The 67,330-nt window shown below is 41.7% G+C and overlaps 1 protein-coding gene across 5 annotated transcripts; it reads right to left on the bottom strand.

The window, feature by feature from the left end:
- Positions 1 to 273: 273 nt before the first annotated feature.
- LOC311487952 (equilibrative nucleoside transporter 2-like) lies at positions 274 to 23,570 on the bottom strand. Of its 5 annotated transcripts, XM_084544423.1 has the most exons (14): positions 23,013 to 23,570; positions 16,093 to 16,147; positions 15,855 to 15,936; positions 12,750 to 12,895; positions 12,493 to 12,632; positions 12,236 to 12,370; positions 11,942 to 12,039; positions 11,777 to 11,849; positions 10,856 to 11,040; positions 9,722 to 9,824; positions 9,541 to 9,626; positions 6,905 to 7,104; positions 5,807 to 5,916; positions 3,527 to 3,544 (listed from the first exon to the last, which is right to left on the bottom strand). In XM_084544423.1, the coding sequence occupies exons 2-14, from the start codon at positions 16,119 to 16,121 to the stop codon at positions 3,540 to 3,542; spliced, it is 1,392 nt and encodes a 463-aa protein (XP_084400549.1). In that variant the 5' UTR covers positions 16,122 to 16,147; positions 23,013 to 23,570; the 3' UTR covers positions 3,527 to 3,539. The 5 variants fall into 5 exon arrangements, with proteins under 5 accessions (XP_084400550.1, XP_084400549.1, XP_084400546.1 ...); XM_084544424.1 differs by lacking the exon at positions 5,807 to 5,916 and having other exon boundaries at positions 274 to 3,544; XM_084544420.1 differs by lacking the exon at positions 3,527 to 3,544 and having other exon boundaries at positions 3,556 to 5,916.
- Between the last annotated feature and the right edge of the window lie 43,760 nt (positions 23,571 to 67,330).

The raw sequence follows: 67,330 nt of genomic DNA on the forward strand, positions 1-67,330 counted from the left end.
CATCGTCCGTTGAGATTTCGTTCTTCTGGTGGTTTTGAGCTGTCAACTTTGCGCCCAAACATCTGTCCAAACTTTGATTTATAGTACAGCCTTCATAACACTTAAGTAGAAATCAAACACAACTTTTAAAGATGAATAAGTCACAGAGATGCTGTTTTGCACTGGATTAGCTTAATGTGCATTAATTAATTGCTTTACAATAAAATCAAAGGTGACCTCTGTATTTATTACAAACTACTAAAGGTCTCCAGGTAAAACTAGTCCCCTGTGACTAGGCCTTTATTTAAGGAACTTCCACTAACCACAACACACAACATTGCTGGTTGAAATCTTGCATTTATTTACATTCCATGTACAGATGCATTATGAAAACACAGCAGCATGAATTCCCTTTGCTGTCACTCGTGTGCAGTGTTAAACCTTTGTGTTTGCGTGGATTGTGTTAGTATTGCGACTACGAGCGTATCACAGAAAATGCAGCGAGATGGACCATAGACTGTATATAAAGATGGACGGCGGAACTGCTCCTCAAAAGTGAAGCCAAAGCAAGTAGAGCTCCCCCTGGTGGTTGGCTGCAGTATGGGTCATAAGCTCCGCCTCCTCCATGTTAGTGGGCGGGACTTGGGCCAAACTAAAACACTAAAATACACGTCAAATACATTTTTTTCAAGGATGGTTTCTGTCATTTCAGGGTGCCGCTAGTATCCCCAGGAAACAGTGTCAGTTTGGCCAATGCAAGGAAGAGGTGACGCATCGTCCATATTTATATACAGTCTATGATGTGAACACAATGACCCCAAAAAACATTGAAACATTTAAGATTGCTAATCAATTACAATTGGCAACACAAGAACATTTCAAACTACTGTTAATATATTAGTTTTTTCCAACTAATACTAAATGTTGTATTAAATATGACAAATGACCCAATTGCAGCTGTTCTAATGATACATCTACGTGTCTCTTTTTATGTATATTTATATAAAAAGTCCTTAAAGTACAAAACAAAGCATCAGTTATTTTTGACTTGGTTCTTCTTAACTTACGGATTCAGATCCTGAAATGAACCCGCACGTCAAGTTTCAGTTGACATCTTCAATTCAGTAGCTGTAGTTGCCATGGTAATCCCACTGGATATAAATCCAGAGTCCCATTTTATTATTTCTGTTCCTGCAATCCTTGTTAAAGCAAAATAAATAAATAAAATAAAAAAAAAAGTCAACAGATCCAGTGGAAGAACACACTTTAAAAACTTGCATGTGTCTGCACTACAATCAGAAATAAAGTCATTAAAGTATGGCACATCGGTCAACAATGTCTACAAAATCTACTTAGTCACACAGTGCGGTTGCCAACACGATACGAATAATTACTTTTACCCTCATATTGACATCGTAGTAGATTGTATACTCATGGCTCATAGTAGCAAAAGTGTCACTCTTACATGTAAGATCACACTTCTATGTTTAAGGGAGATTTTTAAAAGAGAGACTGTGCTATTTCTCAGAAGGATTCGTCCAGTAGATGGCAGTAGTAGCCTTGATGCTGGTGCTGAGGGTTAGTACAGGGACAAGGGAGTTGGAAAAACACAACAAAGGCATGGATGGACTATGAGAGAACTGGCCACAGGGGACGTACTGTACATGTTAAAAGCCTCCCACCCAAGCGACATGGTAGTCAGTCGCTGAGAGAGAGCCTCAACTAGAAACAGTACAGCCAATGAGCATATATTTTTAGTTATTTTGAGTCTATTGCTGTTGTTTATAGACTCTGTACGGTCATTATGGGTCTTTACAGTTGGTTTGAGTGTCTTTGTACTTTGAGTCTGTTTAAGGTTGTTTTGAGTCCGTTTCAGATTATTCTTAGTCTATGTGGTAGTGTTTTTGCAGTGGTAGTGTTTTTGCAGAGTGTCTTTACTGTTGTTTTGAGTGTCTTTGTCGGTACTTTGAGTCTCTTTTTTTGAGTCTGTTTCAGGCTATGTCTTTGTGTTTGTCTGTGCGGTTGTTTTGCATGGTTGTACTGAGTGTCTGTGGTTGTTTTGAGTCTTTTTACAGTTGTTTTGAGGCTTTGTGGTTGTTTTGAGTCTCTCTGTGGTTGTTTTAAGTCTGTTTCAGGTTATGTTGAGCCTTTGTTGTTGTTTTGAGTCTATCTGAGGTTGTTTTGAGACTCCTCGTGGCTGTTTTGAGTCTCTTTACAGTTATTTTGAGTCTTTATGGTTGTTTTGAATCTCTCTGTGGTTGTTTTGAATGTCTTTGCAGTCATTTTTGAGCGTCTTTACTGTTGTCTTGAGTGTCCTTGTGGGTATTCTGAGTCTCTTTGTGATTGTTTTGAACGGCCTTGCAGTACTTTTGATTCTGTCAGCCAGAGAAGCTCGTTCAGTGACAGGCTGCTGTCTCTGTCCTGCTCCACAGACAGGTTAAGGAGGTCGTTTGTCCCTCAGGCCATAAGACTCTACAATGCCTCCTTGTGAGGAACCAACTGGACTGTGGTCAATACTGATACTACTGTTTCTATGTGATGAAACTACTGGAGTTTGGCATCTATTTATGTGACAAGGTAATTTCCCATACGTGGGGTAAATAAACATGTCTTATGTCTTGTTTATAATAGCTATTTGTATGTTTTCGTTATGGTTTTGTATCTCTTTCAACTTGTCATTTCTGTCTGCCCATTTATTATAGTTGTGCACCTCTTTGTGCTTGATGGAACATGAAATGTCATGAGTCACTTCAAACAGGGTCTCGAACTCAGGACCTCCCCTGGTCCCTTGAGACTTCGCTCGGTTAGCTTGTTCAATAATCCATCCATGTCTCTGAGACCCAACTTCACCATTACAAGTCCCAGTATAATATTATAAGAACATTTTTTTGCATCTACCTCCTTCAACATTGACCCGTTTCATTAGATTCCCTAGAAAAAAATTAAATGATGCTAGCAAGAACAATAAGTCGGAAGTACTTACTGTAATCAAATCCAATCATTCAGGCTATCAATCAGAGGAAAATATGTCATATGAAAACCGGTCGCTCAGCTGTAGGTAAATTATATGCTAATGCCCTTCTATAGTGTCCCTTTATCTGAGTATGACTGGCACTACACTAACTCTACTCAAAACAAATCTAGAGCAAAACATAAATTAACCTAAAAACTTTAAACAGTCGATATAAAAACTTTACACACAGGCAGTCTTTTCTAACTCATTTTTCTTCAGGTTAGCAGCAGGTCACATGCAGCATTTTGTTTTTTTCTTCTTCCTACTTTTAAAGGGAATCGTGTCTGTCATTTTAGACTCGAGTAGAGTAGTTCTGAGTCAGTGCTTGTCACACCTCCTGAGAGGTGAGAGTGTGGGTGAAAGAAAATCTTTAGCAACCTTGGACCTTTCATCCTGTTTCTGCTTGTTTTGTGTGTATGCCATGTTGTATGAGTGTGTGACTAGACCAGAGCCCGGAGGGGGAAGGACAGGGCGGCCCCTATGGACAGACCAAGGGCCAAGAAGAAGGTCATGAGGGCTCCTGCTGTTTCTGCATCCTTGGGGTCCACTAACCTGATGAGACAAGTCAGAAATCTAGTTTAGTTTACAATATTACGCTAATTTCTGAAAACACACATTGATGGTTTCACGTCCACTTTGCTGACAAGAGTGATATCCATAGCATGGCAGCCATGACCCAAGCAGAAAACCAGACCAGCTTTTGCTGTCTACAATTTTCTTTCTACCTAAAACAGCGACTGATCTGGTTAGTGATGTTGGACGGCTACTGATGAAAGCAAGATTGTTCTTTTTGGGTCTCAGGGCCGTCAGACTAAACCCAAACGCTGAATTCAAGCTACAGTACACTGTGAAGCATGGTGGCGCAAGCATCATGATATAGGGTTCATGGATCAGTTTGAATACATCAAAATACTTGAAGAGGTCATGCTGCCTTGTGCCAGAGGAAATGCCCTTGAAATGGGTGTTTCAACAAGACAACGACCCCAAACACAGCAGGAAGGGACCAGCACCTTGGTTCCAGACCAACAAGATAAATGTTATGGAGTGGCTAGACCAATGCCCCGGACCTTAATCCTGTAGAAAACTTGTGGGGTGACGTCAAAAATGCTGTTTCTGAGGCAAAACCAAGAAATTCAAATGTATTCCAAAGGTCCTGGGCTGGAATACGTGTTCACAGGGGCCAGATGTTGGTCGACTCCACACAACACAGATCTCATGTGGTTTTCAGAAACGGTGGTTACGCAACTAACTATTACTTCAGTGATTCTCAGGAAAGCTAAATGTTTAAGCATTTAAGAGTTTTTTTCTCGCTTTTTATTAAACACACTGCTATTACTATGAACTATTTGTCTCTCGCACTGAGCGCCTATCCTCTATTTGTTTTCTCTCGCACTGAGCGCCCATCCTCTAATTTCTTTTATCTTGCACCGAGCGCCCATCCTCTAATTTCTTTTATCTTGCACCGAGCGCCTATCCTCTAATTTTTTTTCTCTCGCAGTGAGCGCCCATCCTCTAATTTCTTTTCTCTTGCACTGAGCGCCTATCCTCTAATTTCTTTTCTCTTGCACTGAGCGCCTATCCTCTAATTTCTTTTCTCTTGCACTGAGCACCTATCCTCTAATTTCTTATCTAATTTCTTCTCTCTTACTACTCGTGCATTCGTGCGCTATTACTGTATAGTGTGTTATTAGCTGTGTGTCCCTCTCCCCGTCTCTCTTCCTGTCTTGAGACGATTTGTATTATTATTGACGCTTTGAATTTACTTGAATTTAACAGCAGCATTTCCTGGTCAGATTCATATCCCCATTACATGGTGCCAGTGGCACCATGTAATGGGGATATGGCACACTGACAGCGTCAAATAGGAGTCAAATAGCTGCTCTTCCTCTAACTGATTTTAATCCCGTTTCATTCTGCCCACCTCATCAGTTTTAGAAGTATGCATTAGGCAATATCCTCTGCTCCATTATGTCGTAAAAGCAAAAAAAAAAAGTTAGTGAAAGATATTTTGGCAGCCAACTATTGCTGTAATGTCCTTGAACATAATGTGGAGCCTGTGGGAACTGCCATCAGTGGAAGGACCAAGGGCTAAAACTAAACACGTAGTTTATATGGTGATATATAAACGTATATAGATGAAACATCTTGTTCCCTAAAAGAACGAATCACTGAACACAGAAGTGCCATTAAGAGGAATTGTTTATCGAGTCCTGTTGCTAGACATTTGAGTAAAAAGCACTGTGGTTTGGTAATGTTTTAGATTATTCAGTTTTATATATATACATTTCTATGATGTTACATCTATTTTTTTACTCTTTTTTTTTTTACATTTATTGTGTTTATAGATCTTGTTTTTACAATCTGGAACAATGATAGCCCTGAAACCACATAACAATATAATCAAACCTACACTTTTAGGCGTTTCCTGGCTGGTATATAGATACACTAATCTGGCATAACATTATGACCAACTTCCTAATATTGTGTAGGTCTCCCTTGTGCCTCCAAAACAGTTGTGACTCATCAGAGAATGAACATGGGCCTTCTGAGGGTGTCCTGTGGTTTCTGGGAACAGGATGTTATTAGTGGGGGGTTGCTGGGTCCTATGGGTTGAGGGGATCGATATTTGATCACTAGGCTCTCAAATGCTCTCATGGACAGGTGCTTTCAGAGTTAGCCCTCTACAGAACCCCATACATTCACAATACTACATATATGTTTGTCACTTACAGAAGATGCTTCCGATAAGATAGGCCTACTTCACATTAAATAAATTATGTAGGATGGTGTCTTATCATTATCAAAATGCTTCACCTCCTGCAGCTGGCCTGCTGGCAGTTTTTACCCAGCGGTGCAATGATGTATTTCTTTTAGCCGCCTTGTTAAGGTCTTTCTTCTTAATCCATCTCTGTTGTGAAGGCATACTTAAGCACACAAAATTAACATTAGTGAGTCTATATATAAATGTATATATATAAAAAGTATATGTGTAGTATGCCTACATTAGCCAGTTCACTTAGCATATTGACTTTGAGCAATATATAATGCACGATTAAAAAGTTTAAAAAAAACAAAAAAAAACAGTGTTGGTGAGGCTACTTTGACAGTATAGCTTTCCACACTCATACACACACAAAGTCACGTTTCTACCGTAGTAAGGAGACTTATTAAATGAATGCATTCCCAAGTCCCCTTACCCTAACCTTTACCATTACAACTGAATGCCTAACCCCAACCCTGTGCTGCCTTGAAGGCTCCGTTGGGGGCACAAAACGCCAATCAGGCTCCGGCCATGGGATATTATTAGCTTCCTTCGGTTCATGCTAACGTTAAGAGTGTTTTTATGTGCAACTAAGCTACTGTGACCAAGCAATTTCCCTTGCGGATGAATAAAGTTTATCTAAGCTTAATAAAAGGCAATGTTGCGTGACGTGAGGCAAACGTTAAGAACTGCACATTATTGGAGGCCAGGTGGAGACTTTTTGTATTATTCACAGAACATTTGTGATCTCCATGACTGACGAACTTCCCCTCTCCTACACCCACCCACAGCGTTCAGTGTGTCAGAAAGTCACGTGACGAGGGGCAGAGGGCATCGCTGACGTTGTCAAGATAAAATAACTTTTTGATTACAGAAAAAAAGTTAGAATTATAAGGCGATTTAATTTGTTTTAACACTTCTACTTTAGCAATTATGGGCTCATTGTATTGATGTAGAAATTAAAAGGCACTCTCTCCAGAGGGGCAGCTCAGCTATTAAGGGCAAACGGGCTGTTTCCTGAGCAACAATAGCCCGTACCTGTGCATGTCCGAGTAAAAACACTGATAACAACACTTCATGCTTCACACTTAACTACAAGGACATACTTACACAAGGTTTTTTTTTTTATTTATTTAGTTTTTTGTACTCACTGTGGGGCGTACGACATGGAAAGGCAAACAAAGTAGCCACTGGATACAGAGAAGAGAATCATGATGGCCGTGAAAGCACCGTCGTGGGCAAACAGCACGGGAAAGGAGTGGCGAGGCTGGACGTTACAGAACATCAGCAGAGGGATGAACACCACCCTGGAGACGACCAGTATCGGGAAGAGACGAGACTCTTTGCTAGGCTGCGGGGGGAGAGAGGGGAAAGACGAGGGGCGGGTGAATACGTGAAATTCAGTGATTTCAGGGCTTTGAGGGGGAGTGACTTAAAATTGAGTCATAAAATTGACTTGAGTGTTAACACCTTACACTGAGCTAACGATGCCGTTTACACAGTCAGAAAAGATGCTGTAGTTTTACACTTGGTGAAATAAGAAACGAGAGTGCTCGATACTGGGCCACGGTGAGGGAACTTTCATAAGAAAGCTGAAAATATAAAGTTGCGTGGGAGGGACAGCTGGCAAAAGCAGCAAAGAAAAAAAAAATGTTATCTGATTGTGATTCAGCAGAAATATACAACTAGAGCAAATACAACTATCATTTCCTGCTCCAGTCAACGTGTGATATCACTATTAGTGTTCATAGCCGGAGGTTAAATGTGGTCATTTCCAGTCAGGAAGAAAGGGTTAGCGTTCAATCCTCCCATCGTCATTTACTGCATTTGTTTCTAGTGGCTGGTTCTCAGCCAGAATGGATTCTGAAAACACATTAGAGCTGGAAACGTTTAGGTTTGTAGAAGCGTCCGAGCAACAGCAGAGAATTTTTTTTTAAATGGTGGTGGAAGCATGTGACGGAGGTTGCGGTGCAGTTACGCTTCAGTGACAGTGCTGTAACAACAAGCAGTGCAGAAAGAAGGACGTCATGACAACAAACCCCCTCCCCCCACAATAATATGAAAGCCTGGAATGACTTGTGTATTATAGATAGTATAAATATGGACGGCAGAACTGTGAAAGTGAAGCCAAAGCAAGTAGAGCTCCCCCTGGTGGCTGGCTGCAGTATAGGTCATAAGCTCCGCCTCCTCCATGTTAGTGGGAGGGACTTGAAACCAAGGATGGTTTCTGTAATTTTAGGTAGTTCATAAAATGTTGATGCATGTTCAAGTGTCATTTTTTTTTGGATACATTTCGTTTTAGTTATTTCAGGTAGAGCGTAGAATTAATTAAACGAAAACGCGAGTGAGTCTGGAGGAAATGTGGGCGGGGCATCAATATCACGGCTCCACCCTCGGGCCACACTGATCAGACTCCAGGCTCCAAAGTCGCAAGATGGCGCCGCCCGTATGCGTCAGTTTGTCCAACGCAAGGAAGCGGGGACACATTGTACATATTTATATACAGTCTATGGTATGCATCCACTCGCAGCAACTTGATTGACTTGTCTTGCAACGTGACATGAAGCGGCACAGTGGAACACAGTGTCAGGACTGACAACTAGCCCAGCAGCCCCTTGGGGCGGGAACAGGGACCTTATAGACGAGTGATGAATGTCTCAAAGAATCCTGTACGGGTGAATTCCACGCCGACGCAGATGGCGGTTGTGTAACGCATAAGAAAATCCAATAGTGTGTTGAATGACGGGCTCCCTCTCCATTCATTTAGATAGGAGCCTTGTGTTCTTAACCTGACATAACTGGTCACTGAAAGAGGTCAACTTAGTCGAGCATTAGTGTTAAAAGTTGGGGGAAATCAATTCCGCACACCCACCGGCGTAGGTCGATAAGTCCATCTAGTATTGTGCAAGTGAAGTTATTTGCGGCAGAAAGTTTGCACTTCAAAACAAGCTTTACCTTTTAACATCGTATTATGCACCATCGTTACCTGAGATTAGTTTCTTTGCGCGAATCATTTTAGCTAATCGAATTGGGAACTGGTTTGGGACACCGTGACAATTAGCTCGACTCGTTAACAGCCTTTTTCCTGCTGATTTAACAAGTCAAATAACTCAGAGAGTAAAATTCAAAGCTTAATGGGACACAGAAAAACCAGATCAATGGTAGTCTAACTAACCACGCTGCAACCATGGAGGCTCTGCTCTGAATTAAAGCATTTTTGAAGTGGTACACGTCGTTCTTATTTTAAGTTCCTTGAGGATTGCTCCAAAAGACAGAGCTCCAGGTTAAAATGCACAGATTTACAGCGGACTGTTAGCAGCCTGGTGCGGAAACGGCTTTGGTCTGTTGGCTAAATGTTTAAATTAAGGCTTAAATGTATGCATAAATAAAAGCGTGGCTGCTTTGAGTCACAGGTCGCTGTCGTAGTTAGCTAACCGCCTCGTCGTCAGTCGAGGTTTGAAATATTCCAGGGTAGTCGTGGAACAAGAAGGAGCAACGACTTTGAGCTGTTGGATGAAGAGCTGCAGCCCCCGGTTGCTCACAGGATTATGAAAAAGTCAAATTAGAGCCTGACTTTGCTAAAAATAAAATCAAGGACGACAGTTTGTTTTGATGCCCTGATATTAAACTTAATTACAGCTGCAGCCAAATCAACCAGGACAGGAATCTTTTGAGATGAATTAAAGATGTTGTTATTCATTCATTATGTGTGACCACTGGGTATCATCTGGTCACATGCACACACATCCATCACCGTGGGAGGAAGCAATGATAACTGGACACTCACCCTGCGTATCAGCGTGGTAATGGTCCGACCGAACCAGTCGCTAATGTTGAAAGCCAGGAAGCAGCACACTGAGATGAAGAAGCGCTCTGAAGGCCGAGAGAAACAGAAGACAATCAGTGACACAGGATATGGAGACGAAACAAGATATCCTGTATGTGTGTGGTTATCTGATCGCCCATACCCCATTTTCCTGGATATGCCGTCTTGACGTCTACAGTGACGGCGGGGAACACGGACAGAGTGACAGTGAACACGAACGTCACACAGAACGCCATCACCCAGATCTGAAATAATAAAATCAGAGAAACAACTTTTAAACATTGTTTTTTATAAACATCAACTAAGGCCATGTTCAGACCTCATGATCACAAGTGGTAAAATACAGGTGTGCTAACCGGTCTGCCTGCATTCTTCTGGGATGTAAACACAATGCGGGTCCAAGTTACACATTTCCTCATTTATGTCTTGATTTGCCTTTATTACCAGAGATCATGGTGCACATGCAAACTTATAACAAGGGTTGTAATCAGAGTTTGGTGCAGGTCTAACCAACGTCAGTAAATATTAACTTGTGTGAAGCCACAGTCACGACACGCACACATAAAACAGCGCTGATCTCGGGACTGGAGCACGATAGAGATCCATTATCTTTATACCATGTCCAAACAGGCCCTTAAAGGGGAACTACTGTTTTTCTTTCAACCTGGACCATATTTCTGGCATCATTTACTCACCCATATAACTTTAATGTCATTTCTAGTCAGTCGGGAGATATTTAAATCTGCGTATATCCATATAGTGGGAGTGACTGGGGCACCGAAACGCAGCCTCTAAATAACGCATTATCTGCCGCGAAACTCGTTCATTTCACCAATATTTTGTTATTGTACTCTAGTGCTATTCGTCCACAACCTCAGAATCGGAAAAATATTCAGCCATGTTGCAAAAAAAATAGCAGTGGCAAATTACAGGTAAACAAGCCGACCGTTGTGGGTGCCCTCAAGAGATGACATCATCCAGGTCAGAAGACTTCGGATGATGATAACAGGTAACTCCAGACTCACTAGCGTATCATAACAAAATATTGGTGAAATGGATGAGTTTCACAGCAGATAATGCGTTATTTAGAGGCTGCGTTCCGGTGCCCCATTCACTCCCACTATATAGATATACACAGATCTAAATATCTCCCGATTGACTACAAATTACACGGAAGTTACATGGGTGAGTAAATGATCGTATTTTATGCCAGAAATGAGGTCCAGGTTGTAAAAAAACAGCACTTCCCCTTTAATTCTGTGTTTGAGCAGTTTACCTTTTTAAAGACCTCTATGACCCCGGCCTTCTCTGGTTCTTGGTCCGCCTGGTGCGGCGGCAGGAAGGCCTGCTTGTTCTCATCCAGACTGGGTTCCTCTTCTTCTTCTTCGGCCTTGGTCGAGTTGCCGGTCACCGTTCCGTTAGCGTGGCCGTTCAGCTTGCCGTTTTCCACCAGGCTGGTCTCTGTAAATGAATGAATGGATATAATGGCATCAGTTTAGCTCCATTTAAACATAAAAAGCGCCTGACATGAAGGAAATGTGTTCTAGTAAATAATAAACGGTCGTCTGTGTGAGTCTAACAGGCTCCGTCTTTGTAGGGGGTTGGGACTCTAATTGGTTAAGCAGAGGGTCAACTGACTTAACGAGATAATGTTCCACTGAATTGATTCGATGCAGCCAGACTTTGAAGGAAAGAACCATGAATTCAGTGGAAAAGCAAGCAGACTATTACTCACTTTCAGGAATAACATTATGACCAACTTCCTAATATTGTGTAGGTCTCCCTTGTGCCTCCAAAACAGTTGTGACTCATTAGAGATTGGACATGGTCCTTCTGAGGGTGTCCCGTGGTGTCTGGTAACAAGATGTTGTTAGTGGGGGGGCCTTTGGGTCGTATGGGATCTGTGGATCATCCCACAGATACTTGATCAGTTTGGCATCTAGTGAATTTGGAGTGTCATTGCTATAGGGTGGGGGTGCCTGGTCTGGTCTAGGTGGCTGCTACATGTCTACATCCACATGAATGAATGCCAGGTCCAAAAGTGTCCCAGCAGAACATTGTATTGTCACAAGATGGTTTAAATGTTATTCACTTCTCCTGTCAGTGGTTTTAATGTTGTGGCTGATCAGTGCTATAAGTCTGCTAATGTCAGAGTGTTGTGCAACTTGGAGACGAATAACCGAAGAGGGTGTCCCACCTTTCACGGGCTCTTCCGTGGTCACCGCCTCATACGGGCTGCCGCCTTTTTTCAGGTAATGCTGAGCGAACTCCTGTACGAAAAAAAGAAAAAACAAATGTCAGTCCAGTTCTCTGCCGGCTCACAATCGGACGAGGCAGCGATTTGATTTGAGGGCTCACTGACCATGCGGGGCAGCAGCATGTAGCTGATGAGCGTGACCAGCGTCCCCACGCACGGCGTGATGAAGTAACCCAAAGCCGCCGACTCAGAGTCTGCTTCACCTGAGGGGGAAAAAAAACACAAAAAGACAGATGTGTACCTTTGAATTCTGGGAGAGAATAAACCCAAATCTGAGCCGTGTCCTTGAAGTGAAATGGAAAAATACTGCGCAGTGTGGCGTCATGCCGATTTGACTACATTCATTTTCAGTGTCCCCTGTTACTAGGCAACCGGGAGGGGATTAGTAAATCAGCTCACTGGCTATGGCGAGCAGCATGGCGATGGCAGCGAAGGTACCGGCGAGGCCCTGTCCGCTCATGAACACGGCGCTGTACTTCTGAGGCAGAAGGCCCACCAGGCCGAAGAGACTGCCCTGCAGCACGGCGCCGAACGCTGCGGGACGGGGGGAAGCAGGAGGAGGAGGAGGAGGAGGAGGAGGAGGAGAGGTTGTTTATTTTAATATTTCACATCACGCGCCCACACATGCTCTCGCACAATCAGTCGCGCCGACTCACAGTTAATGAACCAGATAGTCGCCATGGTGATGGAGAAGAAGCGGTCCTCGCCCATGGGCACTTTGACCAGCGCTGCCGTGAGGATGAAGAGCAGCAGGATGAAGACGAGGCTGCCCGCGATGCGCACCGCCTCGGATATCCTGAAACAGAAGATTTATACACCTTAAACATTTTTACCACAGCAGCCAAAGTTCCAGGAACTAATTAAAGTTATTACTTTACTGGACAGTTAAACATGTCCTTCGTCGTACACTGACCTCTGGTACAGGAAGGAGTTGAGCAGCGTGAAGAGCAGCAGGGGCAGCTGGGACAGCAGCGTCATCCAGTTGTTGAAGTAGTACTCTTTGGGGGCCACCACCGTCCCATTGCTCCATTCTGTTGTGTTCAAGCGACCTTGGAAGTACTAGGAAGACACACGACAATAGAAAATAAAACATTTGTTTTTTAGTTTCTCGGCTTGTTGTATCTGTTCTTTAGCCTTTTATCTTATTGTTTTGGTTTTTAGCCTCTTTGCTCGTTCGTCAGATTCTTAGCCTTTTAGTTAAGATTTTCTTTAGCCTCGTTGCTTGTGGATTTAGTTTTTCAGCCTGTTAGCCATTTCTTAGCCATTTCTTAGCCTTTTAGCGCTTTGTTTTGGGTTTTTTTGCCTCTGGACTTGTTGTAGTTCTTTAGCCTTTTGGCTTATTGTTTTGGGTTTTAGCCTCTTTGCCTCTTAGCTTAAAATTTTTAGCCTTGCTGCTTTTTTCCGCTCTTCTTTTAGGTTTTTAACCTTGTTACTCATTTGTAAGATTCTTAGCCTCTGTAGTTTAGTTTTTTTTTTTAGCCTTGTTGCTTGTGGATTTAGTTTTTCAGCCTGTTAGCTATTTCTTAGCCTTTTAGCGCTTTGTTTTGGTTTTTAGCCTCTTTGCACGTTTTGTATATTTTCTTTAGCCCCTGGACTTGTTGTGGTTCTTCAGCCATTGCTCGTTCTTTGGTTTCATAACCTCTTTTTTAAAGTTTTTATCCTCGTTGCTCGTTCTTTGGTTTCATAACCTCTTAGCTAAAATCTTTTTAGCCTTGTTGCTTCTGGATTTTGCCCTTTTTTCACGCTTGTTTTAAGTTTTTTGCCTCTTTGCAGATTTTGTAGGCATTTTAGCCTCTTAGATTAGATTTGTTTTAGCCTCTAGACTTGTTGTAGTTCTTTAGCCTTTTGTCTTATTGTTTTAGTTTCTAGCCTCATTGCTCATTCTTTAGTTTCTTAGCCTCTTAGCTTAGATTTTTAGCATTTTTGCTTGTGGATTTAGTTTTTCGGCCTGTTAGCTATTTGTTAGCCTCTTTGCTTGTTATTGTGGTCTTTAGCCTCTTAGTTCTTTGTTTTGGTTTTTAGCCTCTTTGCATGTTTTGTTTATTTATTTTTTGTTGCCTCTAGACTTCTTGCAATTCTTTAGCCTTTTGGCTAATTGTTTCGGTTTTTAGTCTTGTTGCTTGTTCGTAAGATTCTTAGCCTCTTAGCTTAGATTTTTTTTAGCCTTGTTGCTTGTGGATTTAGTTTTTCAGCCTGTTAGCTATTTGTTAGCCCCTTTGCTTGTTATTGTGGTTCTTTAGCATTTTAGCTCTTGGCTTTGTTTTATTTTAGCCTCTAGACTTGTTGCAGTTCTTTAGCCTTTTGTCTTATTGTTTTGGTTTTTAGCCTGGTTGCTCATTCTTTAGTTTCTTAGCCTCTTAGCCTAGATTTTTTTTTTAGCCTTGTTGCTTGTGGATTTAGTTTTTCAGCCATTTCTTTCTTTCTCTCTGCTTCTTATTGTGGTTCTTTAGCCCCTTGTTTTGGTTTTTAGCCTCTCCATATGTTTTATCAGCTTTTTAGCTTGTTAGCTCTTTGTTTGTTTTGCAACACTTAGCCTTTTGGCTAATTGTGTTGGTTTTTAGTCTTGTTGCTTGTTCTTTGGTTTCTTAGCCTCTTAGCTTTGATTGTTTTTAGCCTCCTTACTTGTATGTTTTGTTTGTTAGCCTGTTAGCTATTTGTTTGCATAATTGCTTGTTGTGGTTCTTAAGCTCCTTGTTTTGTTTTTTAGCCTCTTGGCTCATTGGTTTGGTTTTTAGGTTTGATGCACACTGTTTTAATTAAGATGGCCAACTTAAAAACTCTACATGTGCTATATTAACGCACTGTTTGTTTGTTAAAGCACACCTTTTCCATTCGTTCCTCCTCTATATATTTCGTATGTTTTTTTATTATTTGATTTCTCCCTGACCTATGTTTCTTGCAAACACATTCTGATCCTTAAAGGGGTCTTTTATCAACATAAAATCTAATTTTAACCGTCTGGATCAAATCGATCTAATGAAGTCACATAATAACACAGCTCTCATTTGGTTTGCTTGCTTGAGGCCTTCTTTCCACTCGCTGGTAACCCTCACACAGAATCATCCTCAATCAGCAAGCAGCTGAAAATAGCCGACTGTGAAGTGCCACTATTTATAGCAGGAATTAAAGCGCTGGTTAGATCCAAGAGATGAAAGAAACATGTATGTGAAAGGACCCGTGAACACGCAAACATGTGCAAAGTCATTTGACAAGACTTTGGGGATTTATGGGTCCCCAGGGGTCCTGACATTTTAACACCCTAAACCCAGACTGAATAACATGCATGACTTCAATGAATCACCCCAAACCCTATTAATCCGCCTAATCCAATGCACCACATACGCATACAATGCATACTCTGGATTCGGAAGCATTTTGCCGAGTCTGTAAGATTTTTTTTAAACGCATTTAAATAGCAAACACCCAACAATGTTTTCACTTGTGCATTTTTTTTTGCAGATGAAACTGAAGAGATACTAACATGTAATGGACTGAGTAAACATTTATTATACACCGATCAGGCATAACATTATAACCACCTTACTAATATCATGTACGTCTCAGTTGTTTCCTCCAAAACAGTTGGGACTCATCAGAGAATGAACATGGGCCTTTTGAGGGTGTCCTGTGGTATGAATGTTGTTAGTGGGGGGTCTTTGAGGGGAGGGGCCCTCAAATACTTGATCAGTTTGGGATTTAGTGAATTTGGAGGCCAGGTCAACAACTTGTGCTGTTCTTTGTGTTTTTTTGAGTTGTTCCTAAAGCGTTTTTGTGTCATTGGGGTGGCTATGGGGTGGGGGTGCCTGGTCTGGTCTAGGTGGGTGCTACATGTCTAAGTAACATCCACATGAATGAATGCCAGGTCCAAAGGTTTCGCAGCAGAACATTGAATCGTCACAAGATGGTTATTTACTTCACCTGTCAGTGGTTTTAATGTTGTGGCTGATTGGTGCAGGCTACACCAGATCTTCTGTATTCATGGGATTAATCAATTCACATTTCCAAGTCATGTTTTTACCAGTGATGCGGTCATGAAGAAATTCCATGGCAACAGCGTCCCCAGGCCAAGAATGAAGAAAATGATTCCCACCAACCAGCACCTGTAGATGTGAAGTAAATGAACGGGAGGAAGATGAATTTATCGTTAACAGCACCTGGCATTTGTGACTTTAAACGTGTCAGTAACTGAAAAACAGTGGCTGAGAGCAAACGGTGGGAAGTGGGAGTGAAGGTGTTTCCATCTGATTTGAACTCACCGGTCAGGAGGAGCGACCGGTCGTACCATCCTGATGTAGGAGGGTCAGGTGAAAACTGCAAGGTCAGAGGGAGAGAGGATAACAAATGAAATGTTGCAGTTTGTTTGCAAGACGCACCCTCTGGCAATACTTACTAATGCAGGAATGTTTTACATTGTGGCAGAAGGCTGTGAACATAAAACTGCCTCCAGAGAAGCTCTTAGTACGTCGATGTGATATGTGGACAGTCTCTGATTTATTTTTTTAAACCTGTGTGCAATTATTCAAATGCCTTCACTTATCTAACAACGTGCAGTTTAATGTGCACAAGCCCCGAGGTGAAAGCATTACTCGAGAGCGTACGTCGAACAAAAGCGACACGACTGGGTGAAGGTTTAGCGATTTTCCATTGAAGGTTTTGGCGCCGGGACCAGCACCCGAGGCTGGGAACGCATTCAGTCGCCCTTTAATGTGTACACTGGTCGAGAATTTCTGAGCTCACACCCCGATAGCACACAAGAGCATATAGTCACCGGACTATTGAGCCGCTAACTGGAAAAGCTGTTTTCCCTCCAGTCACGGCGTTGCCACTGGCTACTCCTGCTTGTCTGCACTTGTTGAAGGATTTAGGACGGACAAATAACAGAGCCTGACTCATGTTTGTCCCACGTTGAGAGTTGGCATTGGTTCCTCATATATGTGTCACACATTTCCTCTCTGCTATGCAGCTGTTGAGGAGGACGTGACCCAAATAACTCTTTTTGTGTTTCTTTTTTCCATCGCTACGCCCTCTGGTAATTCAGCATTTCCCTTTACTTCCCCAAACTTGCCAACCGACTCCTCTGTCCCACCCCAACAAAAGCAGGTGTGGCGTTAGTAACCTGACACAAAGACAGCTGTGTCACTCTTTTAGCAGAGCACGTTGTAAACCCGAGTACTCCACATGGCTGCCGTACTCCGCCTCCAGTCGCAAGCCTTGTGGTGCACGTTCTTTGCCGCTGTTTTCTCGGCCAGTAAATCAAAAGTCAACACAGTCCGTGTTCAAGGCAGGCTGCGTAGAACTAATTAGAAAGTGCTGGTAAATCATAGACATTTAATAAAAGACAGGTAGGTAGTTTTAGTGCTGGGCTACAACTCAATTAAAACGGACTTCCTGCTGCTGCTGCTCCTCCTACCAATAAAGCTTTGTTCCTTTGAATTAATATATCAGACTGTTCTCTGAAGAGGGTTTGGCTTTCTGCGTGTCAGGGCGCAAAGCGAACATAACAGGATTGGAAGAGTTCACCACAGTTCACCGTGCATCAGGAATGTCAGGCTGCTCCAATCCCACACATATACATATATATACATATATAAGCCTCTTACATGCTACTTAAAGTATGTTTATGTCCAAACTGACGAGAAATGCTACCAAACTACATTTTAGCCTCGTTCAATCAATTTCCTACAACCTGTTCTGTTTTAGTACATTTATATGTGAGAAAACAAACACCGGCTGGCTGGCTATCAAATGATCCAATCAAAGGACGAGGCGATGTTCTAGTGTCGAGTTGTCGGTTAGCGTCTGAGGCCCTGGCGTCCTGTTCACCGCTGCAACTAGTTGGATTCCGAGGACGTTGCTCGTAAAGAGTTGCTCGTCTTTATCGTCTTTGTCTAATTTCTAATCTAACCAACCAACCAACCAACCGACAAATCAACCAATCAACCGAAATATCAACCAACCGGGGAAGTGAATAACATTCAGGTTCTTCTGGAAAACCTGGATCCAGGCCACCTTCTTTTTCAACTGCTCCTTGGTCCAGATCTGGATCCACTGTGTGTTCTGACACTTTTCTGGCAAGAACAAGCATTAACCTTTTCAACAATATGAGCTAGAGTAGCGGGCCAGCCTTAGATAGCACCCCGCATGCATCAGTGAGCCTTGGCAACCTGTGACGGCGTCGCCCGTTTACGCCTTTTCCTTCCTTGGACCACTTTAGATGGATCCACCAAGAACCACCCCCAGTTTTGGAGCATTTTTCACACTATGATCCTTGTAAAGTCAGTGAATTCCTTCCACTTTGCCATTCCACCTTGATTGTGAGGGACCAAATGTTCAGGTGGTGCCATGAAAACCAAATAATCAGTCCCTTCAAGGGACAAGGACCAAAGGTGCAGGTTCTCCTGAGACTGAGGAATGAATTACACATGCAGGAGTTGTGTAGCAGGAATTGGAGAGAGAATTTAACATTCTAGTCTTCCTCGTCGGCCTCTTCATCACAGCAGTCTTTCCGCCCCCACTTTCAGCTACAAAATATACGGACTGGATGAGTGGCCTCTTTGTTTTGGGGCACCTCCTCCGAGACCAACATGCAAACGTGAAAAATTCACAAATGTACCGACCTCTGTAGGCAAACACACTGCTCCAATGTCAACTCCAGCGGCTGAAGACAATCACCGAGATCATATTAGACAATGAGCCCCTTGTCACCGCTCCTTCTGCAGACAATGATTGGTTTAGTCTGAGGGTTTTTTAAGAGGCAGCTGGGATAATAGTTGTCGAACCACAAGTGCTCCTACCAATACAAAAACACTATTTGTGCTTGGGTGTCTTTTCATTACGTAAAACCCCCTTCTTTTATCTCCGGATAGCCAATCTAATCTAATTTCCAATACCCTTGATTCACTTGATTCAGCAATGTACGCGGAGCCATTTATTTTCCACTGACAGTACGCTTTTTTTTTTAAAAATGGGCTCTTATTTGCTTGTCGTTCCACTGAAAATTGCCAAACTGGTCCTTCTCTCCTTCAGAAAACAAACACTGTTTTGACACACAAAACATGCTTTATGACAACTTCCAGAGACCAACTGGGCAAGCAGTAACCTGTGAGCCAACGGCGAGCTCAGACATGTCAGGGAAATGGTCCAATTAAAAAGCATTCCAACCTAAAAACAACAACGCCCGGCTGAGAGAAAGAGGGCGTGAAACTTCATCTTGCAAAAACAAGTTTTTCTTATGAAGAAGTTCTAGATCAGGAAATTAAGACGTCTAAACTTTTGTTTTGGGAACCATTGGGTTAATCTTTCAGCCATCTGCTGCTTCTGTTCCCAGAAACACTTCCTCACCTGCGACCCACAAAGCTGTCCTTCAGCTCGCTCATTTCGAAAACACAATAACACCAAGGTGCCAGAGTTTCAGCTTCAATTTGAATGTTCATTAGCACAGAAACAAGTGAGCAGCAAGTACAGCCCTTTGACAGCAAAGGTTACGGTTTCAAGTATTTAGACATAAAAAAATGACACTAAGTCGTCAATTTGAATATTTTCTGAGAAATCGTTTGCACACAACCACCGCCTGAAGCCTTGGGGCAACAGAGATCAGCTTTGGGTCTTTCAAGGCCTTCACTGTAGACACCTTTGCATCCGTCCTGATCCTTGGTGTCTCCGTCTCCAGGCCCATCCAAGCTCAAAAGATTGCAGTCTGAATCGATTATTCTGATAGAGAACGATTCCTCTTTGGACATTTCTGGTAACTGCGACCCAGTTCTTCAGGCTTTGAGTTTCAGATCCTGCACATCTTCTCTCCATCCCTGACAAGAAACCATGTCCACCTACATCCTGGCAAGCATTCTTGCAGTGCAGTCGCAAAACAATTTGTTCTTCAGCGTGGAAATGGTTTCCCAGGCACCCACAAGATTCACTCACACTCAGTCTATCAGCCTGGTTTCCATTTGCACTTTCTCTTTTTTTCCAGAATGAAACCCGACAGGTTTTTGAGCATCAACTTTTAATATAATCTGACAACTCCACTATGTAAACTCTCAGTTAACTCTGCATCAGGCATGAGGTTATCTGCTTCTCAACTAACGGCTTCTCAACTAACACACAAACAACATCTGCTCAGAAAACACTCCATAACCAAATATCCCTTTGGGTCTGAGCCGCTGCAATGTCACACACACGACTACTCATAGTACAGCTTACACAAGGCACTTGTAAGTATTATACACAGTTGTATTTAAACCAGATTTGTTGAAACCACGAGTCTAAAGGTTAAAGCAATATGTCAGTTACAGAATAGACTCTACAAAGATGCCAGTCAACATAATACGAGACTCGTCCGTCACTACTGACTCAGGGGTATCACTCGTCACAGTTATTCACTGGCTCATGTATGCAGTGAGTTCAGATGACACAGACCAGTGTAGCCATTCACACAATAGAAATAGAAATACAGCAGAATAAACACAATCCTGGTCAGATTGACCACCACACCGTTATGCTTCTTTCCTACTTTGTACTATAACGTACAGAGTAAGGAACCAATACAACCATGCTTGTTCCCTACTCTGTACTCTGTACAATCTATATCTGTAGCAACTGTAACGGGTAATACTCTCTACATAAAAGGCCAAGTACTTGGGTGAAATAGAAATACAGTTATATGTACTACAGAGTACAGAGTAGGGAACCAGCATAACCACGCTGATTCCCTACTATGTCGGTTTCCTGCTCAGAACTAAAAAGTACAGAGTAGGGAACAAAACTCTGTGCTGTATAAGCTACATATGGGGGAAATACTCACATTTATAACTCAGATTTAGAAAGTACAGAGTAGGGAACCGACGTAACCACTCTAGTTCCATAGTCTGTACTGTACAATATACACACATCTATAAATATGCCAACCAAAGTGAGGATTAAATGGGGTAATGTTGTGTCGGCCCCGTTTCATGTAAAAAATGGTGTTCGCCAAGGTGGCATTTTGTCTCCTATTTTGTTTAATGTCTACATGGATGACCTGTCAAGACAGCTGAACACATGTAACACAGGCTGTCTTGTTGGAAATACTGTTGTAAATCATTTAATGTATGCTGATGACCTGGTTATTTTTAGTCCGTACAGTGCTGGTCTACAAAGTTTGCTAAAGGTATGTTCACAGTATGGAAAGGATTATGACATTAAATTTAATGTCAAGAAGAGTAATTTAATGATAGTCAGGAGCAAAGAGGACAAGAGACTAGTGTTTCCTTTGTTTATTCTCGATGATAATCCGCTCATGATATGTCAGGAGACAAAGTATCTTGGGCATTTTCTTACTGATGATTGGCAGGATGATAGAGATATTTATAGGCAGTGTTCGAAGCAATATGCACAAGCTAATATGCTCCTTCGTAGGTTTAGTATGTGCTCAGTTGATGTTAATAGTTCCCTTTTCAGAGCTTTCTGTACACCTATGTATACAGCTCACCTCTGGTGTAGCTATAGGAAAAGCAGTATGCGGCGGCTCATAGTGGCCTATAATGATGGACTGAGGTTGTTGCTTCAGGTGCCCAGGTGGCACAGTGCTAGCCAACTCTCTGTTTATTTAAATGTACCCAACTGTGAAGCACTTCTAAGAAAATTAATGTATCGTTTTATGTGCCGCCTGGATAACTAGGGGAACAGCATTATTGTGGCTTTGACTAGCCCAAATAGGAGCTGCTATAGGTATTCATCCAGGCTTAGAAAACATTGGTGGGATAGCCTGCTTATGAATTATGTGGAGCGTTGATTCTCTATCTGTGTGTCTGTCTCTTTATCGCTCTGTTTTTATCTTGTTTGTTGTCGTTGCTATGGACCGCTTATTGTGTCTGGAATAAAGATTAAATAACATAACCAAACTGGTTCCCTACTCTGTACTGTACAGTATACACACATCTAAACATTTATAACACAATATAAAAGACCAATTCATATTGTTACTTTGGTTCCCTACTCAAAACTATAAAATGCAAGGAGGGAACGAACATAACCAAACTGGTTCCCTACTCTGTACTGCACAATATACACACATCTACACATTTATAACGTGATACAAAAGGCCAATTCACATTGTTACTTTGGTTCCCTGCTCAGAATTATAAAGAACAGAGTAGGGAACTGATGTTAACCACGCTGGTTTCCTACTCTGTACTGTACAGTATACACACACCTACACATTTATAACGTAATATAAAAGGCAAATTCATATTGTTACTGTGGTTCCCTGCTCAGAACTATAAAATGCAAGTAGGGAACGAACATAACCAAACTGGTTCCCTACTCTGTACTGTACAGTACACACACATCTAAACATTTAACACAATATAAAAGACCAATTCATATTGTTACTTTGGTTCCCTACTCAGAACTATAAAATGCAATGAGGGAACGAACATAACCAAACTGGTTCCCTACTCTGTACTGCACAATATACACACATCTAAACATTTATAACACAATATAAAAGACCAATTCATATTGTTACTTTGGTTCCCTACTCAAAACTATAAAATGCAAGGAGGGAACAAACATAACCAAACTGGTTCCCTACTCTGTACTGTAAAATATACACACATCTATACATTTATAACGCAATATAAAAAGCCAATTCATATTGTTACTTTGGTTCCCTGCTCAGAATTATAAAGAACAGAGTAGGGAACTGATGTTAACCACGCTGGTTTCCTACTCTGTACTGCACAGTATACACACACCTACACATTTATAACGTAATATAAAAGGCAAATTCTCACTGCTGCTTTGGTTCCCTGCTCAGAAGGGAACGAACGTAACCACGCTGCCTCGCTACTCTGCACTGTACACTGGAAAAGAGGAAATACTAAACAGAAAAGGGCAATTCATATTAAACAACCTGCTCCGTTTCTGCGAAGAAGGCAACTAAAAATAAATCATCAACATCAAATAAAGCCAAGTCAGGTGTTTATAAAGCACTGCTGTAAAATACGTCTGTGATGCTCAGACTCTCGGGGTTGTATATAATTATTATTAACTACAAACAGCCGGTTGTCCCTTTACGACCAAGCTGACGGTAAAATAGAGGAATAGTTCCCTCTTATAACGATAATAATATTATAACAGTCGGTGTACCGGCTGCTGCACGTTGCTGCTAGCTAACATGTAGAAATGTGAGACTCACCTTGTAGGGGAGAAAAAAGAGGAGATGTGTTGGTCACTGTGTTGTCATAATGTTCCCACGGTTACTACAAGCACTTAAGCTGTCCAGACGGTCCTGAATTTGTTCCGTCGGGGGGGCCGACTGCTAGTTAAATGTATACATCGCCCATACACGTGGCTTGAATGTGCAGTAACTACGGACTAACCGACTCGCCATGTCTCCTGTATGAGACCAGCCCTGCAAGTTCAATCGTTGTTGTGACGCACGCCAATGACAGAAAAGAAGGAGGAGGAGGAGGAGGAAGAGGAAGCGGGTATCACCGGGAAATGTGGAGCACATCAACCATGTCTTCATCCCGAGCGCATGTTGAAAAGCCGTGTTATCGCCCTGCTTAACATGTTTTTCATGAGGAATGCTCCGATGTCGAGCTTCCCGTGAACGCACCGAGCAACTCAGCGCCGTACGTAGTTATTTTTTCGCAGTCATGAGCGGTTCGGCTCTGTTCTGAGAGCCGTCTCTTTTGCCACGGCTCCCAAAGAAGAGCCGTTTCTTTCGGCTCCAGAACGGCTCTTTGTTGTCATTTATAGTCTAATATTTTAGCCCGAGCACAGCAAATATGTATGGTTTGTGAGTTGATAAGCCCTTTTTTTTTTTTGCATTCAGTGTTTTTATGAGAAGCCTAATAATTGTCTCATTTTATGCAGCTGTTCTGTTTCAAAAACATTATTTCTTTTGTTTAATATTTCAATAAAACTTTAATTGTGCAAACAAATGATCAAAACACTGCAATCAAATCCACACAAGCAAAAACAGAACCAAACTCAGTACATAAACAGTATTAATGTCCTTAGTGAATATTTGAGATAATTGAGAAAAATCTGATACCTCAGCTTTGACGGGCTGATGCTGCTGTCTGTTGTCTTACGGAAAAATAGTGGGGAGCCAGGTCTCACGCTATGGGAATCATAGCAATGTCTTCATCCTGAACGGATGTTGAAAAGCAGTGATTTTTTGCCATATTGCCGATGTCGAACTTCCCGTGAACACACCAAGCAACCCAGTGCTGTAGCTAGTTTTTCCGTAGTCATGGTAAGTCTAGCTCTTTTCTGAGAGCATCTCTTTTGCCACAGCTCCAAAAGAAGAGCCGTCTCTTTTGGCTCCAGAACGGCTCTTTATTTGTTGTCATTTATAGCCTTATATTTTAGTCCGAGCACAGTAAATACGTATGGTTTGTGAGTTGATAAGCCCTTTTTTTTGCATTCAATGTTTTTATAAGAAACCTAATAACTGTCTCATTTAGTGCCGTTAATTATTCTTTTACAAAAGCATTCTTTCTTTTGTTTAATATTTCAGTAGAATTTTAATTGTGCTTTACTTAATTAATTTCAATAAAAATTTAACAAATGAGCAAAACACTGCAATCAAATCCACACAAGCAAAAACAGAACCAAACTCAGTACACAAACAGTATGTCCTTGCGAAAATTGCGAAAAATCAGATACCTCAGCTTTGACGGGCTGATGCCGCTGTCTGCTGTCTTTCTCAGTCAGCCACAGCGTCTGTCCTCTTAATTGCTTTCAAATAAATTGTATGATCGTAAGTCCTCATAGGCAAAAGGAAAAATAGTGGGGAGCCGGCTCTCACTCCATGGGAGTCAACCATGTCTTCATCCTGAACGCATTTTGAAAAGCAGTGATTTTACCATGTTTACATATTTTGCAAGAGGAATGCTCCGATGTCGAACTTCCCCTGAACACACAAAGCAACTCAGTGCTGTCGCTAGTTTTTCCTAGTCATGGGCAGTTTGGCTTTTCTCTGAGAGCCATCTCTTTTGCCACAGCTCCCAAAAAGAGCCGTCTCTTTCGGGTCCAGAACGGCTCTTTATTTAGTGTAATATTTTAGCCCGAGCAGATAACATACATATGGTTTGAGTGTTGATTAGGCCTTTTTTTTGCATTCAGTGTTTTTATGAGACCCCTAATAATTGTCTCATTTTGTGCAGTTAATTATTCTGTCACAGAAGCATTATTTCTTTTGTTTAATATTTCAATAAAACTTTACTTGTGCAAACAAATGAACACAAGCAAAAATGGAACTAAACTAGATATATGTCCTTAAAATCAGATACCTCAGCTTTGACGGGCTGATGCCGCTGTCTGCTGTCTTTCTCAGTCAGCCACAGCGTCTGTCCTCTTAATTGCTTTCAAATAAATTGTATGATCGTAAGTCCTCACAAGCAAAAGGAAAAATAGTGGGGAGCCGGCTCTCACTCCATGGGAATCAACCATGTCTTCATCCTGAACTCATTTTTGAAAAGCAGTGATTTTACCATGTTTACATATTTTGCAAGAGGAATGCTCCGATGTCGAACTTCCCCTGAACACACAAAGCAACCCAGTGCTGTCGCTAGTTTTTCCTAGTCATGGGCAGTTTGGCTTTTCTCTGAGAGCCATCTCTTTTGCCACAGCTCCCAAAAAGAGCCGTCTCTTTCGGGTCTAGAACGGCTCTTTATTATTATTTATTAGTGTAATATTTTAGCCCGAGCAGATAAAATACATATGGTTTGTGTGTTGATAAGCCCTTTTTTTTTGTTTTTATGAGAAGCCTAATAATTGTCTCATTTTGTGCAGTTAATTATTCTGTCACAGAAGCATTATTTCTTTTGTTTAATAGTTCAATAAAACTTTAATTGTGCAAACAAACGAACAAAACACTGCAATCAAATCCACACAAGCAAAAACAGCTAAACTCAGTACACAACTGGTATATATGCCTCTGAAATCAGATACCTCAGCTTTGATGGGGTGATGCAATTTCTTCCCTCCATATCTGTCCTGTTGACTGCTGTCTGTTGTCTTACTCAGTCAGCCACAGCATCTGTCCCCTTAACTGCTTTCATGTAAACTGTATGATCCCAAGTTCTCATAGGCAAAAAGGAAAAATAGTGGGGAGCCGGCTCTCACTCCATGGGAATCGGCTCTTTTGATTCACTACCAAGCATCAGCTCTTAGAGCCGGCTCTTTTGAGCATGACACATCGCCGGTACGCCCCATGTGGAGGAGCATCAGTCATGTCTTCATCCTGAAAGCATGTTGAAAAGCAGGGACAAATAAATTATAGAAACTTTACATGCAACAGTGTCTGGTGCAGCATGGAATTGCAACAGGTCATGGGATTGAGGAAATTAACTGAGTTTAGCAGCTATGTTGCTGTCAGTGCATCAAATCTTTTTCTTGCTCTTTTTCCCATTAGGAATATTTTTACTGAAATTTTCTTGTTCACCAATGGGCTGCTGCCTAATTTCAACAGTTCAGTTAAATCAGACGTGTTATTTGGCTTTCAACAAAGTCTGCTCCGGATGTTGCGAAACCTTTTTTTGTTTGTTTGTTTGTTTGTTTGTTTTTAACTTTGGGGATTTTTATTTTTCATTTTTGCAATGTCCTGGAGGGAAGGAAGTGAGATGCAGATAATCGTTTTTGCTGGCCTCACCATTTTCTAAACCAAAGTGCAGCTGGCAAATCCATATGGTGCTTCCTTCTTCAACCGGGAGTTGTGGCAAAACATCGTTCTGATAATTTATCAGCTTCATCCCAGCTTTGCTCAGAATACCCGCCCGCTCTGTTGTGTGCAGTACATTGTCACGTGCGTTTCAGCTTAACTCAGATGACAAGAAAGATAAACTTGTCTGTTAGTCTAGCGCTTTATGCAAAATTACAGGCAAATTAGAAAAAAATGGCATCTTGTAAGTCGAGTACTGCCACAGTATTTGCATGAATTCACGCATTTGCATGAACTTCGTCGTAGAAGTTGCAATGCTGCTGTTTCCAAGAAAAGGGAAGAGCACCCTGAAGAAATAATGTCACACGTCTCCATTTCCTCTTGTTGACGAACCCAAAGATCAGCTGAATGTTTACCACTGCTGTATTATTTAGAAAGTAACAAAATAAATAAAGAAATAAAAATAGAATAAAAGTCATATATATTTTGTATAATTTTGCTGGAATCACAGAGGTACATAAACACAACAACAACAACAACAACAAAAACCTAACCCAAAGTCATATCTCCTGCTGGTGATGGCTGCTTTACACATTTACTGGACTTTCCTGCCCTCTGCTGGTTTAGTCTATTAATTGAACATTAAGTATCAGTGTGGACTATGTCTAATTGGGCGTTTCTAAAGGCTGACAGTATTTTGGAGCAGGATTTACAACACCAGCTTTAGGGGGATTAGTCCTGTGTCTGTGTCGGACACGTTACAGATAGTGAAAATCAGCTGGCAAATCTGTAACTCTGTGCAATAACAAGAGTTTATTATTAACACTGGTCTTCTACACTATATCATATCAAAAGTATGGATTCACTTAGCCAATTTAGATGTAATTAAATTATAAATAAAAGAGAGAAAACACCTCCTGATCGATAAGACACTGTGACTGGATTCGAATGTTTGAACGGTACCCCTGGAAAGCACCAAGAACACGCTAGCTACATAAGCATATGTGCATTACACAGCATTTTAGCAGCAGGGGGGCGCAAGATTACGCTGAAAAAAAAGCTTGTTTTTCAGTTTGACACGTACTGAAGCTACTGATCATCTTGTGCGCACACACACACACACACACAACAAACAGCGTTGTTCATGGTTACAAAACGACAATAGATAGCTGATATCTACCGTTTTGAGACATCAGCTGGTTGCATGACATTCAACTGCACCCCATATGATGTGGGTTGAGTGTTAGTTGCATGTGGAGCTATCACAAGTGTGGAGATGCATTTTAAGGCGACTTAGAGCTGTCCCTTTGTGATCAGATCTCCTAATCTGTCCCTATGATCTGCTGGGTTGTGTTTTCTCCCGCTCCTCTTTGGTGCAGCTCGCCTCTTCGAGTTTCCGCATCCTGCTTTGGGGTTTCTTCACCACGTCAGAGTGGTTAGAACTCTTGAAATCCGTTATCAACCCCCATTTTTGCGATGACGAGGGCCACCTTTGGACCAGATGTTGGACCTCCTCCTTGTAGTTTCTCTTCTCTTTGTCAGGTTTGAGTCCCACTATGAGCAAACTTCACTGTAAGTCAATACAATCACAGGAGGAGGTGGTTCAGAGCTTTAGGAAGCGGATTGACACAGGATCATCAGTGGATCTGTACGCTAGGTAAGCAAACTCGCGCGTCATCGTAATAGCAGCTAAGGCAGTTATTGTCCCAATCTAGGCCGCAGAATGAATTTACAAAATGACATATTTGAAGTTGTCATTGTGGGTTATTATGCTAGTAATATGGTGGCTAGCTTCCACCGCTGCATCTCTGACCTAAAAACAGACTGCTATGTTCACAACGCTTACTAAAATAGACTCCACCCCCTAGTGGACACATTAGGAACAGCAGCAACTTTTATTGAAAAATTGCAGTGAACGTCTCCTATGTTATTTACTGCATTAGGTTATTTTACGCATTAGGTTTGTTAGCACCAAAGGGCGCAAATAAAGACCACTGCTAAAACCACGGAGAAGCTCAACACCTTGTTAAGTTTCACATCTGCCGTAAAGCCAACAGAACACACAACATATCTGTTTATGACTGTGGTTGGTCAAGTCTCACTGCCACAGGTGTTTGTTTCCTCAACTCTTATGTAGTATTAGCAACGCACATATGTATCATTATACATATTCTGACATTACACTGCTTCCTTTACACGTGGTTTAATCTGAGGTGCTGTTAAGTGTGGCCATCGATCGTTAGCGCTCACGGTGAGACATGTGGTTGCAGGTGCTGGCACTGCCTTCAAAATGTGTGAGCGGAGCTTCTGCTTAATTCAATTGTAAACCTGCACTGACGGAAATGGTATGCAGCAACCACTGGATGGCAGCAAAAGCTGGATTTCAATCATAATTTGAACCCGTAGCCACACTTGACAGTTTAAAAACAAGCCCGTTTTAGATTTTGAAAGAACCCTAAAAAAAAAAAGAGCTGGATTGTGTCAGCAGTCTCTACTCTGGTTTCTCGCTTTCGAAGCCATGTCAAATCTCAATCCAAATGAGGATTTGCCTCAAACTGGAAACAGAACTGCCTATGAGAATTTAAAGACAGACACCAAAGGGCTCTACGGTATACTTTTTTCACCGCACTGTCAGCATGCGAGAAGCAACTTAAAGCAGCTGTAGTCTGAAAGAGCACAGGGTGGAAGTGGTAGGTGGAAGATCTGATAACACGTACCCTGCACTCTGACTCACTGTCAAGAAATAAAAATGACTACTTGCGACCATTAACGGTGACTAATTTGAACCCTAATTAATGTTTCCTGACTGATGTGTCCAAAGGTCATGCTAAGGTTTTATGAACTAATATATCATGCACTGACGAGTAGTCTAGTAAAGAAAAGACAAATTGATTAATTTGGTGTGGTGTGAAAAAAAAAGGTATTAGTGAAGTAAATTAATTCCCAGTAAAGAGTTTTAGTAGATGTGTTTGTGTGAGTTACAAGTTGGTCTCCGTGCAAAACCGGACGATTACTGTATGCATATGTCTATGTACAACAGGACTCAATTGGTCTCCATTGACTTCGCTGCATTTTAAAATTCATGCAAATCCAATTATTTGTAAATATATGTGTAGTCAAAGGGAGCTCAAAGTTCAGTTCATGAGTATGCAACAGTGAATACTAGATAGATAGATAGATAGATAGATAGATAGATAGATACTTTATTAATCCCGAGGGAAATTCAAGCATCCAGTAGCAGTAACATACATTGAACATAAAATACAAAAGCTATATAAAAAATAGAAAGTGACTAGAAATAAAATGTTTATACAACTATAAACTATGTTAAAAATATAAAGTGACCTGTTAGAAATATAAATATAAAGTGACCTGTTAGAAATATAAAGTGACCAGTAGAAGTAGAAGTTTTTTTTTTTTTTTTATAAATATGAGAGCTACAAATGGGAAAAAATGAATGAAAATCACAGTCACCAGATGTAGCAGCGGTAGACAGACATGGTAATGACAGAGTGTCCAGTAAGTAGGTGCAAAAAGGTATGTCCCTTGTCTATTGTGTAACTACTATGAAATATGACCCAAGATTTTACTGTAATCAGGCGCCCATTTGTAATTACAATGGGAGTCAAGGGGCTTTAGATAAACTGTTAATTGTAATAATGATACTGAAAAGTGATCACTGTCACTGTCACCCTCCTCCGACCAAGCGTTCAGGACTTTAACGTTTCCTTGCTGTGCACACTACGTCAAACACATGTTTTAGCTAATATTTAGGCCCTTATTTTATTAGTATCTGGGGTACGTAATGTACGTGCTGGGACAAACTGAACCGTAGACTTCAATCCATTATCTGCTGTGAACTCAGGCAAATTCAGTTGTTTTACATACTTATATATAGCCAGTTAAATTACTTTATTGACTCTATATGAGCGTAACTACATGTTATCAATGTGCAGCATTGGTGCAAAGTTAAATTATGATGGGAGTAAATGGGCCACCGAATTGTTATGTATTAAATTAGATTATGATAATTCCCAAACTGTATACCTAATCATGACGAGCTTACAAGGTCAGAGTCTAGTACAAATTTTGAGTGTGGTTTCCATAGACTTCAATTCATCACATACTACAACTCATAGTGGCTCATTAACTGTACATACTATAATCATAGTGACGTTATGCAGGTTTTACCAGTCTGCAGCATTAAGTATTTTGAAATATGAATGGATTTTCTTTTCACTGCAAGCATGTGCCAAGTTATAATGGAAGTTAACGGAAGTGCAGTGTGTTGTTAAACTCATATTAAAACGCAAACTGTGTGCACGACCATAGCTGCAAACAAACAGAAAACAGTTTTTGTTGTGGAATGTCTTCAAATGTCTTTTCAAATCGATTTCACTTGACTCACTGTGAGTCATGATAATGGATTTCAATGGTATTTTTGTTTGAAGTAAAGAATAACACTTATCTTATTTAAGCAAAAACAACAACAACAAAGAATTACACACAAACTAACGTATGAATTGTTAAAACCACAGGATATGAATCAAATACAGATACAGATATAGGCAAATATGGATGTACATGTGTTTGTGTGGTTATGTGAGCATGCAAGCATGCACAACAGCAATATGATTACTGGTTCACAAATGCCACACTGACTGTGTTAGCTTAACTAATTACGTATGTTCAACAAGAGCTTTAGTCTTTAGTCAATAGCCGTGTGGAGAATTCAAAGATTAGTGCGCGAATTAGCAGCTGTGCTTGTTGATCTGTTTAGACAGGCTTGGTAAAGGGCTATGTCAGTGTGACGACTGAAGATTTAGTGGTCTGTGGTTGAGGGTCTTCCTGTTTTTGTACATCATGACGCTGACAGTCCAAAGCAGAGCAGAAGGCCACTTCCGTTTGGCAGGCCTGAAAGATATGTAGGACATGATGCAGGGTGACTGTAGCCACTCCACAGGGCCTCTATAGATAATGTAGCCTGTATAATAGGGAATAAAACTACCTCAGCTCCTTTTTGTTGTTGTTGTAAAATTATGTCATAAAGGATTCATTGACGCTAACAGTTCCCTATGCTGCTAAACTGCCTCTGAGACAGAATCTCACTGCCTTATTCATTTTTTTTGGCTTTACTGTGAAGAAACATTCACCAGTAGATCTAATAATTCCATTAAATGGTCACTTATTCTATGAAATCTGTTAAAAATGTATGGAAATACAGCAGCAGTTCATACTGTGCGCCTTTTTTAGCCTATCTTAGCCAGTTGTGTTGGTATTATTAGCACTTTATGCTGGATTATAATTGCCAACCACACATTGAATTTGGAAAAAATAATTCACGTAATCCAGGGATTTCCATATCTGAACCTGTGGAAGGATCATTAACAATTTCGCGCAATCAAGCATTAAAAATTACTCTATGTTCTTCTTTTTTGTGGCAAAGGGTAACACTGCCCCAAAAAGTTTAAAGGTTCACTGTAACACATGTGTATACAACAAACATTTAAACTTTATTTCTTTTACTTTTTGGCCATTTGCAGGTGGTGTTACCAGCTGTAAATACAATAAACTGTGCCTTTTTAGCCTATCTTAACTAGTTGTGTTGGTATTATTAGCAGAGTCTTCAAATTATTCTAGTCTTTTTGGCCATTTGCTGGTGGTGTTACCAGCTATAAATGCAATACTGACAAATAATTATTACAAACTGTGAACTGTTGCCTATTAAGCTGTGGACCAATGTTAGCATTCGCCAGCCAGTTGTGTTTCTAGTTTCCTTGTGAACATACCGTTCTAGTAGGTTTTAATGACAGTAGTACACCTCCCTGAGGGGCCCAACACATGACACAACTCTGCACACCATATCCAGTTACATGCCATGTGTATTACTAACACAGGTAACAGAGTGTGACAACAGTGCCCAATTCAGTCTTCCTTCTTACTTTTTTGCCTGTAGAGCCCCTAATAGACTTGAAAGGGCGCCGGTCGACTTGCCTGTTAGTTTAGCTAGGAGGCTGAAAGAATGTAAATAAGCTAGAAGTTAAATATTAACACTTAATAACCAGTCAACTTAGGCACTGTTATGAAATACACAGGGTTCTGTAGTGTTATCTGACTGACTTATTTTGCTAATGCAGAGGGTAGAGCTTGACTCTTCAGCTTAGGGTTGTCAAACATACGGCCCGTGAGCCAAAAACGGGCCCGCCAAAGGCTGACATATTTGGAGTTGTCATTATTAATGGGTTATTATGGTAGCAATATGCCATCTAGCTTTCTGTGTTGCATCCCTGACCTAAAAGTTGACTGTTATGTCCGCAACTCTTACTAAAATAGACTGCAACCCTAGTGGACACATTAGGAATAGCGGCAACTTTTATTGAAAAATTGTAGTAAATGTTTTTTTTGAGGCAATCTCTGTGTATTTTTACCTTCTCCTCCAATATTAAATACTGTTTGGATACCTCCATCCAGTTATTGTGTATCTACCTAATTAGCTTAGGGAGCTAGGTAGCTATCTCCTAATTGCTGCTGTTAGCATGATTTCAGCTCCCCTCTCCAGCTGTGCTGCAGCCGTTACGTTCAACAGTAGCTGTAAACTTTGTCTGCTGTTTGTCATTTGTCATAATGAGTTTCTTTTTATCTCCAGGAGCTGCTGCCTGATAACAAACGTAAAGATGGAAGCTGTAAAAATGAACAGAGCTGCGAGGCACCAAAGGGATTCACTGGACTTTGGCTGACTGCTTGGCGTGTCGGTACACAAAAGGCCATTTGGTGGGTACGCCGCTCTATTACGCCTCCACCTCCTCTGGTCTGTGTGAAACTGAGCTTATATTTTCAGCATTTCCCTCTGAGTGCGACTGTATCATGTGTGATACAATCTGAACCGTTATTAGCACAGAGAGTGGTCTGGGGAGCCTCACTTCATGCATCCTGCTTGACAAGATCTCCATTGAACCACAATAAACAAAAAAAACTAAACCCATCCTTAATCTGCGGATTTTAATTATCAGCATTTTAAGCGTTCTCAAAAGAAACACCGTGCCTCTTGTTGTAATACGTGGATTTGAAATTACGACGTCAAGCGTCACGCTAGATGAGGGGAGGACATAACTGAAGCGATGACTGAAGACAACCTGTAGCTGCCCTCAACTCATCTGGAGGGGAAGGAACAGCAGCTGTGGTTTTATGCCTTTCGTCTTCAAACATATTCAAAAAAAAAAAAAAAACTTAAACTGGCACCTAGGCTACTGCTTTGTGTATATCTGATGTGAGGGCCATTAAAGTCGTATTCAACGGTCGGCTGAGAGAGGATGAAGCGTCTCCCGAGCAGTCTGCTACTCGCATTCGCTTACTGTGCCGTCACATGTCGCAGTAAGTAAAATCGTGTTCACCGATGTATTTAACGATTTGCAGACTGGAATTAATATCAAAAAGGATGATTATTAAGCTAATGTTGACTTTATGTAGTGAAATTCAAAGTAACTCTACAGAAAACTACGATCAGAACGATAAAAATACAGATGAAATTTAATGTACGCTGAGTTTGGGTTCCTTTGTCAATGTTCATACCGGAAGTTTGCACAGTTTTTTTTTTTCTAGAAAAGAAATAATAACTGATTAAAAATCTCCATGCTGAGTATAAAACATCAGCTTTGCAAAGGTTTACTTTTTGTTTTCCTTCCTATTTTGTTTTGTACGTAAAGTTTGTCTGCATTGCTCAAAAAAGCTTCAAACATTAGTGAAGGCGCAGTTAGCGACTAGCTGGAGGACGTGGTGGGGCATGGAGCCGCTGGTGGAGATCAAACAGCTGAAAAGAGAGTGAACAAACAGTTTAAAAGTGATTATCCATTTTGAAGATGACAGTGTTGATCAAATTTTCAGACGTTCACTGCCACTGGCAAAAAAACAAACAAACAAAAAACGGTCACACACTCTAATATTTCGCTGAACCGCCTTTAGCTTTGATTACAGCATGCATTCACTGTGGCATTGTTTCAATAAGCTTCTGCAGTGTCACAAGATTTATTTCCGTCCAGTGTTGCATTAAATTTTTTACCAAGAACTTGTATTGATGATGGAAGAGTCTGACCACCAGCATATCCCAAAGATTCTCAATAGGGTTAAAGGGGAACTACTGTTTTTACAACCTGGACCTTATTTCTGGCATAAAATACAATTGTTTACTCACCCATATAATGTTGGTGTCATTTGGAGTCGTTCAAATGATATTTAGATCCGCGTATATCCATATAGTGGGAGTGACTGGGTGCACCGAAATGCAGCCTCTAAATAACGCATTATCTGCCATGAAATGTCACCAATATTTTATTATGATACGCTAGTGCTCCACTATGACCACCTTCCTAATATTGCGTAGATCTCCCTTGTTGCCTCCAAAACAGTTGTGACTTATCAGAGAATAGACATGGGCCTCTGTGGATCATCCTACAGATACTTGATCAGTTTGGGATCTAGTTAATTTGGAGGCCAGGTCAACACCTTGTGCTATTCTTCATGTTTGTTTTAGTTGTTCATAAACTGTTTTTGTGTGTGTGTGTGTCTGTGTCAGGCTGCATTCTAGGGTCTGGTCTAGGTGGGTGCTACATGTCTAAGTAACACCCACAGGAATGAATACCAGGTCCAAAAGTTTCCCAGCAGAACAATGAATTGTCACAAGATGGTCAATGTTATTTACTTCTCCTGGTCATAATGTTATGCCTGATCGATGTATGTTACGTACAGTGAATGGTTACGCTGTGTGTCTCTTTCCAGGTGCTTCATCAGACAAACTTGTGACCCAGACTCCTGATGTTTCTGCTGAGGAGGGGGAAATGGTAAAGATCACCTGCTGCTGGACAGAGAACATTGGAAGAGTTCACGTGAACTGGCTGAAAAGTGAAACAGGAAACAAGGAAGATTTCTACATGAACAGTCAATCTCAAGTGTTTCAGAAGAAGGAGGAAAATTACTGTTCAAGTCTGACCTTTCCAAGTATCTCAAGAGAAGATGCAGGCACATACGTCTGCAGGGTTTCTATAGAGATACCAGTTTTAACTATAGCTCATGGAGACGGTACAGTCATCACAGTTATATTCAAGGAGAAAACATCTGACAACACAGCTGGAGACACAGCTGGAGGCAAAGTCATTGGTAAGTGATTAAACATCCAAATATTGTATGAACATAAGAACCCAAAACACAACCACTGTCCCTCTGAGCATACGTCACAGGACAAAGATGCATCAGATTCATCTTTTTTCTCAAGTCAAACTTTAAGTCCAACTGGCCAGTGCTGCCACAGATTTTAGATTCAGTTTTCATTCAGCTAATTCTTGTCAGACGTTTTGTTAAAACTGGTACTGATGACCTTTGTGTTCCTCAGATCCTCACCAGGATGAAGTGCTCATTCATCTCCTGAGGTGCCTGCCCATCCTTACCCTCATCCTGGCCTTCTTCAGCCTCTACTATTTAGGGACTAAAGCTCAGAAACAAGCACTAGGTACAGTTTAAACCTAACTCCATTTAGTTTTAATGCAAATAAAAAAAAAATATGAAAAGCTTCACTTAAGGTGAACTTTCTTCTTCCTCCTTTTCATCTTCCTCCTCCTTCTTCTCCTTCCAGTCCTCCTTCAACCATACACTTCTTCCCCTCCTTCTTTAAGATTTTCAATCCTCCTCCTTCTCCTCCTTCCTGCTCCTTCATCTGCTTCTTCTCCTCCCTCTTCCTCTCCTCATCCTCCCTCCTTCTTCTTATCCCCTTCTTTTGCTAAATCATCCAGATTAAATCCTCTGGCCGGCTGTTTTTGCCCCAAAGGCCACGTGTTTGACCCCCCCTGACCGAGACCATGCATTATCAGAGTGTGTGCTCCACTGAAACTGGCCCATCTGATTTGTGTTATGTTTTTAGCTGCTCCGGGAAATGAACCAACTTCAGCCCAAAGACGAGAGGAAGGACAAGAGGAAGAAGAGGAGAGAGAAGAGAGAGTGACAGAAGCAGCAGACGAATCACATGAAGCACGTGAAGAAAACAATGGGACGATATAATCTCGATGAGGATACGTACTCTTACTAATTCCTTAATATCAATCTAATGGGATTACTGCATTTTGAATACTTGTTGAAATACTTCTGATGAATAAAAATACGGCCTCATGGTCTGTCTGCTTTGTGTGTGTCTTGTTTTAAAGGTGAATGCTGTAATAATACTTACCAGTTTCAGTATTGAACTCTCCAGCTTGTCCTCTGTGCTCCGGGACAGGTTCATTCAAACACATCCTCAGCTGCTGAAGCCATCTCCAAGACCATAGCCAACCACAACTACACCAAGCAGCATCAAGGCAAGAGGAAAATCAGACTGGGATCTGAGGTGCCAAAGGGATTCACTGGATTTTGGCTGACTGCTTGGCGCGTCGGTACACAAAAGGCCATTTGGTGGGTACGCCACTCGATTGCGCCTCCACCTCCTCTGGTCTGTGTGAAACTGAGCTTACATCTTCAGCATTTCCCTCTGAGTGCGACTGTATCACTGTGTGATACAATCTGAACCGTTATTAGTTCAGAGAGTGGTCTGGGGAGCCTCACTTCATGCATCCTGCTTGACAAGATCTCCACTGAACCACAATAAACAAAAAAAATAAACCCATCCTTAATCTGCTGATTTAAATTATCAGCGTTTTAAGCGTTCTCAAAAGAAACACCTCTTGTTGTAATACGTGGATTTGAAATTACGACGTCAAGCGTCACGCTAGACGAGGGGAGGACATAACTGAAGCGATGACTGAAGACAACCTGTAGCTGCCCTCAACTCATCTGGAGGGGAAGGAACAGCAGCTGTGGTTTTATGCCTTCGTCTTCAAACATATTTCAAAAAAAAAAAAAAAACTTAAACTGGCACCTACTGCTTTGTGTATATCTGATGTGAGGGCCATTAAAGTCGTATTCAACGGTCGGCTGAGAGAGGATGAAGCGTCTCCCGAGCAGTCTGCTACTCGCATTCGCTTACTGTGCCGTCACATGTCGCAGTAAGTAAAATCGTGTTCACCGATGTATTTAACGATTTGCAGACTGAAATTAATATCAAAAAGGATCATTATTAATCTAATGTTCACTTTATGTAGTGATATTCAAAGTAACTCTACAGAAAACTACGATGAGAACAATAAAAATACAGATGAAATTTAACGTACGCTGAGTTTGGGTTCCTTTGTCAGTGTTCATACCGGAAGTTTGCACAGTTTTTTTTTTTTTTTTTTTCTAGAAAAGAAACAATAATTATTAAAAATGTCCATGCTGAGTATAAAACATCAGCTTTGCAAAGGTTTTCTTTTTTTTTCCTTCTTATTTTGTTTTGTACGGAAAGTTTGTCTGCATTGCTCAAAAAAAGCTTCAAACATTAGTGAAGGCGCAGTTAGCGACTAGCGAGAGGACATGGTGGGGCATGGAGCCGCTGGTGGAGATCAAACAGCTGAAAAGAGAGTGAACAAACAGTTTGAAAGTGATTATCCATTTTGAAGATGACAGTGTTGATCAAATTTCCAGACATACACTGTTATATGGTCAATGTTATTTACTTCTCCTGGTCATAATGTTATGCCTGATCAGTGTATGTTATGTACAGTGAATGGTTACGCTGTGTGTCTCTTTCCAGGTGCTTCATCAGACAAACTAGTTGTGACCCAGACTCCTGATGTTTCTGCTAAGGAGGGGGAGATGGTAAAGATCACCTGCTGCTGGACAGAGAACATTGGAAGAGTTCACGTGAACTGGCTGAAAAGTCAAACAGGAAACAAGGAAGATCTCAACATGAACAATCAATCTCAAGTGTTTCAGAAAAAGGAGAGAAATAATTGTTCATCTCTGACCTTTCCAAGTATCTCAAGAGAAGATGCGGGCACATACATCTGCAGGGTTACTATAGAGATACCAGTTTTGACTATAGCTCATGGAAACGGTACAGTCATCACAGTTACATTCAAGGAGAAAACATCTGACAACACAGCTGGAGACAAAGTCAGAGGTAAGTGATTAAACATCCACATATTGTATGAACATAAGAACCCAAAACACAACCACTGTCCCTCTGAGCATACGTCACAGGACAAAGATGCATCAGATTCATCTTTTTCTCAAGTCAAACTTTAAGTCCAACTGGCCAGTGCTGCCACAGATTTTAGATTTAGTTTTCATTCGGCTAATTCTTGTCAGACGTTTTGTTAAAACTGGTACTGATGACCTTCCCTGTGTCCTGCAGATTTCTCCTCAGATCCTCACCAGGATGAAGTGCTCATTCATCTCCTGAGGTGCCTGCCCATCCTTACCCTCATCCTGGTCTTCTTCACCCTCTACCATTTAGGGACTAAAGCTCAGAATCAAGCACCAGGTACAGTTTAAACCTAACTCCATTCAGATGTTGACCCATCCAGACCAGGGGGGTCTAACTCATGTTAGTTCAGCCCAGTTTGATCTCACCAGGAACTAAAGTAATAAAAATAAACTTTGTTTTAGTGCAAATAAGAGCATTATGAAAAGTTTCAGTTAAGGTGAACTTTCTTCTTCTTCCTCCTCCTTCATGTTCTTATTCTTCTTCATCCTCATCCTTCTCTTCTCCTCCACCTTCTTCTTCTTTCTCATTTTTATCCTTCTCCTCTTCCACATTTTCGTTCTCCTCCTTCTCCTCCTTCCGCTTCACCTTCCCCATCTTCTTCTCCTCCTCTTCCTTCTGTTTTTCTTCCTTCTATCTGATATTCAATCCTCCTCCTTTTCATCCTCCTACTTCTTCTCCTCCTTCCACTCCTCCTTCCCCATCTACTTCTCATCCTCCTCCTTCATCTTCTTCTCCTTCTGCACCTCCTCCTCCCCTTCTTATTCTTCCTTCTTTCTCTCATTTATCTCCTTCTCCTCCTCCTTCTGCTCCTTCATCTGCTTCTTCTCCTCCTTCTTCCTCTCCTCATCCTCCTTCTTCTTCTCCTCTTCCCTTGCTAATTCATCCTGTGGGCCAGATTAAACCCTCTAGCAGGCCGTTTTTGCCCCAAAGGCCACATGTTTGACCCCCCTGACTGAGACCATTCATTATCAGAGTATGTGCTCCACTGAAACCGGCCCATCTGATTGGTGTTATATTTTTAGCTGCTCCGGGAAATGAACCAACTTCGGCCCAAAGACGAGAGGAAGAACAAGAGGAAGAAGAGGAGAGAGAAGAGAGAGTGATAGAAGCAGCAGACGAATCACATGAAGCATGTGAAGAAAACAATGGGATGATATGAATCTAGATGAGGATACAGACTCGTATTAATTCCTTAATATCAATCTAACGGGATTACTGCATTTTGAATACTTGTTGAAATACTTCTGATGAATAAAAATACGGCCTCATGGTCTGTCGGCTTTCTGTGTGTCTTGTTTTAAAGGAAATGGTGAATGCTGTAATAACACTTACCAGTTTCAGTATTGAACTCTCCAGTTTGTCCTCTGTGCTCCGGGACAGGTTCACTCAAACACATCCTCAGCTGCTGAAGCCATCTCCAAGACCGTAGCCAACCACAAATACACCAAGCAACATCAAGGCAAGAGGAAAATCAGACTTGGATCTGAGAGTAGACTTAGGCAAGCAACTCAGGTTCCCAGATCACGTCGCAGCAACATCCCTGAGGTCCTGACATTGTGCTCTCGTCGGCCTCTTCACGGCAAGTACTACTGATAGACAATTCCACGGGAAGACCTCATTGAGTAGGCGAAGGAGCGGAAGTGGCCTAAGTACCAGGAGCTGGTGGAGCAATGCCAAGGAAGAGGCTGGAGGGCACGATGTGAGCCCATTGAAGTGGGGCGTAGAGGCTTTGCTGGCCGCTCACTGTGCAGAGTTTTGCTGCTGGGACACAAGCCCTGGCTGGGTCACCTGACGGAGGACGTCTGATGTTGAAAGACCCGAAACGTTCGATGATCTCAGGCTCATCACTGATGATGTATCCCAGAGCATCCTAAGACGAATCCTTCAGCCAGCTAAGGAAATAGAAAAGTCCTTTTAGATACCAAGTCAGATCCAAATGTCTAATTTTTATGGTCTTTTATGTTAAAAGTGTAACATACTACATTAACCTACACTTCTCGCTGGACAGGTTTTGCAAGGAAACATTGGGTCCTTTGGTTGGGCATCTAAACATAGCTGCTTTAGTTATGTTGATCAGTAGTTGTCGACATACTGAATCTGCTGTTTGGTGCTGGGTCTTTAGCATAATGTGGATTCGTCGCAAGGATCACGGCATCAAAGAAGAAGAAGACTGTAAAAGGTGAACTGTGAGGATGTGAAGGATGTCAGAAATGCTTCATTTCCTGTGGGCACTGACACGTATTGCTTTTATGTGGCTACGCTGCCTACTCACACCTCTTCTTTTTCTCAGTTATACAGCGGTTGACCGACGTCACAATGAAGATGATGCTTGCTACGTAGTCTACTTGTCACGCTAGACGAGGGGAGGACATAACTGAAGCGATGATTGAAGAAAAACTGTAGCTGCCCTCAACTCATCTGGAGGTGAAGAAACAGCAGCTGTGGTTTTATGCCTCTGTCTTCAAACATATTTAAGAAAAACAACAAAAAAACTTAGACGATGCCCCGGCATCTAGGCTACTGCTTTGTGTATGGCAGACGAGAGGTCCATTAAAGTCGTATTCAACGGTCGGCTGAGACAGGATGAAGCGTCTCCCGAGCAGTTTCCTACTCGCATTCGCTTACTGTGCTGTCACATGTCAGAGTAAGTGTTCACCGATATATAACAATTTGCAGACTGAAATTAATCTAAAAAAGAATCATTATTAATCAAATGTTGACTTTATGTAGAGATATTCAAAGTAACTCTACAGAAAACTATGATGAGAGCGATAAAAATACAGATGAAATTTAACATAAGCTGAGTTTGGGTTTCTTTGTCAATGTTCATACCAGAAGAAAGAAATAATAAATGATTAAAAATCACCATGCTGAGTATAAAACAACAGCTTTGTATGGAAAATTTGTCTGCAATGCTCAAAAAAAGGTTCAAACATTAGTAAAGGCGTGGTTAGCAACTAGCTAAGCTAGCTCTAATATTTTGTTGAACCACCTTTAGCTTTGATTACGGCATTCACTGTGTCATTGCTTCGATAAGCTTCTCCAATGTCACCAGATTTATTTCCATCCAGTGTTGCATTCATTTTTCACCAAGATCTTGTATTGATGATGGGAGAGTCTGACCACTGCACAAAGCCTTCTCCAGCACATCCCAAAGATTCTCAATGGGCTTAAAGGGGAACTACTGTTTTTTACAACCTGGACCTCATTTCTGGCATAAAATACGATCATTTACTCACCCATATAACTTTGGTGTCATTTGGAGTCGTTCGGACGATATTTAGATCTGCGTATATCTATACAGTGGGAGTGAATGGGGCAACGAAACGCAGCCTCTAAATAACGCATTATCTGCCACAAAACTCGTTCATTTCACCAATATTTTGTTATGATACGCTAGTGCTAGTCCCCGTTGAGTCTGGAGTTACCTGTTATCATCATCCGGGGTCTGTAGATTGACCTACGAACCTCTGACCTGGATGATGTCATCTCTGAGCCCACAGATACTTGATCAGTTTGGGATCTAGTGAATTTGGAGGCCAGGTCAACACCTTGTTGTTGATCTTCATATTTTTTTGAGTTGTTCCTAAAGCGTTTTTTTTTGTGTTTGCCTGTGTCAGGCTGCATCCTGCTGGGGATGTCTGCTGCCATCAAGGAGTGTCATTGCTATGGGGTGGGGGTGCCTGGTGGTACATGTCTAAGTAACACCCACAGGAATGAATACCAGATCCAAAAGTTTCCCAGCAGAACACTGAATTGTCACAAGATGGTCAAAGTTATTTACTTCTCCTGGTCATAATGTTATGCCTGATCAGTGTATGTTATATACAGTGAATGGTTACGCTGTGTGTCTCTTTCCAGGTGCTTCATCAGACAAACTAGTTGTGACCCAGACTGCTGATGTTTCTGCTAAGGAGGGGGAGATGGTAAAGATCACCTGCTGCTGGACAGAGAACAGTGAAAGATTTCACGTGAACTGGCTGAAAAGTCAAAGAGGAAACAAGGAAGATCTCTACATGACGAATCAATCTCAAGTGTTTCAGAAAAAGGAGGAAAATACTTGTTCAATTCTGACCTTTCCAAGTATCTCAAGAGAAGATGCAGGCACATACATCTGCAAGGTTTTTATAGAGATACCAGTTTTAACTATAGCTCTTGGAGATGGTACAGTCATCACAGTTACATTCAAGGAGAAAACATCTGACAACACAGCTGGAGACAAAGTTAGAGACACAGCTAGAGACACAGCTAGAGACACAGCTGGAGGCAAAGTTAGAGACACAGCTAGAGACGCAGCCAGAGACACAGCTGGAGACAAAGTTAGAGACACAGCTAGAGACACAGCTAGAGACAAAGTCAGAGACACAGCTAGAGACACAGCTGGAGACAAAGTTAGAGACACAGCTAGAGACGCAGCTAGAGACACAGCTGGAGACAAAGTTAGAGACAAAGTCAAAGACACAGCTAGAGACACAGCTGGAGACAAAGTCAGAGGTAAGTGATTAAACATCCAAATATTGTATGAACATAAGAACCCAAAACACAACCACTGTCCCTCTGAGCATACATCACAGGACAAAGATGCATCAGATTCATCTTTTTTCTCAAGTCAAACTTTAAGTCCAACTGGCCAGTGCTGCCACAGATTTTAGATTTTGTTTTCATTCAGCTAATTCTTGTCAGACGTTTTGTTAAAACTGGTACTGATGACCTTTGTGTTCCTCAGATCCTCACCAGGATGAAGTGCTCATTCATCTCCTGAGGTGCCTGCCCATCCTTACCCTCATCCTGGCCTTCTTCACCCTCTACTATTTAGGGACTAAAGCTCAGAAACAAGCACTAGGTAAAGTTTAAACCTAACTCCATTTAGTTTTAATGCAAATAAAAAAAAATATGAAAAGCTTCAGTTAAGGTGAACTTTCTTCTTCCTCCTCCTTCATCTTCTTCTTCTTCTCCTCCCTCTCCTATGCTTCCTTGTTTTTCACCCCCTTCCTCTTCTTCCTTCTTTCTGATTTTCAATCCTCCTCCTTTTCGTCTTCCTCCTTCTCCTCTTTCCCCTTACACTTCTTCTCCTCCTCCTCCTCCTTCATCTTCTTCACCTCCTTCTTCTAATCTTCCTTGTTCTTTCCCTCCTACTCCCTCTTCTCTTCATGCTCCTCCCCTTCTTCTTCTTCCTTCTTTCTCATCTTTATCCTTTCTTCTCCTCCCCCCTTCCTTCTCCTCCTCCTTTTCGTCTTCCTCCTTCTTCTCCTCCTTCTTCCTCTCCTCATCCTCCTTCTTTCTTCTTCTTCTCTTCTTCTGCTAATTCATCCCGTGGGCCAGATTAAACCCTCTGGCAGGCCGTTTTTGCCCCGCAGGCCACATGTTTGACCCCCCCGATCAAGACCATGCATTACCAGAGTATGTGCTCCACTGAAACCGGCCCATCTGATTGGTGTTATGTTTTTAGCTGCTCCGGGAAATGAACCAACTTCAGCCCAAAGACGAAAGGAAGGACAAGAGGAAGAAGAGGAGAGAGAAGAAGGAGTGATAGAAGCAGCAGACGAATCACATGAAGCACGTGAAGAAAACAATGGGACGATATAATCTAGATGAGGATACGGACTCTTACTAATTCATTCATACCAATCCAACGGGATTACTGCATCTTTTTTCCCCGCTTGTCATTAGTTTAAAAGAAATATTGGAATAAAGTGAAACCATGAATCATCTGTGAAGTTAAAGACCTGATGGTTTTGAATACTTGTTGAAATACTTCTGATGAATAAAAATACGGCCTCATGGTCTGTCGGCTTTCTGTGTGTCTTGTTTTAAAGCAAATGGTGAATGTTGTAATAATACTTACCAGTTTCAGTATTGAACTCTCCAGCTTGTCCTCTGTGCTCCGGGACAGGTTCATTTAAGCTCATCCTCAGCAGCTGCCCGAAAGCACTGGGGGAGGGCCGCAATTGCTGGCGGCACGACGAGGCGCCAAAGGCATCTGCTGAAGCCATCTCCAAGACCGTAGCCAACCACAACAACACCAAGCAACATCAAGGCAAGAGGAAAATCAGACTGGGATCTGAGAGTAGACTTAGGCAAGCAATTCAGGTTCCCAGATCACGTCTCAGCAACATCCCTGTGACCTCACATTGTGCTCTCGTCTGCCTCTTCAAGGCACGTTCTACTGATAGAACTGACAGTTCCATGGGAAGTCCTCATCGAGTAGGTGAACGAGCGGAAGCGGTCTAAGTACCAGGAGCTGGTGGAGCGATGCCAAATGTAGGGGTCCCTACATATCTCTCCCCCCTCTCTGGAAAGTAAATTTAAGGGATGGCCCTGCAGGGGAACCCTTCTTTATCTGGACAGTCTTTACACCTTAGCAGTAATGGTGCCATTTCTGATGCTGAACAGATGCAAAAGGGGCCTCTCTGAATACTGAGGACATCAACTGAGCCAAAAAGACAGATTTGCCACTCTCTTTTTCTGATCTAATTAGTCTTGAATTTAAAGAACATCAACAGGATTTCCTGTTGCTAAAAAGGACAGATGAGAGGAGTTACCTGTCCTACTTCATATGGACAAAATCTAGAAATCTTAATGTTATACAAAAATTTTTAAACCTGTGTTTCATTAACTCTTCCTTTTCAGAGATACACACATGTAAACATGCCGGGCACTTTCTCTCTCCCTCTCTCCCAGAGTGTCCAGCTGAGAAAATCCACATAAGATTCGTAAATTCTTTTACCTCCCTGAGCAAAATCCTGGTCTTCACTTCTCTGTAAAAACCCAAGTTTGATACTATGTCTATCGAAAATGTATTAATTGTTGTAATTACTTTACTGATGCTTGTAAGTTATTTTGGTTTGGTCATTCAGATATGTCATGTTGTAATGTTGAATGTTGCTGCATAGGCAAAAACATTGCTAGCGAGCCACAGTGAATGGTGGAATGATTAAATGAGTGAATATAAAGTAGGTTAAGAAGATCAGTCCCAGTGTCCCAGAGCATCCTAGAATGAATTCTTCAGCCAATTAAGGAAATGGAAAAGTCCTTTTCGATACCAAGTCAGATCCAAATGTCTAATTTTTATGGCTTTTTATGTAAAAAGTGTAACATACTACATTAACCTGTTATTGACATGTGTCAGTGCAATGAAGCATTTTTAACACCCATGACACCCTCACAGATCACAGTGCATTTCAAAAGTCCACCTTTACCGTCTCAATGTAATTAAACAAAGACAGAGCAGTGTGTGGTCCTCCTCTCAGTCTAATCAGGGGTCCGCCACACGATGAACCACCATGTCCTTCAGCCCATTACACACAGAGAAAAGCATGAATACCAGGTACTAAATTTATTTTTACGTTCCTGAGAAGTATGCAACCACATAAATGTCACGTCACACTTCACTCTTCATACTTCTTCTTTCCTCTCCACAGGCCACAGAGCTGCTCACGGGTTTTTAAATATTCAACCTCTTGCTGTTAATGTTATTCTCTTGCGAAATCCAAGCATAGTCAGTGTTACGCGTACATGGGATTTTCCTTATACAATTTCAAAAGTCCACCTTTACCGTTTTATTGTAATTAAACAAAGACAGATCCAATCAAGGGTCCACCACACGATGAACCACCATGTCCTTCAGCCCATTACACACAGAAAAAAGCATGAATACCATATGACCATCTAAACATAGCTGCATTAGTTATGTTGATCAGTAGTTGTCAATGTATTGTATCTGCTGTTTGGTGCTGGGCCTTTAGCGTTATTCATCACACGGCACCAAAGAAGAAGAAGGCTAAAAGGTGAACTGTGAGGGTGTCGAGGGTGTCAAAAATGCTTCATTTCCTGTGGACACTGACAAATGTTGCTATTTTGTGCCTATCCTGCTTGATCACACCTCTAGTTTTTCTCAGTTAAACAGCGGTTGACTGACGTGACAGTGAATATGTTGCCTGCTACGTAGTCTATTTGTTTTATTTGTGTTAGAGGTGAGAGACGTTAGTCTGTGAGAGAAGATGGATCTTGTCCTGATCAGTCTGTTGCTCACATCTCTTTGTGTCGTGTCATCTTGGAGTAAGTAAAGACATATTCACATTTTACTGAACTTTAAATTTTACCAAAGTCAAATTTATATTGTTGGTTGAATGAAGAAAGGAGATCTTTAGTGTCAACAGCAGTTTGAAGTCTATGGTAATAATGGAGTAGATAGATAGTGAAGAAGTAAACTTTGAAGGGACATTGGAATTGACATGTCTGGGGCAATTCCAACCATATGTTGATCTCTCCTGTCTCTGCTTCCCTGCCGATCAGAGTTTCCTGATCATACTCCTTTGTCTACCCTCCCCATCGCCTCTCCCCTGCTGATCAGAGCCTTGATCATACTACCTGAGTGTCACTCCTTTGTCCTTTTGTCCTTTTGTTTTGACCACGTCTGGGAGCCACCCCTGCCCCCTACTGAGTTCACCCTCCTGTGTAAAATTGCCCTCAGCTGACCAATATACATCCACTATATGATCTAATCAGGAACTGTCTGCAACCACACCCGGGGACAGGGTATATCTGTGCTCTGGCCCTGCATTCAGGGTCAGTCTCCGGTCTCAGACCCACTCTGTGTCGGTTGGCTCACCATGACCTGGAACTCCAATAAACCTGAACCACTTCAGCAAACTTGGAACTAGACTTGGATTGTTTTTTTTTCTTCAACAATAGATAGACAGATAGATAGATAGATAGATAGATAGATAGACAGATAGATAGATAGATAGATAGACAGATAGATAGATAGATAGATAGATAGATAGATAGATAGATAGATAGATAGATAGATGTGTGTCTGTGTCAGGCTGCATCCTGCTGGGGATGGCTGCTGCCATCAAGGAGTGTCATTGCTATGGGGTGGGGGTGCCTGGTCTGGTCTAGGTGGGTGCTACATGTCTAAGTAACATCCACAGGAATGAATACCAGGTCCAAAAGTTTCCCAGCAAAACACTGAATTGTCACAAGATGGTCAATGTTATTTACTTCTCCTGGTCATAATGTTATGCCTGATCGGTGTATGTTATATACAGTGAATGGTTACGCTGTGTGTCTCTTTCCAGGTGCTTCATCAGACAAACTAGTTGTGACCCAGACTCCTGATGTTTCTGCTAAAGAGGGGGAGATGGTAAACATCATCTGCTGCTGGACAGTGAACAGTGAAAGAGTTCGCGTTTTCTGGCTAAAAAATCAAACAGGAAACAAGGAAGATCTCTACATGAAGAATCAATCTCAAGTGTTTCAGAAAAAGGAAGAAAATGACTGTTCATCTCTGACCTTTCCAAGTATCTCAAGAGAAGATGCAGGCACATACATCTGCAAGGTTATTATAGAGATACCAGTTATAACTACAGCTCATGGAGACGGTACAATCATCACAGTTACATCTGACAACACAGCTGGAGACAAAGTTAGAGGTAAGTGATTAAACATCCAAATATTGTATGAGAGGTTTTTTAAAAGGAAGAGAGTTTGTTCTACTTTATCACACTGGATGCAGCCTGACACAGGAACACACACAAAAACACTTTAGGGACAACTAAAAAAACACAAAACATGAAATACAGCACAAGGTGTTGACCTGGCCTCCAAATTCACTAGATCCCAAACTGATCAAGTATTTGTGTGATGATCCACAAAGGCCCCTCCCCTCAAAGACCCCCCCACTAACAACGTCCTGTTGCCAGACACCACAGGACACCCTCAGAAGGACCATGTCCATTCTCTGATGAGACACAACAAAATATTAGGAAGATGGTCATAATGTTATGCCAGGTTTTCCATTTATCCAGAGTGCAGTTATCCTTCCAGTCTGTGAGTGTTGCAAGAGACTTTTGATCTCGCTTTCATTTAGAAGAAATAGTTCCTGTCAGACGTTTTGTTGAAACATGTCTGGTGATGTTAGCTTGTGCATATCTGATCACCTGATCATCTTCCTCTGTGGATGAATTTCAGATGCTCCCCTGAAACCAGAGCTAATTTACGTCCTGAGGTGCCTGCCCATCGTTACCCTCATCTTGACCTTCTTCTGCCTCTACCATTTCAGGACTAGAGCTCAGAAGCAGAAATCAGGTACAATAGAAACCTCTACTTAGACCTTATATAACCTTCACCTAGACCTTGGTTGAACTGACTAATGTCATGTTTTCAGCTGCTCCTGGAAATGAACCGACTTGGGCCCAAAGAAGAGAGGAAGAAAAAGAGGAAGAGGAGAGAGATGATAGAGTGATAGAAGCAGGAGAATGAAATGAAGAAGACAACAGGAATATATTTTCTAGATAAGGATACAAACCTCCTTTAATTCATTTTCTTGCTTTCCATCTGGACTAGTGTCTATGATATCTGTAAGAAGAGTTAAGTGTAAAGTGAAATTTATGTGTTTGCATACTTCTCAGGAACGTAAAACTAAAGTTAGCACCTGGTATTCATGCTTTTCTCTGTGTGTAATGGGCTGAAGGACATGGTGGTTCATTGTGTGGTGGACCCCTGATTGGATCTGTCTTTGTTTAATTACATTAAAACGGTAAAGGGGGACTTTTGAAATTGTTTATGGAAAATCCCATGTACGCGTAACACTGACTATGCTTGGATTTGGCAAGAGAATAAGATTAACAGCAAGAGACTGAATTCTTAAAACCTGTGAGCAGCTCTGTGGCCTGTGGAGAGGAAAGAAGAAGTACGAAGAGTTAAGTGTGAATTGACATTTATGTGGTTGCATAGTTCTCATGAACGTAAAAATAAATGTAGGACCTGGTATTCATGCTTTTCTCTGTGGGTGATGGGCTAAAGGACATGGTGGTTCATCATGTGGCGGACCCCTGATTAGACTGAGAGGTGAACCACACACTGATCTGTCTTTGTTTAATTACATTGAGACGGTAAAGGTGGACTTTTGAAATGCACTGTGCACTGTGAGGGTGTCAAGGAAGTTAAAAAAGCTTCATTGCACTGACACATGTCGCTATTTTGTGGTTACGCCGTTTAATTATACCTCTTCCTTTTCTCAGTTAAACAGCGGTTGACCGACATCACGGTGAAGATGATGCCTGCTACGTAGTCTACTTGTTTTATTTGTGTTAGAGGTGAGATACGTTGATCTGTGAGAGAAGATGGATCGTGTCCTGGTCAGTCTACTGCTCACATCTCTTTGTGCCGTCCCATCTTGGAGTAAGTAAAGACACATTCACATTTTACTGAACTTTAAAATTTATCAGTCAAATTTATATTGTTGGTTAAATGAAGAATGGAGATCTTTAGTGTCAAAAGTAGTTTGGAGTCTATGGTAATAATGGAGTAGATAGATAGATAGATAGATAGATAGATAGATAGATAGATAGATGTGTGTCTGTGTCAGGCTGCATCCTGCTGGGGATGGCTGCTGTCATCAAGGAGTGTCATTGCTATGGGGTGGGGGTGCCTGGTCTGGTCTAGGTGGGTGCTACATGTCTAAGTAACATCCACATGAATGAATACCAGGTCCAAAAGTTTCCCAGCAGAACATCGAATTATCACAAGATGGTCAATGTTATTTACTTCTCCTGGTCATAATGTTATGCCTGATCGGTGTATGTTATATACAGTGAATGGTTACGCTGTGTGTCTCTTTCCAGGTGTTTCATCAGACAAACTAGTTGTGACCCAGACTCCTGATGTTTCTGCTAAAGAGGGGGAGATGGTAAACATCACCTGCTGCTGGACAGTGAACAGTGAAAGAGTTCGCGTGAACTGGCTGAAAAATCAAACAGGAAACAAGGAAGATTTCTACATGAAGAATCAATCTCAAGTGTTTCAGAAAAAGGAAGAAAATGACTGTTCATCTCTGACCTTTCCAAGTATCTCAAGAGAAGATGCAGGCACATACATCTGCAAGGTTATTATAGAGATACCAGTTATAACTACAGCTCATGGAGAAGGTACAGTCATCACAGTTACATCTGACCACACAGCTGGAGACAAAGTTAGAGGTAAATGATTAAACATCCAAATATTGTATGAGAGGTTTTTTAAAAGGAAGAGAGTTTCTTCTACTTTATCACACTGGATGCAGCCTGACACAGGAACACACACAAAAACACTTTAGGGACAACTAAAAAAACACAAAACATGAAATACAGCACAAGGTGTTGACCTGGCCTCCAAATTCACTAGATCCCAAACTGATCAAGTATCTGTGGGATGATCCACAAAGGCCCCTCCCCTCAAAGGCCCCCCCATTAACAACATCCTGTTGCCAGAGACCACAGGACACCCTCAGAAGGACCATGTCCATTCTCTGATGAGACACAACACAATATTAGGAAGGTGGTCATAATGTTATGCCAGGTTTTCCATTTATCCAGAGTGCAGTTATCCTTCCAGTCTGTGAGTGTTGCAAGAGACTTTTGATCTCGCTTTCATTTAGAAGAAATAGTTCCTGTCAGACGTTTTGTTGAAACATGTCTGGTGATGTTAGCTTGTGCATATCTGATCACCTGATCATCTTCCTCTGTGGATGAATTTCATATGTTCCCCTGAAACCAGAGCTAATTTACGTCCTGAGGTGCCTGCCCATCGTTACCCTCATCTTGACCTTCTTCTGCCTCTACCATTTCAGGACTAGAGCTCAGAAGCAGACATCAGGTACAATAGAAACCTCTACTTAGACCTTATATAACCTTCACCTAGACCTTGGTTGAACTGACTGATATCATGTTTTCAGCTGCTCCTGGAAATGAACCGACCTGGGCCCAAAGCAGAGAGGAAGAAAAAGAGGAAGAGGAGAGAGATGATAGAGTGATAGAAGCAGCAGGAGAATGAGATGAAGAAGACAATAGGAATATATTTTCTAGATAAGGATACAAACCTCCTTTAATTAATTTTCTTGCTTTCCATCTGGACTAGTGTCTATGATATCTGTAAAATGAGTGAAGTGTAAAGTGAAATTTATGTGGTTGCATACTTCTCAGGAACGTAAAAATAAAGTTAGCACCTGGTATTCATGCTTTTCTCTGTGTGTAATGGGCTAAAGGACATGGTGGTTCATCATGTGGCGGACCCCTGATTGGACTCAGAGGTGGACCACACACTGATCTGTCTTTGTTTAATTACATTGAGACGGTAAAGGTGGACTTTTGAAATGCACTGTGCACTGTGATGGTGTCATGAGTGTTAAAAATGCTTCATTGCACTGACACATGTTGCTATTTTGTGCCTATCCTGCTTGATCACACCTCTTCTTTTTCTCAGTTAAACAGCGGTTGACTGACGTGACAGTGAAGATGATGCCTGCTACGTAGTCCTCTTGTTTTATTTGTGTTAGAGGTGAGATACGTTGGTCTGTGAGAGAGGATGGATCGTGTCCTGTTCAGTCTGCTGCTCACATCTGTTTGTGCCGTCCCATCTTGGAGTAAGTAAAGACATATTCACATTTTACTGAACTTTAAAATTTACCAAAGTCAAATTTATATTGTTGGTTGAATGTAGAAAAGGGATCTTTATTGTCAAAAGTAGTTTGAAGTCTGTGGTAATAATGGAGCAGATAGATAGATAGATAGATGTGTGCCTGTGTCAGGCTGCATCCTGCTGGGGATGGCTGCTGCCATCAAAGAGTGTCATTGCTATGGGGTGGGGGTGCTTGGTCTGGTCTAGGTGGGTGCTACATGTCTAAGTAACATCCTCATGAATGAATACCAGGTCCAAAAGTTTCCCAGCAGAACACTGAATTATCACAGGATGGTCAATGATATTTATGTCACCTGTCAGTGGTTTTAATGTTGTGGCTGTGTCTCTTTCCAGGTGCTTCATCAGACAAACTAGTTGTGACCCAGACTCCTGATGTTTCTGTCATGGAGGGGGAGATGGTAGAGATCACCTGCTGCTGGACAGTGAACATTGGAAGAGTTCACGTGAACTGGCTGAAAAGTCAAACAGGAAACAAGGAAGATCTCGACATGAACAATCAATCTCAAGTGTTTCAGAAAAAGGAGGAAAATAATTGTTCATCTCTGACCTTTCCAAGTATCTCAAGAGAAGATGCAGGCGCATACATCTGCAAAGTTTCTGTGGAGATACCAGTTTTAACTCTAGCTCATGGAGACAGTACAGTCATCACAGTTGCGTTCAAGGAGAAAACAGCTGGAGACAAAGTTAGAGACACAGCTAGACACACAGCTGGAGACAAAGTTAGAGGTAAGTGGAAGAGAGTTTCTTTTACTTTATCACACTGTGTTTGTTGTGGAGGCAGTCTGACACAGGAACACACACAAAAAACGCTTAAGAAACAAGTAAAAAAAACATGAGGAACAGCACAAGGTGTTGACCTGGCCTCCAAATTCACTAGATCCCAAACTGATCAAGTATCTGTGGGATGATCCACAGAGGCCCCTCCGCTCAAAGGCCCCCACTAACAACATCATGTTGCCAGACACCACAGGACACCTTCAGAAGGCCCATGTCCATTCTCTGATGAGTCACAACTGTTTTGGAGGCAACAAGGGAGACCTACAGAATATTAGCAAGGTGGTCATAATGTTATGCCACGTTTTCCATTTATCCAGAGTGCAGTTATCCTTCCATCCTGTGAGTGTTGCAAGAGACTTTTGATCTTTTTTCATTTAGAAGAAATAGTTCCTGTCAGATGTTTTGCTGAAACATTCCTGGTGATGTTAGCTTGTGCGTATCTGATCACCTGATCATCTTCATCTGTGGATGAATTTCAGATGCTCCCCTGAAACCAGAGCTAATTTACGTCCTGAAGTATATGCTCATCGTAATCTTCATCTTGACCTTCTCCTGCCTCTACCATTTCAGGACTAGAGCTCAGAAGCAGACATCAGGTACAATAGAAACCTCTACATAGACCTTATATAACCTTCACCTAGACCTTGGTTGAACTGACTGATGTCATGTTTTCAGTTGCTCCTGGAAATGAACCGACTTGGGCCCAAAGACGAGAGGAAGACCAAGAAGAAGAGGAGAGAGATGATAGAGTGATAGAAGCAGCAGGAGAATGAGATGAAGAAGAAAATAGCAATATATTTTCTAGATAAGGATACAAACCTCCTTTAATTCATTTTCTTGCTTTCCATCTGGACTAGTGTCTATGATATCTGTAAGAAGAGTTAAGTGTAAAGTGAAATTTATGTTTGCATACTTCTCAGGAACTAAAAATAAAGTTAGCACCAAGTATTCATGCTTTTCTCTGTGTGTAATGGGCTGAAGGACACGGTGGTTTATCCATTCATCGGTGGTTCATTACATTAAAACGCTAAAGGTGGACTTTTGACATTTTTTAAGGAAAATCCCATGTACACGTAACATTGACTAGGCTTGGATTTGGCAGCTGCTGAAGCCATCTCCAAGACCGTAGCCAACCACAACAACACCAAGCAACATCAAGGCAAGAGGAAAATCAGACTGGGATCTGAGAGTAGACTTAGGCAAGCAACTCAGGAGGCTGCAGAGAGAGCCTCTAGATGGCTATGGATCAGGAGGAGCAATCAGTGGACCAGTGCTGTTGGGACACAAGCCCTGGCTGGGTCACCTGAGGGAGGACGTCTGATGTTGAAAGACCTGAAACGTTCGATGATCTCAGGCTCATCACTGATGATGCGTCCCAGAGCATCCTAAGATGAATCCTTCAGCCAGCTAAAGAAATAGAAAAGTCCTTTTAGATACCAAGTCAGATCCAAATGTCTCATTTTTATGGTCTTTTATGTTAAAAGTGTAACATACTACATTAACCTGCACTTCTCACTGGATAGTTTTTGAAAGGAAACCTTGGGTCCTTTGGTTGGCCATCTAAACATAGCTGCATTAGTTATGTTGATCAGTAGTTGTCGACGTATTGTATCTGCTGTTTGGTGCTGGGCCTTTAGGGTAATGTGGATTCATCACAAGGATCACGGCACCGAAGAAGAAGAAGGCTGTAAAAGGTGAACTGTGAGGGTGTCAAGGGTGTAAGAAACGCTTCATTTCCTGTGGACACTGACACATGTTGCTATTTTGTGCCTATCCTGCTTGATCACACCTCTTGTTTTTCTCAGTTAAACAGCGGTTGACTGACGTGACAGTGAATATGATGCCTGCTACGTAGTCTTCTTGTTTTATTTGTGTTAGAGGTGAGAGACGTTGGTCTGTGAAAGAAAAGATGGATCGTGTCCTGATCAGTCTGCTGCTCGCATCTCTTTGTGTCGTCTCATCTTGGAGTAAGTAAAGACATATTCACATTTTACAGACCTTTAAATTTTACCAAAGTCAAATTTATATTGTTAGTTGAATGAAGAAATGAGATCTTTAGTGTCAAAAGTAGTTTGAAGTCTAAGGTAATAATGGAGTAGATAGATAGACAGATAGACAGACAGATAGATAGATAGATAGATAGATAGATAGATAGATAGACAGATAGATAGATAGATAGATAGGTGTCATTGCTATGGGGTGGGGGTGCCTGGTCTGGTCTAGGTGGGTGCTACATGTCTAAGTAACATCCACACCAATGAATGCCAGGTCCAAAAGTTTCCCAGCAGAACACTGAATTGTCACAAGATGGTCAATGTTATTTACTTCTCCTGGTCATAATGTTATGCCTGATCGGTGTATGTTATATACAGTGAATGGTTATGCTGTGTGTCTCTTTCAAGGTGCTTCATCAGACAAACTAGTTGTGACCCAGACTCCTGATGTTTCTGCTAAGAATGGGGAGATGGTAAACATCATCTGCTGTTGGACAGAGAACATTGGAAGAGCTCACGTGAACTGGCTGAAAAGTCAAACAGGAAACAAGGAAGATCTCGACATGAACAATCAATCTCAAGTGTTTCAGAAAAAGGAAGAAAATAATTGTTCATCTCTGACCTTTCCAAGTATCTCAAGAGAAGATGCAGGCACATACATCTGCAAGGTTATAATAGAGATACCAGTTTTAACTATAGCTCATGGAGACGGTACAGTCATCAGAGTTACGTCCATAAATGAAACATCGGACATCACAACTGGAGACAAAGTTAGAGGTAAGTGGAAGAGAGTTTCTTTTACTTTATCACACTGTGTTTGTTGTGGACGCAGCCTGACACAGGACCACACACAAAAACGCTTTATGAACAACTAAAAAAAACATGAAGAACAGTACAAGGTGTTGACCTGGCCTCCAAATTCACTAGATCCCAAACTGATCAAGTATCTGTGGGATGATCCACAGAGGTCCCTCCCCTCAAAGACCCCCACTAACAACATCCTGAACATCCTGTTGCCAGACACCACAGGACACCCTCAGAAGGGAGACCTACACAATATTAGCAAGGTGGTCATAATGTTATGCCAGGTTTTCCATTTATCCAGAGTGCAGTTATCCTTCCAGTCTGTGAGTGTTGCAAGAGACTTTTGATCTCGCTTTCATTTAGAAGAAATAGTTCCTGTCAGACGTTTTGTTGAAACATGTCTGGTGATGTTCGCTTGTGCATATCTGATCACCTGACCATCTTCATCTGTGGATGAATTTCAGATGTTCCCCTGAAACCAGAGCTAATTTACGTCCTGAGGTGCCTGCCCATCGTTGCCCTCATCTTGACCTTCTTCTGCCTCTACCATTTCAGGACTAGAGCTCAGAAGCAGACATCAGGTACAATAGAAATCTCTACTTAGACCTTATATAACCTTCACCTAGACCTTGGTTGAACTTACTGATGTCATGTTTTCAGCTGCTCCTGGAAATGAACCTACCTGGACCCAAAGAAAAGAGGAAGACCAAGAAGAAGAGGAGAGAGATGATAGAGTGATAGAAGCAGCAGGAGAATGAGGATACAAACCTCCTTTAATTCATTTTCTTGCTTTCCATCTGGACTAGTGCCTATGATATCTGTAAGAAGAGTTAAGTGTAAAGTGAAATTTATGTGTTTGCATACTTCTCAGGAATGTAAAAATAAAGTTAGCACCTGGTATTCATGCTGTTCTCTGTGTGTAATGGGCTGAAGGACATGGTGGTTCATCGTCATTACATTAAAACAGTAAAGGTGGACTTCTGACATCTTTTAAAGAAAATCCCATGTACACGTAACACTGACTAGGCTTGGATTTGGCAAAAAAATAACATTAACAGCAAGAGATTGAATATTTAAAAACCTGTGAGCAGCTCTGTGTCCTGTAGAGAGGAAAGAAGAAGAAGTAATTTATCTTTTCTTGGACACATGCGCTGTAGAAGAGAGGTCTGCAGGGATCAGTCAGGAACTCATTATTTTGCTGAGCTTACTCTTTACCTTAGTTTGGACCTCAAGAACAATACATCTCTACAAGCAATCTTACAGCCAATCAGAGCAAAGTAGTATGTGACGTTAAGCGAACACGATGTTCTCGACAATCAATTGTTGTTAATTGTTTGTCCTCCAAAAACAGCTCTGCTTCTCGAACTGCAGCCATTTTATTTTAAACTCAACGGCGCTCAGTTGATGTGTGGGCAACTACATCACTGTTGCTCTTCTGTCCATCACCACATAAAGCCACACCTTTGGGTCCTATGGGTTGAAGGGAGAGGCCTCTTTGGATCATCCCACCAATCATCCCACTGAGGGAGGGCTGCTATTGCCGGCAGCACGACCTGGTGCTGAAGGCAGCTGTTGAAGCCATCTCCAAGACCGTAGCCAACCACAACAACACCAAGCAACATCAAGGCAAGAGGAAAACCAGACTGGGATCTGAGAGTAGACTTAGGCAAGCAACTCAGGTTCCCGCCATGGAGGCTGCAGAGAGAGCCTCCAGATGGCTTTGGATCAGGAGGAGCGATCAGTGGACCAGTGCTGCTGGGACACAAGCCCTGGCTGGGTCACCTGAGGGAGGACGTCTGATGTTGAAAGACCTGAAACGTTCGATGATCTGGGACACATCACTGATGATGTGTCCCAGATCATCCTATGAATTCTTCAGCCAGCTAAGGAAATGGAAAAGTCCTTTTAGATACCAAGTCAGATCCAAATGTCTAACTTTTATGGCCTTTTATGTTAAAAGTGTAACATACTACATTAACCTGCACTTCTCACTGGACAGTTTTTACAAGGAAACCTTGGGCCCTTTGGTTGGCCATCTAAACATAGCTGCATTAGTTATGTTGATCAGTAGTTGCCAACGTATTGTATCTACTGTTTGGAGCTGGGCCTTTAGCGTAATGTGGATTAATCACACGGCACCAAAGAAGAAGAAGGCTAAAAGTTAAACTGTGAGGGTGTCGAGGTTGTCAGAAATGCTTGATTTCCTGTGGGTACTGACACATGTTGCTATTTTGCGGCTACGCCGCTTGATTATACCTCTTGTTTTTCTCAGTTAAACAGCGGTTGACTGACGTGACAGTGAAGATGTTGCCTGCTACGTAGTCTTCTTGTTTTATTTTTGTTATTGGTGAGATACGTTGGTCTGTGAGAGAAGATGGATCGTGTCGTGATCAGTCTGTTGCTCGCATCTCTTTGTGTCGTCTCATCTTGGAGTAAGTAAAGACGCATTCACATTTTACTGAACTTTAAATGTTACCAAAGTCAAATTCAGTGGCGTCACTAGCTTTTAAGGACGGGGGGGGCTTAGCCCCAAGGAGTTGCACAGGATGTGAGCAAACGAGCGCGCAAGCATAAAATTTCACAAACAGCTGGCAAAGACTGAGAAATTATTTATTAGTTATTAGTAGTTATAAACATTAGTATTTATTATCAGTCTGTGGAGTTAGGGTTAGGGTTAAGGTATTAGTGTAAGTATTATTATTATTATTATTATTATTATCCACTGATGATAATGATACGTGAATGAGCTCAGCTCCTGTTTCACGGTGCTTGTGGCTTGGTACCCACAGCCACACAGAGCTGAACAGAACACCGTTAGGAGAAGAACATGAGTGGATGGATGGATGCGCAAATGGATATAAGAATGTTTTTCAGGAAAGTAAGTATTCATCACTGCTGGTAGTAACAATTAGTTAGCTCCAGCCCCCAGCTAACAGCAGAAAGTCCCATGTAATTAATGAAATGCTGTTTGACAAATAAAAAAATGGCTTACACACTACAGACAATCTCTGCGCACGTCTTACCTTTGTTGTTTTGGCTCAAAAGTTACATTCCAACTGTAAAAGTTCGCTGCTACTTAGCTAGCTAGTTAGTCTAAAATGCACTGTGAATGTCCTGGTTGTTTATAGAGTTCAGTGTGACTCTCTTTACCATATCTTTGGGGTGACTTCCTTCTGGAGCATCAGCTGTGTTTCTCACTTTACGCATGGATGCACACCGTGAAACAGGAGCTGAGCTCATTCACGTATGATTATCATCAGTAGATAATAATGATAATAATAACACTAATAATAATCACTCCACCAGCCTTATTGGCCTGTAGGAGTCAGGGCAGAGGAGCACAGTGAGTGAGAGGGGAGAGACCAAGACTGGAAAGGTCAGTCTAAAGGATTTCACAGAATAGAGTCATTTGTGATCCGGACGGTCTTGGAATTTTATGGAACTCAACTTGAATATGAAATATGAAACATTTCAGTCAAGGTGCACCATATAAGACTTATTTAACTTGAGCTTTTATTTGAGAGTAATGATTAGAAAGTGGAGAAAGCCAAGTTATATAAACACACACACATATGTATATATATATATATATATATGTATATATATGTGTGTGTGTGTGTGTGTGTGTGTGTGTGTGTGTAAACCAGATTAGCCTGACCCAAAAATTACTTTAATTCAATTAAGTAAGTAATATTTTTCAGGGCTTGAAATTACAACCATTTAAGTCACATATGTGCGACTTCAAAATATTTGGGAGCAAACAATTATTGTGTTCTGAGCGAAAGTCATGGCATTAGCCTCTATGTTGATCAGTTATTAATACAATTCATTGTGTATCTTGAAGGGTCAAAAAAGTAAAAACAGACGGCATTCTTTTATGCTTCCACCCACCAAGTAACTTGCAATTGTAGCCATTTTGTTTCTTGTTAATGCTGTACACATTCTGCTACTGTGCAAACCTTTTTTTATTGTTGTACTGTATTAAACAGACAGACTGATAATAAATACTAATATATAACTAATAAATCATTTCTCAGTCTTTGCTAGCTGTTTGTGAAATTTTGTGCTCGCGCACTCGTTTGCTCACATCCTGTGCATCTCCTTGGGGCTAAGCCCCCCCTGTCCTGAAAACCGAGTGACGCCTCTGGCTGTGGGTACCTAGCCGCAAGAAAGGTCGCAGGGAAAACATGGACTGGATTTTCAGTAAGGTGGGCGTTCTGAACAAATAGAATGGATTGAATAATAACGTACCAATGGGGCTCTCTCTACCGTACACTACGACGTGAAGGGAAACTGACAGATATATGATCACATTTAAGTCCTTAATGACAGGTTATATGATTATTTATTTAAACTGATATGCTGGCCGCTTCATATTGAATTTGTCGGTATTTTTAAATTTTATTTATTTTTTAATAAAGCAACACCAAACAATTTAGGGTCAAAAGTAAAAAGGGTCTTTAGTGTCAAAAGTAGTCTGAAGTCTATGGTAATAATGGAATAGATAGATAGATAGATAGATAGATAGATAGAAAGATAGATAGATAGATAGATAGATAGATAGATAGATAGATAGATAGATAGATAGATGTGTTCCTGTGTCAGACTGCATCCTCCTGGGGATGTCTGCTGCCATCAAGGAGTGTCATTGCTATGGGGTGGGGGTGGCTGGTCTGGTCTAGGTGGGTGCTACATGTCATCCACATGAATGAATGCCAGGTCCTAAAGTTTCCCAACAGAACACTGAATTGTCACAAGATGGTCAATGGTATTTATGTCACCTGTCAGTGGTTTTAATGTTGTGGCTGTGTCTCTTTCCAGCTGCTTCATCAGACAAACAAGTTGTGACTCAGACTCCTGATGTTTCTGTCATGGAGGGGGAGATGGTAAAGATCACCTGCTGCTGGACAGAGAACAGTGAAAGAGCTTACGTTTTCTGGCTGAAAAGTCAAACAGGAAACAAGGAAGATCTCTACATGAAGGATCAAGTGTTTCAGAAAAAGGAGGAAAATAATTGTTCATCTCTGATCTTTCCAAGGATCTCAAGAGAAGATGCAGGCACATACATCTGCAAGGTTTTTATAGAGATACCACGTTTAACTACGGCTCATGGAGACGGTACAATTATCACAGTTAAGGAGAAAACATCTGACAACACAACTGGAGACACAGTTATAGGTAAGTGATTAAACATCCAAATATTGTTTGAGAGGTTTTGTAAAAGGAAGAGATTTTATGTTACTTTATCACACTGTGTTTGTTGTGGATGCAGCCTGGCCCAGGACAGCACACAAAAACACTTTAAGGACAACATGAAGAACAGCACAAGTTGTTGACCTGGCCTCAAAATTCACTAGATCCCAAACTGATCAAGTATCTGTGGGATGAGCCACAGAGGCCCCTCCCCTCAAAGACCCCCTCTAATAACATTCTGTTACCAGACACCACAGGACACCCTCAGAAGGTCCATGTCCATTCACTGTTCAATCACAACTGTTTTGGAGGCACAAGGGAGACCTACACAATAATAGGAAGGTGGTTTCTTGAGTTGTTCCTAAAGCATTTTTGTGTGTGCCTGTGTCAGGCTGCATCCTGCTGGGGATGTCTGCTGCCATCAAGGAGTGTCATTGCTATGGGGTGGGGGTGCCTGGTCTGGTCTAGGTGGGTGCTACATGTCTAAGTAACATCCACATGAATGAATGCCAGGTCCTAAAGTTTCCCAACAGAACAATGAATTGTCACAAGATGGTCGATGATATGTACGTCACCTGTCAGTGGTTTTAATGTTGTGGCTGTGTTTCTTTCCAGGTGCTTCATCAGACAAACAAGTTGTGACTCAGACTCCTGATGTTTCTGTCATGGAGGGGGAGATGGTAACGATCACCTGCTGCTGGACAGGGAACAGTGAAAGAGCTCTTGTTTTTTGGCTGAAAAGTCGAACAGGAAACAAGGAAGATCTTTACATGAAGGAGCAAGCTCGAGTGTTTCACACAAAGGAGGAATATTACTGTTCATTTCTGATCTTTCGAAGTATCTCAAGAGAAGATGCAGGCACATACATCTGCAGGGTTTATACAGAGATACCACATTTAAGTATAGCTCATGGAGACGGTACAATCATCACAGTTACATTCAAGGAGAAAACATCTGACAACACAACTGGAGACAAAGTTAGCGGTAAGTGATTAAACATCCCAAATATTGAATGAGAGGTTTTTTAAAAGGAAGAGAGTTTCTTTTACTTTATCACACTGGATACAGCCTGACACAGGAACACACACAAAAACACTTTACGAACAACATGAAGAACAGCACAAGTTGTTGACCTGGCCTCCAAATTCACTAGATCCCAAATTGATCAAGTATCTGTTGGATGATCCACAGAGGCCCCTCCCCTCAAAGGCCCCCTCTCAAAACATCCTGTTGCCAGACACCACAGGACACCCTCAGAAGGACCATGTCCATTCACTGTTCAATCCCCACTGTTTTGGAGGCACAAGGGAGACCTACACAATAATAGGAAGGTGGTTTCTTGAGTTGTTACTAAAGCATTTTTGTGTGTGCTCCTGTGTCAGGCTGCATCCTGCTGGGGATGTCTGCTGCCATCAAGGAGTGTCATTGCTATGGGGTGGGGGTGCCTGGTCTGGTCTAGGTGGGTGCTACATGTCTAAGTAACATCCACATGAATGAATGCCAGGTCCTAAAGTTTCCCAACAGAACAATGAATTGTCACAAGATGGTCGATGATATTTACGTCACCTGTCAGTGGTTTTAATGTTGTGGCTGTGTCTCTTTCCAGGTGCTTCATCAGACAAACAAGTTGTGACTCAGACTCCTGATGTTTCTGTCATGGAGGGGGAGATGGTAATGATCACCTGCTGCTGGACAGGGAACAGTGAAAGAGCTCACGTGAGCTGGCTGAAAAGTCAAACAGGAAACAAGGAAGATCTCTACATGAAGGAAGAAGTGTTTCAGAAAAAGGAGGAATATTACTGTTCATCTCTGACCTTTCCAAGTATCTCAAGAGAAGATGCAGGCACATACATCTGCAGGGTTACTATAGAGATACCACATTTAAGTATGGCTGAGGGAGACGGTACAGTCATCACAGTTACATCTGACAACACAACTGGAGACAAAGTTAGAAGTAAGTGATTAAATATCCCAAATATTGAATGAGAGGTTTTTTTTAAAAAAGGAAGAGAGTTTATGTTACTTTATCACACTGGATGCAGCCTGACACAGGAACACACACAAAAACACTTTACGAACAACATGAAGAACAGCACAAGGTGTTGACCTGGCCTCCAAATTCACTAGATCCCAAACTGATCAAGTATCTGTTGGATGATCCACAGAGGCCCCTCCCCTCAAAGGCCCCCTCTAAAAACATCCTGTTGCCAGACACCACAGGACACCCTCAGAAGGACCATGTCCATTCACTGTTCAATCACAACTGTTTTGGAGGCACAAGGGAGAGCTGAACAATAATAGGAATGTGGTCATAATGTTATGCCAGGTTTTCCATTTATCCAGAGTGCAGTTATCCTTCCAGCCTGTGAGTGTTGCAACAGACTTTTGATCTTGCTTCCTTTTAGAAGAAATAGTTCCTGTCAGACGTTTTGTTGAAACATGTCTGGTGATGTTAGCTTGTGCATATCTGATCACCTGATCATCTTCCTCTGTGGATGAATTTCAGATGCTCCCCTGAAACCAGAGCTAATTTACGTCCTGAGGTGCCTGCCCATCGTTGCCCTCATCTTGACCTTCTTCTGCCTCTACCATTTCAGGACTAGAGCTCAGAAGCGGACATCAGGTACAATAGAAACCTCTACTTAGACCTTATATAACCTTCACCTAGACCTTGGTTGAACTGACTGATGTCATGTTTTCAGCTGCTCCTGGAAATGAACCGACTTGGGCCCAAAGAAGAGAGGAAGAAAAAGAGGAAGAGGAGAGAGATGATAGAGTGATAGAAGCAGCAGGAGAATGAGATGAAGAAGAAAATAGGAATATATTTTCTAGATAAGGATACAAACCTCCTTTAATTCATTTTCTTGCTTTCCATCTGGACTAGTGTCTATGATATCTGTAAGAAGAGTTCAGTGTAAAGTGAAATGTATGTGTTTGCATACTTCTCAGGAACGTAAAAATAAAGATACCAGTTCATCATTCCAGGTACTGAGTTGTTCCTAAAGCATTTTTGTATGTGTGTCTGTGTCAGGCTGAATCCTGCTAGGGACTTCTGCTGCCATCAAGGAGTGTCATTGCTATGGGGTGGGGTTGCCTGGTCTGGTCTAGGTGGGTGGTACATGTCTGAGTAACATCTACATGAATGAATGCCAGGTCCAAAAGTTTCCCAGCAGAACATTTAATTGTCACAAGATGGTCGATGACATTCACTTCTCATGTCAGTGGTCATAATGTTGTGGCTTAACAGTCTTACATCAGTAGTACTACGGAAGTTTCTTGTCCACTTAACAAGATTATTGTCAGCCTATTGATTAAAGATAAGATAAGAGTTTAGAGAAGTTATCCGATTACAAAACTAAAAAAGAGAACACACAAATTACACGGCTCTGACCAGACGGAGGGAGGTAAATCACTTTTGCAAATGTGACGAGGAAAGATTCATGGAGATCCAGTGCATCTACCATTATAACCTACTGTGTACGTCTGAGCCGTTATCTGGGCACTGTTTTGCTGGGAAAACGGCATACGTAGACTTTGTTGGAGACCACATACCACTCTGACCTCTTTTAGCCGGATAACGTGCACTGCCACTTCGCAGTAACTGTCCAGGAAGCAGCTTGAGGGACACGACAAGAAGTTCAAGGTGTTGGTTTGGCACCAAACATGCCCACATCTAAAGCATTTTGTCGAATGCCTTGGTAAAAACAAGTGGGGCCCCATCTCGCAGCTGACGGGACTTAAGAAGTTTTCTGTCAAAAACAGTTGGACTACATCTCGGCTACACAAACCAGGTACAATATTCCTTCACTTGAACTGCAATGTAGTATACAGTAGGTCGTATTTTGGTCAAGTTATATGGATATAGTCTGGCAGTTGCTCCAGAACCAAATGACTGAATCACTTAGCTTGATTTTTGCAGTGAGTGATCTGCTAGTTTATGTGCCTGAGAAAACCAAGCATATTACTAATGACAGTTTTTTTTTTCAACAAATGCAAAAGCGTGTGTCATATTCAGGCTTGTGAAATAGCACCATATGACTTCCTTCCTGTCTGCAGCACACAGGGTTCAAAACAATTGAAGAACTAGAGGTTGTCGATACCCTGTTCACACAAGGTTTAAAAAAAATGTTGCTAGGGTGATCGTCTGACATCAAGTGGATTGCTCTAAGTACAGGTGTGAACTCTCCAAAACTGCACTGAAGATGCAGAGAGAACCAAAAGGATGTGGTAATAAGCAGTGTGGCCACCAGTTTACGGTCCTCTGTACAAGCAGAGTCTTGCCAAATCAAAATGTTGCTTCACTGCTTGTCAAGCGTCAGCCCTGTTGTTTCACGTCGCCGTGTGACGTACACATCAAACGGCACTGTTCTTGGTTCTGAAGCAACAGCGACAGCCACATGGCGACCCGTTGTTTTGAGACTCCAGCCGCTTGCACAATGTTCTTCTGTGCGAGCAAATGATATAATTATTATTTTAAAAATCACTGAATATGAGTACTGTTCTTGGTTCTAAAGCAACAGCGACAGCCACATGGCGACCCGTTGTTTTGAGATGCCAGCCGCTTGCACAATGTTCTTCTGTGCGAGCAAATTATATAATTATTATTTTAAAAATCACTGAATATGAGTACTTACACACAGCCGCACCCTTTACGACTCAACACATTTCATACACTCAACAAACGGCACTGTTGATGGTTCTGAAGCAACAGCGACAGCCACATGGCAACCCGTTGTTTTGAGACTCCAGCTGCTTGCAGAATGTTCTTCACAGATCAATAATCCTTCAATAATAAGAGCCTATTTAGCTTTATTACATTTCCTCTTGTAAAAATATGCACATGGATGCGTCCCTGCGTTATAAGCTGAGCTTTGTGCAGGCCTCTAAAGTAACAAACGCCAGAGCCGGGAGAGATGCAAGATGAATAAAAGCTTATTATGTGTGGGCTTTTCCTGAGTAGGACAGGCGTGCAGTACATTTCCAGGATAGAGGGAAGTCACATTCCTCTGTAACAAAGAATGGGAGGAACAAAAGGCCTGGCTTCCTCCACTGCTAATAACTCCCAGAACCTGAGGCGATAACGGGGACGTGCCTTTCTTTATCCGGTGATCTGATTCACTGGCTGTTTGCCTCTGTGGCTTTTTCCAGTTAGTGTTTAATATGAAATGCGAGTAACTAAGATCAATGAGCCAAGTTTTCATTCCTGTTTTATAAGGAAGTATATACACCGATCTGGCATAACATTATGACCACCCTCCTAATATTGTGTAGGTCTCCTTTGTGCCTCCAAAACAGTTAATCTGTGACTAATCTGAAAAAATGGACACGGGCCTGTTTATGTCGCTATGTTACACGCACTCATTTCGTAAACACAACAAATGGCTTTGTTCATGGTTCTGAAGCAACAGCGATAGCCACATGGCGACCACTTGTTCCGAGACACCAGCCGCTTGCACAATGTTCTTCTGCACCGGCAAATGTTTTAATTGTTCTTTTAAGTGCAGATGCATTGTAATTCAAGGCGTGAAGAAATATACTCAGGGCTGCCCACTTGTGATCGGTTCACCCAAGACTAGTGTCTAGTTAATGCCAAGTGTGAATTATCATATTATCATAATGAGAGCATCAGAGCATAAGTCCTACAGCGCAACTCACTAAATTAAAGGATTGTCTAGTCTTATTTGATCTTAATTCCTCACACTCCTCTTATTCATTCATCGGGCAAACTGGGCATGCTCCTGAGCAGTTGACTGTCCACAGAAAGGGTAGCGAGTGCAATCAGACGTTCGCGACTTATCGTGTTGGAAAAAAAAAATAAATTCACATAACAAAAGCACGGCAAGACAAGCTCTCCTGGAACTGTGGCTTTGTGGTCTAATGTGGTAGTAAAACAGGTAGGTCGCCTTGATGGAGGAACCACCCATGCTGCAGAAGAACCTGGAGCGTGGGAGATAAAATCTAAAGGGAACACACGGTTGTTTTTTTCAGCGTGTGCAAAGGCGAACCATATCCGCCCGTGAGCGCACTTTAACAAAAAAACAAAAAAGGTGTTAAAATTGCGTTCAGAGACAGATATATGTCGTGTGAAGCTGTAGAACTAAACTATTAGAGCACGTATGTGAATCACACTTTTAGTCTGGATGACTTCATTAACCCCACATACTGTGGTTTTTTGGCTCACATGCAAAGGTCTGCCTCCAAGAATACGCACGAGCTCTGCTGATGTTTATTACTCTGCAGTGGAAAGTAGTTGCAAACAAATGCAGCAAGTTTTGTGAGTGACATTTATTTATAACTATATTAAACTAAAAAACTGATGAGCTGCTTTTTTTTATAGATGCGCCGCTTTGTATCAAGAAACTGGCTTGGGGCCACAGAGGGGATTAAGGTAGATCAGTCGAAAAGTATTGTCTGAGGCCGAGAGCTAAAATAGACATAAGCCGACACTCATGGTATTTATACTGGATTAAGAAAAGCCAGCGGTTTGGAAACCACACCGATCAGCCACA

The sequence above is a fragment of the Chelon labrosus genome (genome assembly GCF_963514085.1).
Source record: "Chelon labrosus genome assembly, chromosome: 1".
Lineage (NCBI taxonomy): Eukaryota > Metazoa > Chordata > Actinopteri > Mugiliformes > Mugilidae > Chelon > Chelon labrosus.

Bases quoted from the DNA above. Each gene is read 5' to 3' on its own strand.
- LOC311487952 (XM_084544420.1), bottom strand. From the start codon at position 16,121: ATGGTACGACCGGTCGCTCCTCCTGACCG. The intron at 12,896-15,854 runs GTAAAAACATGA...GTGTCTTCCTAG, and splicing joins TCTTCATGACCGCATCACTG to TACTTCCAAGGTCGCTTGAA. The intron at 9,627-9,721 runs GTATGGGCGATC...CTCGGCCTTCAG, and splicing joins GGCATATCCAGGAAAATGGG to AGCGCTTCTTCATCTCAGTG.